At 32.8% G+C, this 72,089-nt stretch overlaps 2 protein-coding genes and 1 pseudogene across 2 annotated transcripts; all 3 read left to right on the top strand.

Moving 5' to 3' along the window:
- Positions 1-19,400: 19,400 nt before the first annotated feature.
- LOC149420913 (retinoid-inducible serine carboxypeptidase-like) lies at positions 19,401-24,548 on the top strand. Its single transcript, XM_089635145.1, has 10 exons — positions 19,401-19,452; positions 20,134-20,363; positions 20,530-20,629; positions 20,720-20,850; positions 21,029-21,347; positions 21,689-21,874; positions 22,127-22,204; positions 22,370-22,524; positions 23,060-23,171; positions 24,532-24,548. Exons 1-10 carry the CDS (start codon positions 19,401-19,403, stop codon positions 24,546-24,548), a joined length of 1,380 nt encoding a protein of 459 aa, XP_089491271.1.
- A 1,464-nt stretch (positions 24,549-26,012) lies between these two features.
- On the top strand, positions 26,013-34,216 carry LOC149420912 (retinoid-inducible serine carboxypeptidase-like). Its single transcript, XM_089635283.1, has 9 exons — positions 26,013-26,079; positions 26,713-26,942; positions 27,286-27,385; positions 27,475-27,605; positions 28,243-28,561; positions 30,327-30,512; positions 31,192-31,269; positions 32,859-33,013; positions 34,046-34,216. The coding sequence occupies exons 1-9, from the start codon at positions 26,028-26,030 to the stop codon at positions 34,103-34,105; spliced, it is 1,311 nt and encodes a 436-aa protein (XP_089491409.1). The 5' UTR covers positions 26,013-26,027; the 3' UTR covers positions 34,106-34,216.
- A 125-nt stretch (positions 34,217-34,341) lies between these two features.
- Positions 34,342-43,325, top strand: LOC149420911 (retinoid-inducible serine carboxypeptidase-like; annotated as a pseudogene).
- The last annotated feature ends 28,764 nt before the right edge of the window (positions 43,326-72,089 follow it).

The raw sequence follows: 72,089 nt of genomic DNA, 5'->3' as shown, positions 1-72,089 counted from the left end.
TTGAAAATTGTTATTAATATTATTATTAAAACACTTGCTATAGTAATAATAATATTTGTCTTTATTCCAGAGGATATAAGTTCAATCCCACACATTCCACAGATAGCATAAGTACATACAGGGCTTCGAGTCAGAACTTAAGAATAAAATAATACAAAAACGAAGAAGCATAAGAAAAAAAAGAGTACCTTGTTTCAGAAGACATTAAATGTAAAAAAATAAATATCATACAATAGGAACATTTATTGATCTAAGATTGTAGTGGTCTAAGATCTTTCTCCAATATTCTTTGATGATTGATCGATAAAATCAGACGATATTCGACGATGACGATATTTCTAGAGTTGTTCCCCTCAGTTCTGCCATTCCTGGAACTCGCCTTTCTTTGAACATAAAAGAGGCACTTCAGTGCCTGGGAAGTCCGAACATCATACGGTATGCATTGTAGTATTGCATCCGAAGCCTTTTCATAGTTCTCTTTATGAAATTGGTCCGGTGCTCGCATGCATAAATTCAAAAAGATAAACAGAGCGTCCTTTTTACCTGTGGACTTCAGAGCCAAAATCTTTTACTAAGCATGGTACATACTCGTTTATATCGTCTTCATCCGTTAACTTGTTCCCTAATATTAGAATTCACGGTGTCCGGAAACTAAGTATCACCTAGAAACTAAATGTACATCATACGGAGAACCCAAAAATAATTGTTTTGAATTTTTTCATTTCTTTTTGATTTTTTTTTTGGCAATTAAATTGTCAAAAACTTATGAAGCTGGATCTACCCTTTGATGCAATTTAAAATACATTAAATCGCAGATATTATCTCCCCTAGAGACCGATCTTTTTCAAATTTGACCTAAAAAATTCATACTTCGGAATAAATTTACTCGAAAACGAAAGATCAATTCAATAAAAATTATACAGAAAAATCGACTCCAAATGTGATGTAGATTCACCAGTTTCCCGCTTGTAATGCAAGTTTTGGACACCATGTATACTATAGTACCATAATTATTTATGGGAGGTAATGTAACGATATTATTTTTTTCAAACCTACCCAGGTTTTTTTTACTTACTTGGTTTTTATAGGTAAATTTGTAGAAAACTTTTTTTGACGATGTACCTTTTAATTGTAAATTTTAAAACGGCTTATTTTAAGATTTTCTCATTTATTTTATTTATTTATTTATCGTTTCTTTACATTGTATCTTTTTTTTAAGTTATAATTTTTAACCTCACTAGGACAAGCCTGTGTTGAGGTTAATAATTTTACAAAATATTAAAAAAATAGTACAAAGATTATAAGAGATTTAAAATAGTACAAATATTAAAAAAAAATAATTCAAATATTAAGATAACAATATTGTTACATTGACGTTTCTGCGAATTGGATACCTACATGGTACCTATCAGCCTATTCATTACAATATAATGCTGTAAACATGTAGGGTGACCATGATATTTAATTGCAATAAAAATGTAACAAACTATTATTTTTTTTTTTTAAACAGAGAAGAAAGAAAGAGAGAAAAAAACATTTACATTAAAAAAAGAAAAGGATGAAAAAATTAACTTATTCAAAATATTATGCCACAATTTAAAAGGACAAAGATGAAAGAATATGTTGGAAATCCTCGGATGGCAGAAATAATTTAATATTCTTTTTAAATGTACACAAGGAATTTGACGATTTAATGTGATCTGGAAGGCTATTAAATAAAAGTGGAGCCTGGTACAAATAATGTCTCTGCCCAAATGAGGATTTAGGGTGAATTGCCATAAAGTTCAGACCAGAGCCAATTCTTGTAGTACGAATTTGTTGCGTTCTTTTAGCAGAACTAATATTGTTAAAAAATCTGCATAACGTTTGTAGGATAAATAGTTGTTTTAAATTCATGATATTACATTCCTTATAAAGTAACTGTGTAAGATATGTAAATTTTTTCTTATACATAACTTTGAGAATCAGTTTTTGGGCAATATTAAGTGGTTCTATTACAGTCTTCAGGCAGGAACCCCAGCACACTATATTATATGAAAGTAGGCACTGAATTATAGCAAAATACACTGTTTTTAATTTTTCCTTGTCTAGTACATGTCTGAGATCTTTAAAAATATAGATAAGTCTCCTAACTTTATTTACTAACATTTCGACATGATCATTCCACCTCAAAAATTTATCAATTTTTACCCCCAGGTATTTGAGGCTGTCTACACTTTCCAAGGGGTTGCAGTTACACGTTTGCACACAATTGTGAATAATCAAATTATGAGAGGTAGATGGCTGACTTTTATAAGAAATGCTAAAAGTGATGTATTTGGTTTTTTGTGTATTTAAAGTTAAAATATTATTACTCAGATAATTATTAACTATTCCTAAACCTGTATCACATTTTTCAAAAGTTTCACTCCAATTTTTACCCTCAAATATTAAGGCAGTGTCATCTGCAAAACTAACAATGTTACCTGGAATTTTTAGACTGCATAAATCGTTTATATAAATAAGAAATAATATTGGCCCGAGTACACTACCTTGTGGTACTCCAAATGATATAGATTTACTATCGCTTAACATTTTATTTATTTCTACTTGCTGTGTTCTATCACTAAGGTAAGATCTGAACCAACCCATAGCTGTATTATCAATGCCTAAAGATAATAATTTCTTAAGAAGCAACTCGTGGGAAACCGTATCGAAGGCCTTTGATAAGTCTAAAAATACCGCTATAGCTTTGTTGCCATAGTCCAGTGCGTTTATAACTTTGGTCAATACCTTTAATATAGCATCACTCGTACTTCTGTTCTCTCTGAAACCAAATTGGCTGTCGGAGAGTATTTTGTATTTTTCTAAAAATGATACTAATCTTGACTTAGCCAGTCTTTCTATTATTTTTGAGAGAGTATTGAGCAAAGATATTGGTCTGTAATTATTAACATTTTCGTGATCTCCACCTTTGAAAAGAGGTATAATCTTGGCATTTTTACAATGGGAAGGAAATATGCCATTCTTAAAACTAAGATTAACAATATGAGTTATAGGACCAGCTAACTCATAAACATGCTGTTTATACACCATTATACTTAAGCCATCGATACCACAGGAAAAAGACATTTTTAATTCATTTATAACTTTAGTAACTTCAAAAATGTTAGTAGTTTTAAATTCAAAACTATCTCCTGTAACTTGAGTACCAGGTTTAAAATTGTTAACAAGATACATTTCGTTGAATTTATTAGCACTGCACAAGTTTTTTGCGTATGTAGGGCCAAAATCACTGAAGAAGTTATTAACATGGTTGGTAATTATATGTGGATCCTCCTCCAATGAGATAGTTTTGTTATTGATTACTAATTTTTTTATGGACACTTGCTCCTTTTGAATATTTATGGCTTCCTTTATAATCTTCCACTGTTGCTTGTTATTACCGTTGACTTTATCCAGTTTCCTTCTGTAGTACGTTTGCTTTGTATATTTTATAATTTTTGTACACCAGTTTCTGTATCTCTTATAATAAGCCAGCAGTTGAATATTATTAACCTCTCCTCAACATTTGTTGTGCAGTTTGTCGCGGGTTCTAAGGCATTTGATAATTCCATCATTTATCCAAGGTTTTAAGTATTTGATGTTATGTTTTACACTTTGTACCGACGAGCAACTTTCCACGTGCATTTTTAAACATTTTACGAAGTTTTCAGTAGCTGAATTAACATCTTGCGATGACAGGACTGACTGCCATGATTCTTCTTTTAATTTAGCCTTCAAAAGAATGTTATTTATGACGGTTTTGATTTTTTCATTTTCCTTTGCTATTTTCTTATTGAAAATCTAATTTATATGGAGAAAGAAGCTAAAACTGTGTTCCGAGTTGGAGAACTAAGTAGAACAAATCATTCCAGAGCATAACTGCAGATCGTCAACGATCCAACAATATTTCACATCAAATAAGTATTCTTAATTTATATTACCTGAACTGTTGTTTGTACCTTAGCTATCTGCAGGCATTCTCGAGAACCATGACACTTTATCGACAATATTGATAAATGTTTCAACGATTGACCATGCTAGATATCCAGGTACTATGAGTATTTCCATGTACGCGGATATCAAGTTAATTATTGCCATTACGTCTGGCTTTATTTCTGAAAACCGCACAGATTTCCACTGATTAAATAATAAAAAATTTCAATGTTTAGCACTTGTATGATTTTCATAAATTTTTACTCAACATATATTTGGGTCTTCTAATAAAAGTCTTGCTATTTTAAACAAAGTTTAAACTTCGTGATGTGATTCTAAGTTTTTAGTAGCGCACCGTTAAAATGTTCTCACCGTAGAACTGAAAGTTATAAACTATAATATAAGTGTAGCTATGACCCAAACCCGCCGATTGCTTTTAAACAATTAAGTTCCACAGCCCGGTACGTCATTATAAACCAGCTAACTAAGGTGTTTACTTAAACTATGCCCATGTTCTCAAATACCTCAATATTGCAGAATGTAACATGTAATGTATGTTAGTTTGGACACGTCAGTTTTGTTTCCAATTTTGAATGATAACCAACTAGTTAAGCCGATTTTTTTTTTAAATTTTTTTTTGCACTTATGATTTAAATACGACATGTTTTATCTCCTAGACACAAATATGTAAATAAGCGGAAAACCGGTGCGCGGTGTGATCTACTTACCTACAATGTAAATATTATTATTGAATATGTTTTACTCGGACTATTCGAACGTTTTACATTTTGTATTTTTTGATTATATTCCGTTTTTGTTTGTAACGTTCCGGTTCCGTACATATTATTTTTTTAATGCGATCGAATATTAATAATAATAGTTTATTCCAGAACATATTTAGGGGTAGCGCAATGAATGAAAAACACAATAATACATAGATAGGCATCAAAAAATACGGAAGAGAACCGAACAAATTTAAACACAAATATTTTTGCAAGCAGCCGTTTATGGAAGATATTTGAACATCTCACGTTTCCAGAGAGCCGTCAAGGGAAACTCCATCCAGGCAACCAAGGCTTTGATGGTTGTATTATTTGACTGGCGTAGTCTGCGCCATAAGCTTCCAATGTGGTAGCAGAAAAGCGCTCTGAAAGAGCCCCTCCAGGGACATTTTCTTAGCGCTGCATTATCTCAGCATACCTGCTCTAACGGATATCGCTCTTCTTTCTCTTTCCATATCCTCAATGTCTTTCACGTCATCTGTGATAATATGTCCCAGGTCTTTGACGCTACGACTAACATCCAATCTTTTCGTCGAGCCATACTGAAGATGTTTTTCGTTTTTACATTTGAAAACCATAACAATTGATTTGGACGCAGTATGAACAAGGTTATACTTTTTCGCAAAATCTTAACATTTTTGGAGTAGTTTCATCAGATCGCGACGGTGCTAGAAGAACCATATCATCTGGGTAATTAATGTTATTTACCCATGCTCCTTAAACATGGCCACCTATGTTTGTGTTATTAAGTCTTTGAATTAGTTCATCAGAGTATATATTGACGAGTGATGGAGACATGCTACTTTTAAATAAATAGATTGGAAAACTAGCCAGACCATTTCACTACATTTTCTTGCTGCGTGTGCCAAATTGAAATAATTAATATTATATCTTCCGAAACTGCTCGTTTCCTAAGTTTTTCTTAAGGTTTACTGTGACAAACATAATCAAATGCTTGGCTTAGATCTAGAAAGCAGGTATAGATTGGCGTTTTCCATAGTTTACTGATTAATAACAGATAGTATGAAGTGATGGTTTCATTTAAGGAATTTATTTATTTATTTAGTATCAACGGTATAGATATATCATACACAATAATTACATGTCACAGAATAAAAATTAAGTGTGGAATTCGATCATAAAATGAAGACAAAAAATATAAATTTAATACAAGTTCTAGAAGGAGATACAATTACATACAAAATATTATAAACAATTATGAGTTGACTTAGGTTTAATAAATAATTATTTAGAAGATATGATATTAAAGACTTTTTGTACATGGTTTTTTGTGCATTTTAACTGATCCGCTACAATTGCGTAACTATTACTAACTTCACGTAATTTAGGTACAAGCGAGTGTTTGAAATGCTCAGTCTTGGAATTAATACAATTAAACAGGGTTTTAGAACGAGTAACTCTTATGGGTATATAAAATTCCACGGGGTTGATTAAATCAAGGCTGTCTACATTACCATTTACAATTTTGAATATAAATATTAAGTCGGATATAATTCTTCGATCTAAGAGTTTTATAAATTAATTTTTTTCATTAAGTAATCATAGTTTATACTTGCAATGTGGAATACCGAGTTTAAAATTAGTTTATCTCAGGAATTTGTGTTGAATTTTTTCTATTGATAATATTTTCAGGATATATATACGACTTGACTTCGAGCTTCGAAGATATATACAACATTTTCAAGGTTGAAATATTAATGAAGCCTATGGAGTTTTGAAGAATGAATCCAAGCATTTTCATTTCCTTGTTATTAATTGCATTTATGTGAGATATGAAGTTTAATTTAGAGTCTAAAATGATGCCAGGTCATTAATTTCTTCGACAGAGGTAAGGTTTGAATTATTAAATTCATGTGAATTAATAATAGGATCACTTATTTTGTAAAATCTTATTGAATGATACTTATTTAAATATAAAGTTTATTAAGAATACACCAATTAATTATCATGTTTAAGTAATATATTTATATCGTTATCAAATATATCAACAATATCGTGTATAAACTTTAAATAGATATTTAAATAATTTTTTAAATAATTTTTTCAATAATTTTTTAAATAATTTTTTAGTATAAATGTTTTTTTTTAATTATATACTAATGTTTATAAGACAAGGTTTTATGCATAGCACAAAGGATAACAAATAATTATAAGCATTAATTAGTCTCCTGAAATATCAATACAAATTGAAAATATCTCCCGAGTAAAAATAAATGCCGCCAACGGGAATTGAACCCGTACCTTCTGATGTCCGGTCAGGTGCTCTGTACCACTGAGCTATGTCGCCTTTTTCCAACACGCCAAATAATTCAATATGTAGGTACTAGTACTTTAATCAAAAATTACTGCTTATTGTATTTTTTCACCTGTAAACAACCACAACAAAATGCCATCATATTAACCCCTTGAAAACAATGCCTAAAAGTCCCGTACAGTAATAATTTTTTTTTGAATATTTAGTAAGTATATTTTATACTTCAACTTAACCTCCGAGATTACAAAAATGTTTACAAAAACGGTTAAGTTTGAGGAATGAAAATAGAACACCAATTCAAATTTCGAACTGAGTGCTACGATTTAAAGCCTTTTCCCGATGATTTTTTGTTTTGTTCTAACATTCAGCGGTTAATAGTTTCATTTTCGAAAAAAATAAAAGTTGTGGATCATTTTTTCTTAAAACTATTTAATGACTGAAGTCTTATATGCATTTATAAACACTTGGAGCTAGAATATTAACGAGAGACGGAAAGGCAGATACACATGTTGAATGAATGATAAATGATCGAAATTCTATTATCGGAAGACTGAACGAAGCTGGCGCTAATAAAACAACATGTCAAAAAATCAAAGCTAGCAGTTCATAATGGAGTATTCATACCAACCCTGACGTATGACAGTGAGGCATGAAATTGGCAGAGGATGGATGAAAGTTTAACCAACTGATTGCTTTAGAAATGAAATATCTGAGGCATGTGTATCTAAAACCATGTATTTTCCATGTATTTCATTATAAATGCTGGGTTCAAAATGTGGACATCCGGAAATTTATTTCAAGACTGATGTAGATACACACTTAGATAGTCTGGGCGTTCAGAGCGGATGAACAAATAAAGAAGTTTACCTGACGTCGAAGTAAATGGTAGAAGATATCGGGGACGCCCTAGGAAGACGCGACACTATCGAGTGAATCAAGTACCTACTTTATTCGGAATATTCACAATAACAAAAGGGTATGTACAAAACTATTTATGAATGTGAATGAAGCAAGGAGTGTCTGCCAATGTACAGTTAAGTCCATGCTATCTGCCTACCTCTGCGAAGAACGGCGTAATGGTTTTATGGTAGTTTATTTTTGGGGTATTATGCGGTGTTACGCTACCTTCTTTTTTAGCCAACATTTCGGACAGCGTTACAGTATTCATCAACAGATGTGTGATGCTGTCCAAAACGTTGACTAAAGAAGGAGATAGCGCAACACGGCATTGTTACCCAAAAATAAACCACAACAATACTTTTGGCTGTGAAAACCTTAAATCATATCCGGGGTGTTTTTCGATGAACTACAGAAAAGAAGTGCTGAAGTCTAATCGCTGTGGTTCGTATCTCCCGATATTTGTGTTTTATTTTACCATTTTTATTTCTGTTGCATTTCTTAAATCTCCATTTTACCGTTCAAAAAATACCGAAATTCGTGAATCAAGAGAAGCGGTTAGTAAAATGAGTGAGTTAAAATTTTGAGTTTTATAAAAAAAGTTTTATTTTGTTCTTGCCTTTAGCATTCCTGCCAACCTCTCAGGTGCAGGCATTTGCATTTGCATGGGATACCCAAAACCAGAAGCTCGTGCGCACTCCTCTACATTCTCGTAATATTATCAACAATGAACCCTCTACATATTTATTGATAGTCGAAACGTCGCGTCGCGTCGTGTTTCGCGGGCCCGTGTAATTTTCCATTCTAGGCGCACTGCATTTCATATGATAATTAACATGCAAATTGTCACCGCTAAACTAGGAGCTTTTGACGAGCTCCAGCAGCGGGAAGCCGGTATGATAGAAATTCCATTACGAATAATGCAAGAATTTAAATAAAAGAAATATGGGACGCATCGGTTGCAGCGCAACGGGTGTTAATTAAAACGACAATTTAGCAGCACTTAGATACTTGAATCTGAAAATTGTATCAATTGGTTTTTTTACAGGGAGAACTTAATCCTTTTGTATTAGTTACTGTAGTAATGTCACCTAATGGATTTTTTTTTCGCACCCGATGCATGGGCTGTCTTGGGCAAGATAAAGGAGGTTAATAATATTTTTTATGTAAAATTCTTTTGGTAGCTTGTTTTACACTCGTGTGTTTTATATATACATGTATTAATATATATCTGTATATAGATATGCGGTAATATTTACACCATGTTTTAATTAAAATGTATGCATTTTTTTATTTTCATACAGGTAAATATCAGTTATTTTTTTTCAAATATCCCGCGCATCAAGCGGGTGAAGGATAAATACGGGTAATCGGTGGAATAGTATTAATACTCTAATGTTTGTCATACAAACCTAAGTGCTGCCATCTATGATTTTCATAGAGAACTGATAAAGTTTTCATATACCATTATGAAAGGTACACGCTCTGTGTAGGTATGATTTTTCGAAGAAATGGGGGAATCGCTGAAATCACGGTGTTGATGAACTACTCTTTTGTATTAACGCATATCAGGCTCTCTTGAAATGATTAGCGATGTACCAAAACTCTTTCCAAACATTGCGGGATGTACCATTGAGGATGGAAAAAATATCAGCGAGGTTAATGTTTTTTTTTTTTTTTTTTTTTTTTTTTTATTATTCAGTAAATTTTATGTATTACAATTTTTGTATACTTCATAACTCCCACACTAGGCTTATGCCCGTGTTGTGGTAGTCATAGGTAATTCTATAAATTCAAAATATATGTTTTTTATAAATATATATATACATATATATATACATATATATACACATACATACACATATATACACACATACATATATATATATATACATACATACAATCTATGTATATATATGCATACATGCATATACACATACATGCACACATATACATACATACACAGACACACATAAATGCATATATAAATACATACACAGACATACATAAATGCATATATAAATACATTCATATACATCTATATATGAACACACACAAACGTAATGTGTATTCACATATATACATACATATATAGATACATGGTTAATTTTATTATAATGGTTTAAAAGTTAGGAACTCATGTATTCTTTAAAAAAGGCTCGTCCCCTTTCAAATATCCAGTTTTGGACACGTATAATAAAAAGGGATATAGTATTAGTTGATTTTATGTCCCTGTCCAACGCGTTGTATATTTTAGGGGCGATGTACCAGAATTGTCGTTGAGCGAATGTGGTTCTAGTTTTTGGGACCACGCATCCCAGATTTGATGAAAAGCGGGTGTTTACTTGGTGTTGAGGAGCCACTAGCAAGTCATTTTTTCGTATGTAGCATAAGCTTGTCTTAATGAATAGCTGGCGAATGTCTAAGACCCTAATTTTGGTAAATAGTATTTTGGAGGGATAGGTAGGATGAAATTTAAATATAATTCTGAGAACTAGTTTTTGTACTGTAATTATTGGATTAATGACGGATTCTGCACAGCCACCCCATCCCAGAATACCATATGCTGCTATCGATTGAAAAAGGGCAAAATATACGCTTTTTAGAGTCGTTAGGTCTAAGATGGATCTAAGACAGCAGAATATGTGGGAGAGTTTACGAAGTCTTTTTGTTGTTTCTTTTATATGGGTTTCCCAGCGTAGTTGGTCATCGATTATTATTCCCAAGTATTTAACTTCCTTTGAAGATTTAAGAGTTGAGCACGTGCATTGAATATTAGGTGAGGTTTCAGGAGTCTGTATGTTGAGTGAGCACGAGTGGATGGTAGGTTTGGGGCAGTTATTGGGAAAGCTATGTTTGGGTATGGAAAACGTCATGTATTGTGTTTTGTCGATATTAAGTGTAAGGAGGTTTGTGTCTAGCCAATGCTTAACCTTTGTTAGGCCAATATTAGTTTTGTTTGTAACTGATTGCCATGTTTCATCTTCAAATATTAAGACTGTATCATCGGCAAATGAAATTATCTTGCCTCCAATATTCATAGTGCATAGTGTGTTGATATATATGAGAAATAGAATTGGCCCTAGTACACTACCTTGAGGGACCCCATAGGACATGGATATTTTTTTGCTCATATATATTTTGTCAGAGTGGATAAGGGTTTGTTGTGTACGATTTGTTAAGTAGTTTTTAAACCATGTGAAGGCTATCCCTGTAATGCCGATCTGTTGAAGTTTTTTAAGTAGTAAAGGATGGGAAACCGTATCAAATGCTTTTGATAAGATTTTGGGAAACAATTTTTGTGAGAGCAGCTATTGCATCAGAGGTATTCCTCCCTTTGCGGAAGCCATATTGGTTATCCGATAATATTTTATTATTTTCAAGGAACTTACAGAGTCTATTTTTCACCGCCTTTTCTATAATTTTAGAAATTGTGCTGAGTAATGATATCGGTCGATAATTATTAACAGATAATTTATCACCTGTTTTGAAGATAGGGATTATTGTGGCCTGTTTTAAAGAGTTAGGGAATATTCCGGTTTTAAAGCTTAAGTTGATAATGTGTTTAAGAGGTGGGGCTATAAATTTTTGAATGTGTTTGATAATTTTTGTTGAAATTTGATCTTTCCCGGCAGAGTTACTGTTTTTAAGAGATGAGATAAGTTCTATTATTTCTAGTTCAGTGGTGGGAGTGAAGTGAAAAGGGTTATAGCTGAGATTATTGACATGTATATTTTTTGCAAGATCTTTCTCCGAGACGTTGTTTTGGTCTAGAATATTTTTTGCTAATTTATGTCCGATATTGGAGAAAAATTGATTGAAATGGTCGGATATTTTTTCAGGTTCGGAATTGACATGAGTTGTTTGGTCTTCTATGTTAATTTTAACAATGGGTGAGTCGATTTTATGAATATTGGCTATATCTTTTATGATATTCCAAATTTTTTTTTTGTCATCAGTAGCTTCACTGATTTGTTTTTTGTAGTAATCTCTTTTAACACTGTTAATAATTTTTTTGCAGTTGTTTCTATAATGTTTATAAAATATGAGTGAATCATAATCATTGGGATTTTTTCTACAGAAGTTATGAATCTTGTCACGCTTTCTGATACAGTGAAGAATACCTGCAGTGATCCATGGTTTGAGTTTTGTGTCGGATTGTTTTTTTTTACTTTTTGTGTATGATGTTGCATCGGCCAAGTGGTTTTGTAAAGTATTTGTAAATATTTCGCATGCAGAAGTGGTATCGGTACAAGAATAGACAAGTTCCCAGTTTTCTTTAGAGACAGTATTTAGGAGAATGTCATAGGAAAATTTTTTTTTGAGGGAGAGTATTTTGAGGTAGTTTGTGAATATTTTGGTTGATGGAAGTGATGGTTGAATAGTGATCTGTGACAGTTGATTGATATACAATGGATTTGCTGCCTAGTTTACTCTTAACAAAGACGTGATCTATACAACTACTAATGTTTGAATCTGATTCTCTGTGGTTTACGAGGGTAACAATAGGGTTAAATGCTCTTTGTTGTGCCAAGGAATCCTCAATATTATCAACATGTACAGGAATCCAGATCAAAATTACGGTTTTTCCCCTTCGATATCTGATTTTATTTAAAATTGGTATTGTTGGCGGTGATCTTAATAGATTATCTAAAAAAATTTAATTGCCTTTTTGTGTGAAACGATTTAAAAAAAAATTATAGTACCTGTTCAATGTGTGATATGATTCCCTTATAATCATTATGATCACTACGTGTTTTATTAAGATAGATACTAAAGATTTCACAGCTTAATTCATGAAATACGAGTTTTTCGTTATCACTCCACTAAGCTATTATATTCTTTAATGTTTTCTAGAATGTTAGTCGCATTTAATGTATCTCTTACGATGCGTGCTGCAATTCGGTGTAGTCTGGAAAGTAATCTTAATTTATTTTAAAGTAATATTTAATTTTCACATGTCAATATTGTCATTTTCAATGTATATTATTTTTAAAGTTTGCACCAAATCAGCTATTGTGATACCGTGTATATTACCGAATTTTTAAAAAGTTAACCTCACCCCATCATGTTTTAAGTAGGAGTGAATCACATTCGTTCAATCACAATCAGACTTTTTATTTTTACATTACCACTCTACAGTCCTACGGTGGGACTGAAGCATCTCCATTTTGGGTTATGTGTTAGGCTAAAGGAAGTGGAAAGAGGATGAAAACATAAGGTTAAGGTTGGGATGAGGCAACTTGGATCTTATCATTGCCATATTATAATGAAAACTTCTGAATGCTGATCCTCTAAGGGTGATAGTGAGAGTGCGTTACTTTGTTCCCACTTGCGTGATTAAAATGAATGTTCATTTACCAATGCTGTGATTTGAACCCGTGACCTTTGAGTTTAGAGCGTAGGACCTTACTGCTCTGCCATGAATATGCAGATAGCTCCGTTATATTTTTGCGCAACTTAATGATATCTCATTTCAGTACAACGGTTCTTCAATCGTCAAACCAATACATTTCATACACTTAGGGCCGAGACACACTTAGCCTGTCTTGCGCAGCTCATTTTATGTTGCGTCACGTTATAAATCGCGCTACATACAAACCCTCCTGCACGGCCTCGCCATGCGTAGTATACGTCGTTACGACGAGCGTAATAGGGCCTAGAAGTCTCATGCACACTAGATGGCCTTTTTACGCTACTAAATATTCTGGGTGTTTGGGGTTAAAGTGCGCTAACTTCGGGGGGGGGAGGGGGTGATTCTACATGATTTCAGAAATAATAAAGGTAGTTTTTCGGTGAAACAAAGTTGAATTATTTGCATGGAAAAATAAATACAAACGTTTATCTTGCTTGTCATTAGCGATTTTTTATTTTTGTTTTGTGCACTTGACCCCCGGACACCCTGTATATTTGGAACATTTTCATGGGCTACAGCCGTAACTAAGCGTATTTTGTGTAGCGTATTTTGCGCAGTACACGGCGCAAGATACGATCAGTGTGTTTCGGCCCTTAAGTTCTTTATTACGATAATATGTTTATGCAGGTACTCTTCTTACTAGAATACTAGCTTTGATTTCAAATTGCTGATTTATCGAAACACGCATCATAAATATTTTCGTTAACATTGAGAGGCCAGATAAAATCATGTATCAACAATAATTAAAAAACATTTGAGTTTATAATATCAATTGCAATACATTTTTGAAAGAATATAGGTGAAAATTCAAATCAAAACTGGAAAAATTATTTCAAAACAATACCACCTAAGGGATCTTATTTTTTATGCATCCGATCAATGTTAATCCTTCCTCTGTAAATTGCATGCCTCGCTGCAATAAATCACCAATAATATCAAAACTCCGCTTGAAACTGTTAGCTTCGCTTTCAATGAAATCGACAGAACAAAAATTTTGATTTTTTATCTGTAAAATGCAGCTTGTGTTTTCGGAAACTCGCTTTAAAACAATATTCTCTATTATATCAATAAAACGTACAAGCAGGAACAAAAAATGTTCAGCTATTCACATTTCATTTTAATAAAATAATAGTAGGTAAGTATATTCGCGGCACGTTTCGGAATGTAAGATACTCTCAGTATCGCGACGGTGAAAGGGCACTATTCGCAATCCAGATACTTCCCCAACTTGCTCTTTCCTAATTCATTCCATTTCCCACCCCCTTCAGTCCCTTAACAAATCATAATTGGAGAAAATAAATTATCTCACTATTTCCGCACAATAGAGAGAAATTCGGGGTCTAGTGTTGTATTTACTTAAAAAATAAACTACATCAGTAAATAATATGATTCTACGTCATAGAAATACAGGAATAGAAATGTTACGTAGCACGCCTTATTTCTCGTTAATAGATGCGTCATACAAATCACAGTCAATTAGTTTTCATTCCCCGCCGGTGACTGTGACGTATGACTAAAAAGCACGGAAAGCTAGAGCTTTTAAACCTTGGAAAGCTCCGGATGGACGGATATTTGAACTTCATTAGTCAGGCTTTGTGCAAGCGCGACATCCCTTACTGTCCTCTGCTTACCGCCCCTTGAGTTCAAAATTGCAAAGGGTGCTGTTTATGTATGAAAATGTATGACCCAAGCAATTATTTACAAAGATAATACTGAATCTTGAATATTACTCATTGCGAATGGGATGCACAAATAGTGAAATATTAGTCTACAATTTAATAACTGTTGATTGGACAAAACAGACTGATTTGATACTGAATTTCTACAACGGTTAGCGTGCTTACATGAATTTACTATAACTTCTGCAGGTTGTAAAGGTGCGGCATTGTTTGCGATACAGAAGGAGTTTAAAGATTTTTATATTTAACATTTCCACAGGATGTTTGTATAAATGTTAAGATGTTTGGCTTTCTATTGAACGGTTTCTAAATGATAAGAAAATATTATAATTAAAAAAAAAACGTCCCAGGATATATTTACTTCCATAATACACTTTTTGTATGAAGTAGTTTAACATAAATAATACCCCATTGAATTTTTGCTTAAAAAGTTGGGTTAAGGATTATCTTTGTGACTCAATGTTCCAGAAGTACCCTAACAAATAAAAGGCGTTTGAAAAAAAATGAGATGCTTAAAATTAATAAAATCAAAAAAAAAACTGTATAATCTATAATATATTTGAATCTTTGTGTGCCTATATTTTCACATTGGTAGGTATTTATACCACAAGATAAAGTAAGAAACGTTAAATATATTCTTCGGTCCGGTGTAACACATCCTTTACTGTAATTTCGTCGTTTCTTGTGTTTACGTTGGATTGTGTACTTCGTAACAAGCGAGCATAAATTAGCAGGCATTCTGAAGGAAAGGCTTTTGTCTTCTTCTTCCTAGTGTCGCTAATCAGATGCTGAATTCTTATACTTTGTCACGTCGTCGGCGTAATTCTCTCACTGAGAGTGACAGATGGAGAAACATTGTAAATAATCATTTGAAAGAATAAGGTATACCAGTCAATTCAAAAAAGTATATTTTGAATGTCCACTTTAAAATTTAATTGATTAATTGATAAATCACAAAGCGTTTGAGTGTATCACGCTTATAATAGTTTTTAAATTACGATTTATTAGTTTTACGTGTAATTTTTCCTGCACAGTGTTACCCCTTGCCTCTTCCTGTAATCGCACAAGACAAAACAATGACAATTCAACACACGTTTAAAAATTGATGTAAAGTCATGAAACGTGATGACAAAAAAACTGGGTTAAAAAGGTTACGTACGTTAGATTTACAGGTTAGTTTTTTCATAGCTTTTAAGGATTTTATATCACTTTTAAAAACGTGTGTTGAATCGCCACTGTGTTGAGTTATCGTGGAACCGCCTCGTCTATAGACTCTTCAGGAATAGGCTTCACGCGATTTCAATTATTACATTTACATAAATCTTAAGCATGTCGCAATTGAACAAAAACCCTCCTGCAGAGTTTTAGTTAAGTTTTTTACTTTGTGGGTACACATAATTATAATAAGTAAAATAAAATAACTTTCTTTAAATACCACTTTATTGTATAACGGGTTTAACTGAAACCGGTTGGTTATAAATATATAATATAAATATTTTAGTTAAGTATCTACACACTCTTACTCCTATATTAAAAATTACATTATTATAATAAATCAAAAGAAGACACATTTTATCGTAAATTTTAATGCTTTTTTTCAACCATAAATCAAAATTTATTGAACTACATTATGATTTATCTATTATTTTATTAATATTATTATATTATTTTACTGGCTACCATTATACGGGAATGCCTAGTATGGTGGCTGTACAAAACAAAAAATCATTTAAATTTTTATGAATAAAGAAACACAAAAAAAAAAAGTTTATTTTTATTAATTAACGTATTAACGTAAGTAACGTATTTAAAAAAAAAAAACAGGATAGATATTAATAGCCAAGAATTAAAATTTATTGAATTCGAAAGTGACTCTTAAAGTCAGAAGTTAACTGATACAATCTTATAATTTTCCCTTTCTTTCATAATTGTACTATGACTGTCAATAGCTTTTATGTATGTAAATAGCACATGTGCCGCTAATAGATAAATACATAAATATTTGTCGTACTGTAGGATGGAGAGGTTTTGCAGCATCATTTCTGTATCCCATTGTCACAATTCAAAACTATTCAAATGTTACCCATCACTTCCATCAGAGCCATTTAAAAAAATCACTGCCTTGGGAGCGTCTATTACAATAGAAAGCTAAATCGCCAGCTAAATTAAAATTTTAACTTTCATTTAAAGTAACAAGGATGTCAAATAGGACCAATAATGATAATATTATTATATTTTATTATAAAGGGAACAAGACTGGCAATTTTTCTTCGAAAACAAATTCGAAGTTGAACTGGTTATGAAGTAGGTAGATACTAGAATGGTAGTACTTATTGATATTCGACAAGAACTCGAATTTGGTGGATTCGGGCTAGAAGCAAAAGCTTGAAAGATCGAAGCTGAGTTCAACTGCAACATGTCTGGAGCCATAATATTAATTGGTTTGTGAAATGAAGTATAATAAAGTCACAAAAGTTTTTGTAAAAATATGACTCATTGGTTAAAAGAAGAAATTTCTTAATTTAAGCCTTTTTACACTACTCCAACACAACACAATATCGCTATAGAAATAAATTAATAATTTTATAAATAAGTAATTTTTTTTCGTTTTTCACTGTAATGTACTTATTATTATTTATTTATTTATTACACGCCCTAGTGGGCTTTTCTTTAAATAAAATACAAGCATTTTGTATCAGAGTAAAGACTTAAAAATTAATACAATAAAGAAGAATGTAAACATAATGGAAAAAATGAATCCTCACGCATATAATTGAGCTTAAAAGATTCAACAAAACAAAATTGTAGAAGCGGAGAAGTTATATGGGTACATAGGTCTATTTGTATTTCAGATAAGCAACTCACTTTATTTTACCTGCACTTCTGGGTAACATTAAACCATTTTTTTAATGAATATAAAGTTTTATGCTTTCAATACTACTATCAACATTTAACTACTGATTAGCAGAATAAATAAAAGTATTATAACAATAAAATTTTAAACTAACTAATTTTTTCAAAATAATCAGGAATATCACCAACAAAAAGATTTGGTCAAGATCTATATGGATCTCTGCCAATCACTGTTAGAATACGATTTAATTGGTGGAGGCAATGCAAATGATATTATTCTTAATTCACTCAGTAGAACCTAAATAGCCATTACGAAAATTATACTAGAAGTATAAACACTGATTAACACTGGCAAAATCTTCAACAATCTGAACATTTCTGTTCTAAAAAATAACTTATATTAATAAATGCTAAATAAATAAATAAATAAAAAACACTATATAACAGAGTGAAAAACATATCCAACGTTCTTGAATCATCAATTTCACTCTTCCAAACTCACATAATATACTACATTTATGTAGCGCAGTTTTGTAATATTCCGCATCAAGGGGGTGACAGATTACGATATAAGTTCAAAACGTTTTCTATAACTCAATATTGCTCACCATACAGACCTGTCATACCTAAAAATATGATGTGTTATAAGTGTTGGCGTTGCGACGATATGCGCTGAGAACTGCTAGCCAGGCGATATTTGAAAATTATGCGACCCCCTCTCCATTTAGGCAGGAGAGGGGTCAAAAAATTTACAGATCGCTGTAATTACGCGTCTGTCTACTGTCAAAGTGACAGATTTCATTTAAATAAATGATATTCCCCGGCAGTTCCCCAGTCTCTCCTTAGGAAGATTACAGCAAGTGTGTCACCCAAACACACAATACATATATGCCACGCCCAAATTATGCGAGCATAGTATAGCGTAATGTGTTTAAGGCTTCAAACGCGCAAAATTATGCGTAAGAATATAATTTTTTATGTGAATACCGCACAAGAGTCTCAAGTACTCTCAACCGAATTGAGCCATTGAGATATGGCATTCCTAATTGTGGTATGTTGATTGATTTCGGTGAAATATAGCCGGGAAAGGAAGCACGTGGGTCATAGTAATGAGGGAAAGAACCTGGTTATTCAGATCTTGTCACCAAACATGTCTAAAGACATTTCAAGCAACGATTCATTGTATAACGGTAAAACGCCAGGGCGATATTGAGAGTATATCCTACTCTGGAGATTGCCACAAATATAAGAACATAAATTATTTGTGAAAAGTACAAACAAAACAAATAAAATTTACTTGCGAACGACGGGGTTTGAACCCGCAATTGGATTCGGGTTTCTAGTCAAAAGCATTACCCCTCGACCTCATTTTGTAAAAATTGTTACAAATTATTACGTTCTGTATAAATGAACAAAATCGTGCCAAAACGGCGTCAAGTACTGAATCGTTCTGAGATAAGAAAAACCGTCTTGAATTCATAATCAGTCAATGATATGAGTTTGGTAATAATTTCGTTCTTCAAACAGTGTGTTCTCTTACAATGCAGTGGAAGGTATTGTTCAGTGTTTTGACGGTTTTAGTCTGCGTACAGGGTATGCATTTTATAAACTTTAACAAATCTTCAAATATTTTTAATTTATTTTTCACATCTCAGCTAAATATTGAATTGGTCTTGTTAAAAGTTCAAAATTGATGTTTGTTTATGAAATTTATGTCAATGAAGAATATACCTTTTTCATCGTAAGAAAATTGATAAATATTTCTTAATTTTTGTTTTTTGATTTTAAGTAAAGGAATAAATTATGTTTGGCATTGACAGAAGAAGCCGTATATGAAGGCTTCTAAATAAATAAAAACCTGTCTTTGACGATGTCAATTATCAAATTTTTCCTAATTACGGCATCATTGCTTTTTCTGCAATGCGGATCCGAATTATGGACTTTATTGAATGATTTATTGACTTAATCGATCTTAAGTATTGATCCACATTTCTTACATTGGCTAAAATTTTATTGTATTTCTGTATCTTAACTGCCTTCAAAATCAAATGGAAAGTAAAGTATTGAATGGCCAATTACTAATAATTTTGGAGTGGTTAAACGAGATTTTAAAGTGTTGAAATAAAAAAAAAATGTTAAAAGAGACAAGTTCTGAAAATAAATGGCAAAATTTTTTACCACAAGAGGAATACTAATCAGAACTAACACTTAAGAAAAGACTAACCTGTCAGCATAAATTTATCTATCTTTGTGATTGTCTTCTACTGATTTCAGCCAAAATTGGCTTTGGTCCCGGGGACCAGGACTGGGGCTATGTAACAGTCCGTGACAGGGCACACATGTTCTGGTGGCTGCAGCAGACTGTGGCTGATGTCGCCTCCCCAACCGACAGACCCCTGCTGATCTGGCTCCAGGGAGGTCCTGGAGGTTCTTCAACTGGATACGGTAACTTCGAGATCCTCGGACCTCTGGATCTGGAGCTTCAACCAAGATCGCATGCATGGGTAAGGCTTTCCCACGGTGTTTCAACATATCAAATAATTATTTATATTCTTTTTTCGGTCTAGATGTTTTGTTCATATTTATAAAGTCAAAACAAAAGAAATAGCTATCTAATTTGAATAACATCAGATTATTTTTTCTTTATTATAAGTTCTACTTGTATTTTAGATAAACACGTTCAACGTATTGTTGGTTGATAACCCCGTTGGAACTGGCTACAGTTATGTGGAAAGTAGCACTTTGTATGCGACTAACAACAAACAAGTCGGTAAGGCATTTAGTAAGATAAAATATAAAATAAGGTATAAAAGTAATTACTATCCTTACTAACAATAATTATTTTTACATTATTTTTCAGCCACGGATTTCGTCGCACTTTTGAAAGGTTTCTATGACGTTCATCCAGAGTACAGCAGTGTTCCTGTTTATATTTTTGGCCAGTCTTATGGAGGAAAAATGGCTATTGAAATCGCTCTCAATGTATTTGACGTAAGTTACTAAAAAATCAAAAAAAAAATCCAATATCCAATACCTTAACAAAGCATAATAGGGCACTATTCAATTTGTGAGGGTTGCAAAATCACCGACGGATGACATATAAAGAAACTCAAATTTTCTGACTATTAAAAATATTAACATTATACGACAAAAGCCATATTTTTTGTAGGAACAAGTAGCTGGAGTCCTGAAATCCAACATTTCCGGAGTGGCCATGGGCAACTCTTGGCTCCATCCTATTGACTCCACCTTATCTTGGGGACCATTCCTGTATCAGGTCAGTCTGGTGGATAAGGCTGGTCTAGACGCCATCAACACCCAGGCCGAGCGCACTAAGGCAGTTTTCGATAGGGGAGATTACTTCCAATCAACCCTGGAGTGGGGGCGAACTGAAGAAGTCGTTTCCTCCAAGACCGATGGAGTTGATTTCTACAATTTCTTGACCAAGAAAACGAGAAATCCACTGTCAGATGGCAGGTCTATTGAAGGTTATTGCATTTGTAACATTTCGGAAAAAAAAATATTTTTGACAAAATAATGCTCTACAGCTATTAGACATATCAAAGCCAGTTTTCGAGGCAGTTACCAATTTACAAAGAAAATGAATGTATGACATGATTTGTAACTTTTATAATATTTTTCTACCTTATCTTTAAAGTTCACCAATTTAGCTTGATAATTTCAGGTTGATACTTGTTTGCACTTGTCTATTTCGTGCGATACACGCTACGAACAATCTGAACTAATCTATTTATTAGTTAATAAAATCTAACAATATCGTAAAAAAGTAGTTGAAATTAACCTTAAAGTATTTTTCTATTATTTCCAGAGAAAGCATTCGACAGACATACTTATAGCAAGTACTTTAGCAAAGAAGCCTGGGACCTCGATACTCTCATGAATGGTCCAGTGAAGGCAAATCTCAGCATTCCTAGCAATGTCCGATGGGGATCTCAGTCCAACGCCGTATTCCTCGCCATGTACGTGGACTTCATGAAGCCAGTAACACACATTAGTATGTAAAATTAAACACATCTTATTTGATGTACTCATAATTATTTTTATGTAAAAAATGTGATTCTTAATGCGCTAAAAATTATAGGTAATATGTATGTATGTGTAACTTTTTGGAAAGAAGTCCACTGTTACTTCAAAACTATACCGAAGTTGGCGGGTGAAATCATTAGGATTCCCTTAAGATTTCCCCTGTGCTTTTTCTACCTTATGAGTAGGTAGGTATAACAATGGAATATTTTTATCCTTTTAGTTGAAGAAGTTCTAAATAGGACCACCATTCCAGTGAACGTGTACAATGGAAACCTGGATCTTATTTGCAATACTCCCGGTAAGAAAAACTTTTTTATGAACCAACCTTAAAATACTTTCAATAACATAATGAAATTCGCCAAAAAAAAATGTTTTCCACAAATCTACATAGCATTTCATGGAAATAAATTATTATTGAGAATTCTGCAGTTTCATTAATCCACTTCAAACATATTATCACTAGGGCAAAAGATGTGGGAAGAAGAGCTCAGATGGACAAAGGAAGCAGATTACAGACGTGCTTCCCGAGATCCAATCTGGGTGGATAATACGCTTGAGGGTTATAAGCGCACCGGTGGTAACTTTGGATTCTACTGGGTCAATGTGGCTGGACATAGCGTAAGTTTAATTAAATCTCTTAACCCTTCATTTTTATAGGATTTTTGTGGTATTATACAATTTATTTATTTTTCTGTTCGATATCCGCTTACTTGCTTCGATATCGTGTGTAAAAAAAATTAGAATAGCAACCAACAATAATTAGTCTGGTTGGTCCGACTGTATGAGGACAAGTGACAAGTGACAGGAATCGGTTTGTATCACACAGACCATGGATCCACAACCTGCCTCCCGCGAGCACTTAAATAAAAGCTCAAAATGTTTGCAGTACCTAATTTCCATTAGAAAAACTTCAAAAAATCAACATCCCACGTGCTTATTGAATTCCCAAGAAGTGTGTTTAGTGCGAATCTTTAGTTTTATCACCAAACACATGGATGAACAAATGATTTCAGTGAGTTTTTTTCAACATATTATTAAAAAGCAATTTTTTTTCCCAAAAAGCAAAAAAAAAACTTGAAATTCTCTTTATTCCGTATTTGTATAAAGATGTTTGTAAATATTTTATAACTGACCATAATTCTTCGGTTTCTAGTCTCCTCTGGACAACCCTGCTGCCCTCGGTTACCTGCAACAGGAAATGACTGGGTTTAAACAGTCGTTAGGAGTTAATGAAGAAAAACCACCTAAGAAAGAAAATAAGGCGTGTACCCTGGAATATTGGGATATTTTAATAATTATTTTAATTTTATATTTTTCATTATAAGAACCCGATAAACTGTATAATCAGTTTGTTAGCAGGTCAATTTTACAATAGTAATTATAGCACTAAGCACAAATTTAATTATCTAATCATTTATTTAGAAGTCCATTGGGCTTTTACTATACATCAATTACATAGTTTATAAAAAATGGTTAATAATGAAAGTACATAATAAGTAGTGATAACTATATGACATATACGAGAAAATTAATAAATATAAGCATTCAAAAAATATTTATGTGCTGTGCAAACCTGTTATATATAAAAATAAAAATATGCCTACTCGTAAGATACTATAAGAGACAAAAAATTCCACTAACAACAATTTTTTTTTCAGGAACAAATATAAGGGAAATAATTATTATCAAGATAAATTGAAAAAAATAATGTAAAGCAGAAACTACATGCCAGTGTAAAACATAAAATAAATTACAAAATTAAATTTTAAAATGAAAGTGTCAATTTAAGTACAAATTGATAAAATATGGAAAAAAAATTAAATTCACTATCGAGTATAAACTGTTGTACAAAAAATAATAATATGCCTGCTTGTAAGAAATAAAATACTAAATGAGACAATATTTTTATTTAATCAAACTTTTTTTCAAGAACAAAAATAATAGACTTAGGACGGGTTGTTTCAGAGAATTTGAACAATTCTTCAAATTTCAAACATACTTTTCAAGTTCTATGAAAGTTATTTTCGAGTTCTATTATTATATCAGTTCTGTCAAGTAACTGGCCTATAATTACATATTCGCAGAACTTGAAAAGGACTTTCACAGAACCCGTAAATTAACGTTGAAAGTTGATGAATTGTTCAAATTCTATGAAACAACCCATCCTAAATCATTATCAAAGAAAAATATTACACGTAAGTCAAATCACTAAAACTACATTACTAAAGCCACGATTATTTGTAAGATTCAACAAAACGCTGGTATGAATTATGGTTAATTCTATAAATGGTGTAATTAAATATATCAATAGTACCCCCGAACTTGTTGCCCAAATTATGCATCATATGGGTTAGTGAGTGTGTCTGATAGTTGGTTGTGTATGTTTTACAGACGAATGTTTAGTTTGGTCTTGTGTTCCTATTCGGTTCATCGAATTTAATAGTGGTGACGATGGCAGGGCTGTCAGTAAAGTTTTTAATGCTATTGTGTAATACAAATAGGTGTGGCATACTTTTTCTGTCAGACAACGTGATTAAATGAAATTGATTCATAAAACTGACAGTAAATGTATTGAATTGGAATTTTGGGCTTGAAATTTGTACTGAAATCGTTATATAATTGTAGTGAATATGTTAGAGTGAACTTTATACAAAGAGGACCAAATAGGTGAATTATATTCCACTTCTAACTAACGAAATAAAGAGTGTTCTCATACAAACTAAGGACTTTCACGATTTAAAGTTTTGCAAAGGAAGCCAAGCATCTTTAAAGCCTTATTGGTTATGTCGTTAATGTGTGCAATGAATGTCAAGTTTTAATAAAAAATTACACCCAATTTATTAATTAAAGTAAATTATTATAATGAGAAAATAGTATTATTTGACATTTCTGAATGTTCAAAAATAAAACATGAGCCGGAAAAAGTCCATTAGATAAACTAGATATATGATGTGAAAATACCGAGGAATAATACCAAGTGACCAAAATACAAAGGCATAAAATACAGAGACAGTTAAATATAACAATAATAGATATACTGATAGGCATACATACACTCAAAGGCGTACAACTTACTTAATCACACTTGTGAGCACATTTATACAATCACATGCATACATTACGACCAATGGATACTAATGGTTCCATGATAACTCAACACAGTGACAATTCAACACACTTTTAAAAAGTGATATAAAGTCATTAGAAACGATGAAATTTTTTTTTTAACCTAACCTAACCTAACCTACTTAACCCAGTTAATAAAGTTTTTGTTTCATCACTTTCCATGACTTTATATAACTTGTTAAAGATTTGATGATTTTTCCGGTCACCGGATACTAATATATTTATAAACAATGTCAAAAGTAAATTCCTAAATATTTTTTTGAGTTCAGTCTTCCAATTTCCTACACACCCTTTATACTTTTTTCATTCCCAGAACTTCATCTCCTTCCTTTCCTAAAAATGAATCTCCACACAGCTTCCCCAAAGATGAAATAGGCTACGAGGAGAATTATTTTCTTCAGGGGCTTATGTGTGGGGCTAATTTAAAAAAAAAATTAACTATTTGACTTTGAAAGCATATGTCAGGAATACGTCAGAACTAAAGACAATAATTGCTGCAGAATTATCAAGAAAAAATGAACATGTAGTTATTTTATCGCTTGTCTGAATTCTTGACATATATTATCTGTTTTAGTTTTGAAAATGACCATAAAAATAATTTTCTTTTAAAATATTCTATTATGGGTTAGGTTAGGTACCTACTTTTCGTTTGTCTGAATTCTTCACACAATCAGTTCCAATTTCTTAAATTACACTCAAATTAAAGCAATTCTGAGTTCCAGAGTTCAATGAACTAAACTTTCACAGGAAAAACATACAATCGAAATCATCATTCTTGATGATATTTTAAAAATTGAACATAAGTATTTTTTTTTTAAATTCACACAAATCATTGTGACGTCATGAATAAATAAATCAAATGCTTCAAAAACGTATCGATTCCTAAATCTTCAGAGATAAGAACTACATCATTGATTATTGTATCCATAATCAGTAAATGATTGTATAAGTTTTGTAATAATTTAGTTCTTCAAGAAACATTGTGCTCTCAAACCATGCAGTGGAAGGTATTGTTTAGTGTTTTGGTGGTTTTAGTCTGCGTACAGGGTAAGCATATAAAACCATATTATTTATTAATTTTCATCACATGTCTTGAAATCATAATTCATACACGACCTTGTAAAATTATTTTCCAAAAATAATTTACACCTTCAAAATATTTCTATAAAAGTTAAATATGTCTTACTAAACAAAAAAAAAACGCAAACAATCTGCCCATTTCGGAAAATTGCGTAATAAATCGATAATAATTTTATTATGGTTAAAAAGAATATTTTTCATCTTAATGACGCTTTAAATATTTTAATAAAGATTATGTCGCACAGATTTGATATTAATTATAATTAATTGATTAATAATTAGCTATAAATAAAACTAATTTCGGATCAGACTGTCTGTTCGGACATCCGGTTCAATGTTCTGTAGAACTGTAATTTGCTTTGAATTTAAGTGTCTTCATTTTTCAAAATAATATAATATAATATTTTTAACAGCAAATTATTTTAATTGGAGTTTTAAAAAGTAGAAATGATTTGTCGTTTATTCGACTAACTTAATTATAATATTTGTGCTATTGTCTGTAAATCTGCTTTAATTTATTAATTTTTACTATTCATTTTTTACCGATAAATTAATTATTGTTTTGTAACCATTTTAAATTCTTTTACTTTCCCATTTCAGCCAAAGTTGGCTTCGGTCCCGGGGACCAGGACTGGGGCTATGTAACAGTCCGTGACAGGGCACACATGTTCTGGTGGCTGCAGCAGACTGTGGCTGATGTCGCCTCCCCAACCGACAGACCCCTGCTGATCTGGCTCCAGGGAGGTCCTGGAGGTTCTTCAACTGGATACGGTAACTTTGAGATCCTCGGACCTCTGGATCTGGAGCTTCAACCAAGAGCGCATGCATGGGTGAGGATTCCCTATAATTTTATGATATAAAAAATAATACTAGACGTAAAGATTCTTTAGCAAATCAGTTTAAAACATTAATTGTGTTTTTGTCATTTCTAAATCTAAAAAAATTTAGTTTTGTTTTTAAACAGTCCAAAATCTACTGGAATTTTAATATTTAATTTATTTTTTCTTGTTTATAAGGGTAAAAAATAAAAAAAATAAAAATCTTTAAAATGAATTTCTGTATTTTTAGCTGGAATATTTGTTAGGTTCTGTTGAAGTTCTGTTTTATGAAGCAAAATATTTGTTGAATCCTTATTCAATCCTTATCGTTTCCTTAAACATGATTTTTTTGTAGATTAACACTTTCAACGTGCTCTTGGTTGATAATCCAGTTGGAACTGGCTACAGTTATGTGGAAAGTAGCACATTGTATGCGACCGATAACAAACAAGTCGGTAAGTTATTTTGTAAATTGATTTATGAAAGATATAATAAATGAAATATTTTTTATTGTACTAATTAAAAATCAAACTTATTTCTTTAGCTACCGACTTCGTAGCACTTCTGAAAGGTTTTTACGATGTGCATCCAGAGTACAGCAGTGTTCCTGTTTACATCTTTGGACAGTCTTATGGTGGAAAAATGGCCATTGAGATCGCACTCAATGTTTTCGATGTGAGTAAAAAAAAAATTAACAATTTTTGGGTGTCCAATACATTCACGAAGCATTATATTTGTGGCCAACAAAACCCCTGCGGAGGCTTCTGTCAACCGAGGGTAGTCTCCGATGTTTTAAAAGGTTGATATGATTTCAAACAAATAATTGACTCAGGTCATGTCAAGAATCAGAATAACAGAAGAGTGTTATGAGATAACACAAATGTAAATAAATCGAAAAGTGTGTGCGGCGGTCTCTTAGTTAGCAGGTTAGCTTAGATACTTAGGTCAGGTTGTTTCGCAGAATCTCAACGTTAATTTTTAAGTTCTGTGAAGGTTCTATTCAAGTTCTGATATTATATCATCACTGGCCAGCCTTTAATAGAACCTTCACAGAACTAAAAAAATCACTCTGAAATTTGATGAATTTTTCAAATTCTGTTAAACAACCCGTCTTTAATCTCATGTATAAACTATCGCTTCTAAGTGAATGGAAATTCTCATGTCTACACCCGGTGCGTACCCGCAATCAATTCGTGTTTAACATCATGAAAATAAAAAGGTGAAATACATAGAATTTAAATATTGGTAGCTATTTAAATAATGCAGATTTCAATCCATCAAAATTAAGAAAACAACACAATCTTTTTTGTAGGAACAAGTGGCTGGAACTCTGAAATCCAACATTTCTGGAGTAGCCATGGGCAACTCTTGGCTCCACCCAATTGACTCCACCTTGTCTTGGGGACCATTCCTGTACCAGGTCAGTCTGGTGGATAAGGCAGGTCTGGATGCCATCAACACTCAGGCCCAATATACCAAGACTGTTTACGACAGGGGAGATTACTACCAATCAACAGTGGAGTGGGGAAGAACTGAAAATGTCATCCTGACCAGGACCGATGGAGTTGATTTCTACAACATCTTGACCAAAAACACGAGAAACTCATTTTCAGTTGGCAGGTCCGCTGAAGGTAAATATCTAACCATTTAATTGAAAATGCTAATAATCTTGGGATAAAATGGTCTTTCAATAATCTTTTCCAAGACATTGACGATAGAAAAAAGTTTTTAATATGTGGGATCTAGATTTATACCTATTTTCAAACTTTGATTTCGCCCATATTAGGTAACGGATGATAATGTTTTATAGATGTAGGACAAGAAGTAATCCATTGTGATATAATTGATTGTAAAAACCTACGTTCGTAATGCGGCAACACTGATTTTTAAACGATTTATCTGTCATTGATTTATGATCAAACAATTGTTAAAAAATAAATCCAATCACGATTAGATCTTGAGCAATTAATCAAAATGTTTGCAGTTATTTTTATTTTGGTTTTACCAGCCGATAGTTATCTCTAACACACAAATGATTGCGTTTTACAATGGAATAGATAGTGCGAGATAAGAACGGCTGGTGAAACGTTATTATTGTTTTAATGAACATGCAATTTTACTATAGGATAAATGATTTGAAATAAAATCTATTTTGTTGCTAAGTGATTCCTTTTTTTGATTTAAAAGAATGTTTGTGCAACTCCTTTACTATTATTTTTTAACATGAAAATTACTATTTTAAAATCTTTTTACATTAACAGATCTAAATGTAGATTGCATTTTTATGTATATAACATTTTTGCGGCATGAGATAATCTGAGTAGAAGACACTTTCAGTATCGCTCTCGTGCAAGACCGCCATTCAGAATTGAAAAGTTGCTTGAAATGGCTTTAGCCATGTCGGTGACAGATCTTTATAGCCACCCACTTCCCCACCTTTATCTTTCCCATGTCCTTCCCTGCCTACTACCTTCAGCATCGCAACATACTCCAATTGGGTATGCCATAGTGTCACTTGCTCCAGACGGTTGAGAGTAGTTAGGACTTGCGCTGTATTCATATTTAAAAAAATATATGTAAATAGAAAATTTTGTCTGTTTGTATGAATCAAATTGCATGTTGGTTATTCTTAGATATTCTATAACAGTGTAAATCCTAAACAAGTCCACGTCCTTTGACCAATATTAGTTACGCTTGACATAGTTACTATTTGGGATTCTGGAAAAAATAGCCAACATCCCAGCCAAATGCATACAAAAACTCTATACTCGTCGACTGATTGCATTGAAAATTGCGGATAAGTGCTTTGACTCTGTCTAAATAAACATACATCATATCTCTCCCTTTGCCTCGATATAAATTAATAACATTTTTTTTAAATTTACGAAGAAGCATATTTACTTGAACACGAGTAAAATATAGTCACCCCACCATTGACTAAATAAGACATAGATACATCAATGCACCCCACCCTTCATATCATAATTAAAAATAAATAAATGTTATATGAAACTATACATTCCAATAGTTGCACTTAATTTATCCTACGATGAAAAAGAACACCATGAAAAGGTATAGTCACCTACACCCGGACATTTTTCTCCGCCCCCCTGCACTTTTTAATCTTGAATTTTTTTGCACACAAATACATGATTTCTCAGTGGGCCTAGCTGAAATAAAGAACCTAATATCTATTTGAAAACAAGGAGATTTTCATTGATTTCTAGACGTCCTGATAGCAGTCTCTCTAACTTTAGAAGATTCCAACAAGGTAGTTCATAAAACACAATTATACGGCAAAATGATATTATTTATTCGGTTAAGTTACAATTAACTAATTTTAAGGATATTTACGTATGACTAACTTAACCAAAACCTTTTTTTCTTTATTTCCAGAAAAGTTATTTGACAGACATACTTACAGCAAGTACTTCAGCAAGGCAGCTTGGGATCTCGATGCGCTCATGAATGGTCCAGTGAAGACAAATCTCAGCATCCCTAGCACCGTCAGATGGGGATCCCAGTCCAACGCTGTATTCAATGCCATGTACGTCGATTTCATGAAGCCAGTGACACACATCAGTAAGTAAATACACATCTGAACTTCTATTAGTTTCGTAAGAACATCATTATATTCTTGCCCTCATTCTAATCGGGCCGGCAACTGGTCGCCTTATTTGTGCGCAAAGGAACAAAGCGTCTTCAGGCGTCATTTTCTACCTCAGTTCATCGTAGGCCCAGTTTAGTCGCTTCTCCCATTGCCTTTACTATAGCCAGCTTAGTCTTGGACGGCTCACCAGGTTTTTTCCTCCGAAGAATAGCAGGGACTTTATGCAAAGAATATCTCTATCTAGACATATTGTAATCTCATTGTCTAACTTTAATAATGTTTCATTAAATTATTATATACATCTCTCGCCCTTACATCAAGGCTAGGGCCTCGATCACGGAGGCTGTCATCTAATTCATAACTCAGATGGAGCTAAATCCCATTTAACTGTTACATCTTTCAAATTTCATTTTGACAGCTTGATCGTTTATCACTCAGATTTGGTCGAAGTTTTTATATTAATTTTGTAATTGATTTTTTTAGTAAAAGCATGAAAATCGTGAATGCTATGGTATCACTATAGGTAATAGAAATACACTTGTGTCTTGAAGATACCTTTGTTTAAGGAGTGAGAAATCATTAGAATTGTCCATTGATTTCACCGGTACTCGCCACCACCATTACAATGAGAATTTTTTTAAATATTTTTAGTTGAAGAAGTTCTGAACAGGACCACCATTCCAGTGAACGTGTACAACGGAAACATCGATCTTATTTGCAACACTCCTGGTAAGAAAACCGACCATTATATTTTATTTATACCCGTAACAAAATATTTAATCTCTTTTTTCATGCATAACATGCATGTATGTTGGTCCCTACTGTGATAATCATTAATATTCAGTTAGTTTAAGTTGGTTCCAACCAGAGGTGGCTCAAGGGATCCAGGCGTCGTAATTAATTAAAAAATGTGTGACTAATCTCTTTATTTGATACTGTGATAAATGCCCATATATAATTATCTTTATCAATTTGTAGATAGGTACTTCACGAGTCCGCAACTCAAAATACATATTATGTTAATACAGTAAATTGGAAATAACTACACAATCCATGTTTTTACGGTAAATTATTTTAAAGATATTACGTTTTAATGTTGTTCACAACATTAAAGTAAATATACCAATATACTGAGTGCGAAGTTAAGAGCATGTTGGTTCCGTGGTGCGAAACGACGTGACGTTTATCAATTCCATTTAAATTTAGACTTCTATATGACAATGATCTTTTACATTTTTGTTTTGTTGCACTATTAAGCTTTATTCTACATCGATTACAACAAAAAAAATATTCCAAACCTTTCTCGAACTGTTCAATTGAAAAACAACCATTGTTCCACACACGACAAGCATGTAAAATGAAAAACCGACATATTTTTATGTCGCTATCTTTTTAAAATATGTAATATTCATCGTGTTGTCTCCCTCACGGCAATGACCTGAGCGTTCCAAAGCTTTCTTCGGTAACTAATTTTTACTTAATTGAAAGACATAGTGCCATCTTGTTTATTCTATGGCGCACATAGAGACAGAAGATGCCAAAGTTAGGACATTCTTTAAATTGATCCAGCGAATCGTGTGGACTTGTGAATGAAAGCTTCTATTAGAGACAACAGATGTCACTGCTCATCTAGCCGCTCCTGCTTGCAGCTCAACTATTTCACGGTACATTTCAAATAAATTAAGAATAAGACCATTAGTTTTTATGTAGGTACATAATTTATTATTATTATCCTATAATTTTGGGGGGTCTAGCACCAATTGTGAAAAACCGCCCCTTGTTCCAACCTTCATCAGAACTTTACGGTGTATCTAAGATTAGAATTTTTAAATATGTGTTCTTTATGTTTACGTTTTTTAAAGTCACCATTGAGATGATGTGTAATTCAATAATAATTCAATTTAAAATGGAATCAGGTAATTTGATTAGTAGATTAGTCCGGAAGATATTCTACGAAACCAATTACAAATACTTCACCGGCAATATAAAGAAAGGTTGTAACTTGTTTGCCTTGTGAATAATATATCTGCAAAAGTAAACCATTCACTTTAATTTTATTAGAACTTTTTAAGTTTAAAGTTTATTACACAGTGGGAGGCGTACAACATATTTGCAATAAAAAGGGAAGGTTGTTTGCAATCAAAATGATTGAAATATGTAGTCGTCTAATTTTGATTGTAAATACCCCTTCCCCCCGTAACCATACTTCGTTTGATCCATAGCTTACGGGACACCCTGTGGATAATAAGCACTTCATTGAAACAAATTACAAAGAATCATAGAGTTTTGCTAACCCATTTTACAAATATTTCCACTAGGTCAAAAGATGTGGGAAGAAGAGCTCAGATTTACAAGGGAAGCAGAGTACCGACGTGCTTCCCGAGTTTCAATCTGGGTGGATAACACTCTCGAGGGTTATAAACGCACCGGTGGTAACTTTGGATTCTACTGGGTCAATGTGGCAGGACACAGCGTAAGTTTAATCAAATCTTTTCACCCTTGCCCAAAATTGTATATAATTCCTATTCCTTATTTTATTTACCCATTTGATTTCCGCTATCGTAAAATACTCGTTTAAATCAATTATTTTTACCTGTCTGATAAACGGATAGAAGTGGAAGGAGAACAGTTAATGTTGCTAATTTATTAAGAATCTCTTCAAATTATTGGTAATTTTGGTTAAAAGAAGGATTATAGCCCTTACGAATAAATTAAGAGGTTTCCTGATAAACTTTTTAGCAAATTACGAATATATATATTATCATAGTGTCGGAAAACATGTTCATGAAAATCCGAATATTTTTGCATTTCGTTGTGATATATTATCGGGCCTAAATCATGAATCGCCTTTAATTTGACAATGATATTAGCGTAAGTCTAATCGAATCTCTTCACACTTGATATTAACAGGATTACTGTGGTAGTATACAAATAATTTATTTTTCGGTTCGACATCTGCTTGATATTAATGCTTACGATCGAATTACAGAATTTATGTTTATCTAATAATTCAATTATTTTTATAAGTGAATGATTTATTTTTCTGTTGAATGTGTGCTTGGGTGAGAATGACGTAATAATGAAAAAGATTTTTACTGGACCGACTGTAGGTTTACGACTAGTGATCGAAACCGGTTAGTATGATACATACCAGTGACGTACTATAACTATAGATTATTCTTGAATACAATTTCAGTTTAATGTTCTATCGTGCGTCGAATTTCTTCATATTTCTATTTAAGCTGGAGACATCAGTATTCTTTAAAAGCGTTATAGATCATACATATTGTATCTTTTCCGTGATATTTATTTATTTGTTTAATTGGTTGCCTGGATACGTTAACCTTAACTAAGTTACAATATCGTTTGTAATATTTTTTTACTGCTTTCCAGCAATTATTGGTTCAGATTCACATATTTTTTCACGTAAAACCTTTTTTCATTTCGATAACTGTGTAAAAAACATTATATATTATTGTTACTCATTATATTTTTCGGTTTACAGTCTCCATTGGACAACCCTGCTGCCCTCCGTTTCCTGCAAAAGGACATGACTGGAGTTTAAACAGCTATTTGGAAGAAATGATGGGGAAGATCTAGAACAAAGAATAAAGCACACACTGGCATATTATCAACTATTTAAACAATTTTTGATATTAAACCTTTTGTTAAAATATCCACCTTTTTATTTTGTTGTGAACATTGTTATATTCACTGTAACCTCACAGTGTAGTTTTAACTACATCATTTTTTGGAAGAAGAATCATTTCCTTTTCATGCAAATCCTCTAGAACTGGAACTATGCAGTGGTTTCACCATCGCTGCTACGAATCAGTCAGTCAGATTGAAGAAGGTAGCTTCTCGTTGAATGTGTACTAAAAATAATCCAGTGCTACGCAGATGACAGCGCCGCTCACAGGGATTGTTTTTGAACAGCCTTTTCCACTAAGTCCCAACATCTCGGGAAGTATTGAGACAAAAAATGGCCATTGAAGTTCGTGTTTGGGGTAATGCTAAACTGCTGATCATATTTAATTAGATATGAGCAACCTCCCCAATAAAAACTACATTAAAATGATTGGAGTACAGAGGTATTTCAGTCTGTCTCAAGTATCAGAGCACCATAGAAGCCCTCGTAAAGTCCTGGCTTCTAAGAAACGGGGGGTACTGTATTGCCCCAGCAGATTATTCAATATTGAGCAGTTGCTGACCCTTTAGAAATCTAAAGTACATCCGATAGTTGAATTTGGTAGTTACCCTGGGGCTGGGATTAACATATCCTCGATTAAACACCTTAGTTTTATTTCTGTTTGGGCTGTTGCTCTGATTAATAATCCTTTGGCAATTGACAATTTTTATTTGCCAGCTCTTATTATTACGAACAACTATTGATATTTTCTTCGTGAGAGTGGATCAATTCTATGTCTCGTTTTAGAGTTATTCGTGGGAATGTAGAATGATCTATTGTTTTGGCATTTCTCTTCCCTCTGTATATGATTCAACCCTTCTAACATATTCAGTCAGATGGTTAGATTATTTCCGATTTTCAATAAAATCTAATTAAATTAAATATTTCTGAGAAGTATCCGAAAACTAAAAACTGTTTTTGAAATTTAATTAAATACTTTTCAAATTTAATTATCAGAGATAAATATATAATCATTAAAAAGTATTTTTTTGTAAATTTAAACAATAAAAAGTTTCAAAAAAGCTCACCAAATAAAATAAAAAAATCTTACTAAAATTAATAATAAAGAAATAAATTAAAACAGCACAAATATTATTAGACAAATGTACCATTAACGATATTGCCACCTCACTTTTTGCTGTCGGATGAAAAAAATAATTAATAAAAATGATGAATTAATGAAAATTCGGTATAAAATTTCATAATTTTTTTAAAATTGCGGTATTTTTTTTAATGGAGAAGTACATTCAAATGTTGATGTGGTGAACCTTTAAATTTGTAAATAAAGTGGGGTATTTTCTCTCTCTAATACCGTTTAGAACATATTTTTCACTATGAACGTCCATCCTAAATACATAAACTCATCCTCTAGCTTCAAGCATTCGACGTTCACAACTATCTGAACTCTTTTTTGCAAACAAAAATGTAAACGTAGTATTTTCTGTTTATGATGTAGGAATAAATAAATAATATGACACACATAATATACACGGGATATTATTTGATGAAATTAAATTTTTGCTCAATCACATTTGAAAACGGATTAAAAGCGAATTGTTTTAAATGAAATTGATTGATTTTTTATATGAATTTTCGAAAATGTTTTCTAATATTAATTACATTGTCAGAAAAAAGGTATCACAAGCTGGTAAATACAATAAAACCTAAAAAATCCTATGATTTCCAGAATCATTTTAATTGATCGAGATTTTATTTTATCGACAAATCAAAAACTTGCATTCATTATCAGAAAAAAATATTTTAAAACGGTAATAATTTTGTTTTACAAACAGTCTAGACTGTAATCATGGTATTACTTAGGACGGGTTGTTTCGGAGAACTTGAACAATTCTTCAAATTTCAAAGTTAATTTTCAAGTTCTGTGAAAGATATTTTAAAGTTCTGTTTTATTTTAGTTCTGTCAAGCAACTAGCCTATAATGATATAATAACAGAATTTGAATAGGACTTTCACAGAGCCCGTAAATGAACGTTGAACTTTGATGAATTGTTCAAATTCTCCGAAACAACCCGTCCTTAGTGTTTTGGCAGTTTTGGTGTGCGTGCAGGGTATGCCTTTAATAACCAACTTTTAAACAATTTTGTGTGACTTTTTGCTTGAAATTATAGTGAATATAATATTTTTAATCATCATTTGTGGTTTCTTTTTTACCGATTTCAGCCAAAGTTGGCTTCGGTCCTGGCGATCAGGATTGGGGCTATGTAAACATCCGTACCGGTGCCCACATGTTTTGGTGGCTGCAGCAAACTGTTGCTGATGTCGCCTCTCCTACGGAAAGACCCCTACTCATCTGGCTTCAAGGCAGTCCCGGTGCTTCTTCTACGAGGTACGGTAACTTCGAAATCCTTGGACCTCTGGATCTAGATCTGCAACCAAGATCTCATGCGTGGGTGAGGCTTTCATATGATGTGTTCATCCACTCAATGACTTTACTCGTCAACCAATTAATATATCGATGACTTTGCTTTACCATGGGTATATTTCTGTTCCAAATCAGTCTGGTGGACCAGACTATATATATATATCCTTATTTTGATTCCTCATTCATAGTAAAACAATCATTGCTTGTCTTCGTTGTGGATAACGTATTGACATATTCTATACAACTTACTTTAACAGTTATACTCTATCAGCTAAATGATGATTGGAAGTGTAAAACTTTTTTTTTTAATTATAGATAACCACTTTTAACGTATTGTTCGCCGACAACCCAGTTGGAACTGGCTATAGTTATGTGGAAAACAGCTCTCAGCTTGCAACCGACAGCAAAAAAATCGGTAAGTTTTTTTGTAAATTAATTTGTCAGTGACCTGTTGACAGGTTAGTGGCTGAATTGGCACTGCAATTCTCCATTACGACACAAGCAATATTTTATGATTACTACTATTCGTTACTCTGCAATGAGTGTCTTTCTTTAAAAAAAATGATTCTATTATATTATGCTGTTGTCTTTTTTTAATTAATTATGTTACTGGTTAGAGGCATTGTACTAGTAAAAGAGTCATCCTGGGTTCAATTTCCATCTGCGACCATTTATATTTTTATTGATTTATTGGTAATATATTCTTTGTCAATGATTCGTTTATTTGATTTGACTTATTATTTTTTTAAATGTTCTTGATTTTTAGCTACTGACTTCGTAGAACTTCTTAAAGGTTTTATACGATGTGCATCCAGAGTATAGCAGTATTCCTGTTTACATCTTTTGACAGTCTTATTGTGGAAAAATGGCCATTGAGATCGCTCTCAATGTCTATGATGTGAGTATACAACAATCAGGTATAATGAGTTAAATATAATTATTTGAACCATTTATAAAATATCGAAGTTGATTTTCAAGTTTTGTGAAGGTTCTATTCAAGTTCTGTTATTATATAGTTATTGATAAGTTTTTTCACAAACGTGAAACAATAACAGAACTTGAATAGAAGCTTTCCTGAACATTAAAATCAACTTTTCAACTTTCAAATTCTCCGAAACAACCTATCCTTAGACCCTTAAAAAGATTCTCCTGTAGCAAAATAGGTATATAAGACAAGTTTTAGATCATTTTTCCGACTAGTTAATCGTTAGCTATTTTTAGTTCCTAACAGTTCTATCCACTATAAGTATGAGCGCAACTTATTCTTTCTTCCAGGAACAAGTGGCTGGAACTCTGAAATCCAATATTTCAGGAGTAGCCATGGGCAACTCTTGGCTGCACCCAATTGACTCCACCTTGTCTTGGGGTCCATTTCTGTACCAGATCAGTCTGGTGGACAAGGCAGGTCTAGACGCCATCAACACTCAGGCCGAATACACCAAGACAGTTTACGACAGGGAAGATTACTACCAGTCAACAATGGAGTGGAGAGAAACCGAAGAAAGCATCTGGGAATCTGGGCATCTGGGCAAATTGACCGATGGAGTCGATTTTTATAATATCTTGACCAAGAACACAAAAACGCACATTCAGCCGGTAGGAGTGTTCGAGGTAAATAATGGAAAAAAATTATGTAAGCCTGTTTATTTTCGACCATCATCTTTCCACCGGGCATAAAGATTTTGTTTTATATTTTTTATGAATTCTCACTGAATATTTTACACAATATGCTTCTTTGACAGAAAAACTTCAACCAAATAATTGATATATTTCTGTGGTCTTATAGTTTTGATTATTTATTTTAATTCAATTAGAATCTATTATAGACTACAAAGATGATAATTTAATGAATTTATGGCCATTTTTGGAAAATAGTTACATAATTTTGATGTATTACTTATTTTTGTATGATTTAAGTGTTACTGATTACGACCAAGCAATTATTGTTAGAAACCATTCCGATTTTGATTAGATCTTAAACAATCAATCAAAATGTTTTACCTTGAAAATCCAATTATTTTGGGTACTTACATAACTGACATGCTTTATAGTTAATAAATTATTCTTTACATAAATTACTTTGATAATATCCTGATGATACTACACGGATATTATCAAAACAGGTTAGCGCATGTTTTTTTTTATTAAATAACAAACAAACAAAAAAAACATGATAAAGCGATGTACGCCATATAATCGTGTTATTAATTTTATTCTTTCATTACAAAGACGATAATTTTAAAAATATATTTTTTAAATTTTCTGATTAATGCTATAAGTGTGATAAATTAGTCAGTTAATCTGTTAATCACGACTGCGCTCAAAATATGCCTACAAACTTTGAACAATCAGGTATCCGTTTTGCATTATTTGAGACCCTGAGCAAAACAAGACTTGGGCACTCATTACTTTTATGGCCCTATACAAAACGAGGTTTCTAATAGAACCCTAGATCCGATTAAAGTCAAAAATTTTGCAGTAAACAGTAATCCCGTAAACTATTATATCGCTCTTCTCTTCAAGCTAACATGTAAAACTAATATAAAAATTCTTCTTTCTCTAATTAATTTTAACATCCTTTTAAGACGTACTAGCCATACTCCACTCTTCTGCACGCTTAAATACAAAACAACTGTAGTAGCAAATTCAAAAATTAACCGTGCTCTTCATATCTTCATAATATTTTCCTGAACTCTAACATCTACATTTTTTCAGACTCACCGAACAGGTTTAAAAAGAGCAAATTGACAAAAATTTCTGTCATATCGTTTCACTTCTGTATACCACCACTTCTCACACCTACACAAATACTCACACACACAATTTACACTACATATGTCACCTGGTAATTAGTCAATGTTCCTACCACAAGTAATAAATTACAAGGAAACCTGATATCTTATTGGTAATATTGTATCAATTGCATTGGAACCAATATTCTTTTTTTTTTTATAAAATTAATAAAAAGAACGAAACCATTACAACTAAATAAAAGATACAAGTACATAGTCGATTTGAAAAATAATAATAATATAAAATAAATTTTTTATCTATTTTTTTTTTATTATTATTTTTTTTTAAAGTTTGTTTAAGGGAGAAGAGCGGACGTGTTTTAACCGCTCCGGTTTGTTCAATCCTTTCAGAAGGTTTCCCTTGCTAAGAGATTGCTGAAAAATGTTCAGCATCCGTGTTTTATATAGTGCTTACCTTTTTATTTAACGGAATGCGCGTAACTGTTACTGTTTAGCCGGAATTTGCAATTATTATAGCATTTTAAAACGATTAAATTTGGGAAGTGAAGCCAGAACAAAGACTCTCAATGCAGTCGGAAATTTTATACCTGACCCCTCAAATGTCAAGTGGTGTCTTTATTTCGGGATTTACGGGACCTCTTCAACCAAGAATATCTACCTAGAAAACAGATAAGCCATATTTTATTTAATTTTTTTGTTTTTGTTTCAGATGACACACATACACTTCACTTTGACTTTGGTTCAAGATTTTGTTTATGATAGCCTGCGATAAGCGAGCCCTATAGGTCTGAGACAGAGGTATGAAATCGATGGATCACGACACAATAGAAGAAATTGTAATTTAAAAAAAAAAATTTTTGTTCTATTTTATTTAGGTATTAGAGCCAGGAAATAGTCTAAAAAGGTCAAGAAGATGCACTAAGTGGCGTGAATAGCTAAGAAGTAACTAGAAGGGACTAAAATAGACTAGGAGAGATGAGGTGATTTTGCACAAGAGCGGCGCTGTATAAATCGTCCAAATATTATTATTATTATTTTTGATAGAGACTAGATATGATGGACTCGCCGAACGTCACAGCGGTGCTGCCCAGGTCTATTATCTGTGTAAGGATATTATTTCAGCGCTCTTTATTAGCAGCAAACATATGTCATCGCTTTATTAGCAGCAGACACATACCTGAACAGATGATGAACCTCGTGCTGGCACTGTTGGTGGACGCGGTAGTCTCTCTTGCTGCAGCAGCTGGTCCAGCTTCTTCACCACCTAAGATTCTTTCTGCAGTCTCCATCTTAAGTCTTCATGTTACCTGTTACTGTTCTTCATTTTACTTTACTTAACTTCACTTTATTTTGGTAATATTTATATTTTTTGTAATATCTGCATCAACTGTAAAGCTCCCCCGAGGTGATAACTCACAAAAGCGGTGCTATAAAAATTGTCCAATATTATTATTATTATTATATGAACATGCTGTAAAGTTTCATTCGAATGAACACATTTTTCAATTTTTTTTTACAGAGAAGGCATTTGATCGGCATTTTTCAGCAAGTGCTACAGCAAAAAAGCATTGGACCTCGATAAGCTCATGAATGGTCCAGTGAAGGTGAATCTCAGCATCCCCAGCAATGTTGAATGGGAATCCCAATCCGATGATGTATTCGAAGCTCTTTCTGTGGACTTCATGAAGCCAGTAACTCACATTACTAAGTAAAATGAAATATCTCTCATAAAAGGGGGAAATCGATAGTTTTCCCTACATTTTTTTTTGTATTTTTTGCCACTATAAGTACGTTGTTATAGTAAATATTATTTGTATTCTTCTAGTTGAAGAAGTTCTTAAAAGGACCACCATATCAGTGAACGTCTACAACGGAAATTTTGATCTTATTTGCAACACTCCTGGTAAGAAATAACTATTTTACAAGTTATAAAAAAACATAAAATTTTAGCGCATTTTGTGTTATTTCACTATAAGTGCGCTTTAACATATCTTAAAAAAAAAACATTGCGGGTATGTACAGTTCATATGTACCTTCCGTAAAACATTTAATTACATCCACTCTTTCGGATCGCAAAAGGTTTTAAGTTCTAACCGCGTGATTTTATAACATATGCGAATTAAATACGTTGATTGAAAAAATAAAATAAAATAATAAAATATGTAAAATCGAAAAAAACTAGCTTTAAAGAATTCAAAACACAACAAAACAATACACAAAAATTTATATAAATAAATATATTTAAAAAAAAAATATATATATATATAAAAAGAGATTTAAAAAAATACAATTATAATAATTTAAAAATAATAACACTCCTCTACCATACACAAAACCATATCTTTTAAAGTAAATCTACCATTAAAAATATAGATACAAATTATGTGAAAGAAATGGTAGTTTGTATTATACATACGAATTTAATTTTTTCTTTCGAATTTATGTCCGGGTTAAATCTTCCCCACAGGAAAACTAAACCCTTCCACACATTTTTCCACAGATGATCATCTAGTCAATCCACATTATGTAAGTGCATTATATAAGCATAATAAATACAAAACAATACAAGTACAATACGTCAAATCACCAGAGATCAAATGGGAAAATAATTCACCGACTCCAGATATTTTCATATCAGAGGGTTCGGTTCGGTAGAAAATCTAATTGGACCTATAAATCCTACTGATCCCTCAATGTAAATATTTTTTTACAAATTCGAAATTATAATAATCTTACTGTGTTATCATTTTTTGTAATTTTCATTTAAAAAAATCATACATAACAGTTTTGAATTTATTTAGAAAACTGCCAGCATTTTTACGAAAACGGCGCTATACAAATCAGCCTTATATTATTATTAATACCAATTTCAGTGGGTATTTGACTATAATTCCGTACAGAAAGATCATTTACTAAATATAATGACCCCGCTTAAACCATTTAATCTACCGTAAGTAATCAGCGGTTCATTGAGACAAATTAAAAGAGTCGTGCAGTTTGCTAACCCAGTTTATATTATTTATTCTCACTAGGTCAAAAGTTGTGGAAAGAAGAGCTCAGATTTACTAGGGAAGCAGAGTACCGACGTGCTTCCCGAGTTTCAATCTGGGTGGATAACACTCTCGAGGGTTATAAACGCACCGGTGGTAACTTTGGATTCTACTGGGTCAATGTGGCTGGACACAGCGTAAGTTTAATCAAATCTTTTTACCCTTGCTCAAAATTGTATCTCATACCTTTAACTTATTTTATTTACCCATCCGATATCGAAAAATTGTTTACCGATGGAAGTGGAAGGAGAACAATTAATGTTGCTTATTTATTAAGAATCTCTTCAAATTATTGGTAATTTTGGTTAAAAACGGGATTGCCGCCCTTACGAATAAATTAAGAAGAAAATAATTTAAGAAGAAAGAATAATTTTTATAACTGTTCTGCTGATGGTACAGTGGTACCGAAACCGGGAGACAATAAAATCTATCAATAAAGTGACTTAAAACCAAGTATTTTCATTTCATTTATTTAAATGAACAGATTTCCTGATAAAATTTTTAGTCAATTACAAATATATTATCATGATGTCGGAACACATGTTCATGAGTATATCGTGAAATACTAACGAGGAAAATGCAAGGCAATTTGCCTAATCGCCTATAATTTCTCAATAATATAAATTTTCATTTTCCAATCCGAATATATTATCATGATGTTCGAACTTCCGACGTCATGATAAAATATTTGTAATTTACTAAAAAAATATCAGGAAACCTGTTAATTCATTCGTACGGCCTTCGATCCCGTTTTTAACCGGAATTACCAATAATTTGAAGAGATTTTCAATAAATTGGCAATAGTCATTTTTTTCCGTTTGTGTTGTAGATGGATCTATCTACTCGAAGAAAATTATAAAAATACTAACTATTTATTTTTATTAACTATTTTCTATTCACAGTCTCCCTAGGGATAACCCTGCTGCCCTCCGCTACCTGCAAAAAGACATGACTGGAGTTTAAACAATTGAGATATTCAAATCTGAATTATTAAACTTTAGGAATATCTACCAAAGTAATAATGTGGTACCGTTGCATGTTGTGAACATTTTAATCGAATTTTGATACTATTAAACATCTTTGCTAAAATTAATGAAATTTAATTATTCCACAATCATTTTTTGTAATGGACTATAATTCAAATGGTCAACATTATATTGAAGTTTGGCTCAATTTTAAAATGTTTTCTACCAGCAAATACAGTCAGTTGAGCTTGAACTTGTGGTTAACAAGTACCAAAACTAAACTTAATTATACAAAACAGTGTGTTTTATAAAGAACGAAAACTTTATAATAACCTACCAAAGGCATTACTTAAAAGAAGCAACAAGTCTTGCCACTTTTCGAAGATATATGCCGTGAATGTAAAAATTGAAAATATTTTATTTTCGGTCATTTTATAATATACGAGTATGTATTACAAGATGTATGAAATTTTACTGAAAAGATTCAAGAAACACAACAAAAGTAGAATAATGATTGATTAGCAAAAATGTCAACCCCTAACCTAAAATAACGTAACATGCTTAATATGTAAAGTAACGAAACATGCCACGCATTGAGCTTAAGATGTTTTACTTACTGACTCACGAGTACAGTGGCAATTCAACGAACTTAAAATTTTCTCTCGAAAGGTAATATAAAGTCACGAAAAGGGATAAAAAAGTAAATTAAATGATTTTTTTTCAACACTTTTAATGACTTTATATCACTTTTCAAAAGTGTGTTGAATTGCCACTGTATTAAGTTTAAGGAACCGACAAAAACATGGTTTGATGTGAAAATGATTTAAAAGGTGTTTTTTTCTAGCAACCTAATATTTAAATAGTAAACTCTTCATTTACTTATTTTTTCAATGGGATGTGACCAGCATTTTAAAGAAGTAACAATCATATTCATGGTCGTGGTATAAAACTGTGTCGATTACTACCACGATTATTCAGGCATCTTTAGTTGGTTTTCTAGCTCATCAGATTTCCACGACCGCAGCACTTGAGGCGGCCATCTTGGACGCTACCCCCAAGCCTCTATTCAAATAAACAACATTCTTTTTTGCAAAAAAAAAATATTCCGTAGAGAATATATAATTCGCGTATCAAGTACAATTATTTGGAAAAATACACAAAAATTACACTGTTGAGATCATGAACCTAAAAATCTTTAGATAGGTCTATTCGGGAACAATTCGAAGTCGTAAGGTGAGGGGGGAGGTCAATTACAAAACATCCCCAGGGCTAAACTCAAAAATCTACATCAGTGAAATCCTGTCACCATATCTAAAGGAACTACTATGGAAAACAAAACAACAAGCCATCACAAAGGGATATGCATTTGTATGGACCAAAGATGGAAATGTCATATAATTTAAATATTATATAATAAAAAATTTTATATAATTTATTTTCACCCCACATGTACCTACAGTACTTTTAGAAAATGATAAATCAAGGAAATAGTGAATCGATTTCATGTAAAATGCATCAGAATGGTAGCCATTTGCACGGGTTGCCATACCGCTGCGGAAGTATTATTCGTTTCTAAACATTGCCTGAAAACGAAATGCCAGCGTCGCATGAGTAATGCTATCACAATGCGAGTTATGCACATCAGTTATGAGTTTGACTTCTTTACACGGAAGAAAGTTGATGTTTTTTGGTTATTAATGTCTTCACATTATCATGAATTGTATGCTGACAATTATTTCAAAGAACAACCGTGTTTTATGTATTAAAACTTGTTTCGTCAAGACGTTTGAAGATTATTGTATTACGTTACACCAGTTTCATCATTAAGGCTCCACCAATCACAGAACAGGATTTTAAACATCTACGGTTGAATCTACGCTTGATTTATGTACAAAAAGAACGCAACTAGGACGGGTTGTTTCGGAGAACTTGAACAATTCTTCAAATTTCAAAGTTAATTTTCAAGTTTTTTTATTTTTTTTTAAAATTTTTAAATTTATTTATTTCATCAAAAAATTACATAATGTATAATATATCATTAGTAAGTTGTATAATTATATGTCAGTTAGAAACAATGAAATTGTTGAAAGAATAATGTACAATAATACGGCAGTTTCTAATATAAGAAAAAATATATATGAATGTAAGAGTGTTATATAGAAATGGCATAATATACTATATTTTAGGTTGTGCATAACCTGCCTCACTAGGCGAACCTGTATTGAGGCAGAATTTTTAGTTAATTATTTCTCCATTTTGTCTATGGTTTGCTAATATGTAAATGTTTAATATGGGTTCCCATACAGCAATCCATTATTTTAGGTTACATTATTGTTTACATATTGAAGATACAGATAGAATAAGTTTAAACACAATACATACTATAATAACTCACTGTAACAAGGCATTTGGTTATTTTTCATTATTGTTTGCATTTACACAATACGTATATAGTAAGTTTTAGCACCGTACATACTGCAATAACTGTCAATGACAAGGCGTTTGGGTGAGGGCACCAGTGAAGGCTCGATTATTTGAATAAATCCAAATTTTAACATTTTTTTTAAACTCTTTCCGTGTTTGACTGTCTTTAATATTTTCCGGGAGCATGTTGAAGATCTTTGTGGCAAAGTAGCCAAAGCTACGTTGACCAAAGGTGGAAGAAAGTGCTGGAACTTGCAACATGTCTTTGTTCGAATTACGCGTAAATTTAAAGTTAGTTTTTTTTTTCGTAAAGCACGTGTTTGTTTTTAAAGAGATGCATGAGGATAGTTTTTACATAGATCTGACGAACATCAAATACTCTCATTATGTTGAAAATTGAGTTACTGTTTGCAGTTTGAGGAAGTTTGAGAATAATTTTCATAATTGTTTTCTGCGCCTTTTCAACAGGATCTAGAGCTGATGAAGTACCCCCTCCCCATGCAATGATACCATACTCAATGATAGATTGGGTTAATGCAAAATAAATCGTTTTTAGAATTTGTAAGTTAAGGAAGTTCCTTACGGATCTAAAGAAATGTATTGTTTTCCTAATTTTATTCGCAATGATCTGAGTATGTATATTCCATTTGAGGTATGGGTCAATGGTGAGGCCGAGGTACTTCATCTGTGGAGTTCGCTCTATACAGGGGCACTCATTGCATACATTGGAATTCGTACAGTTATGTATTTTTATGGAGTAATCATCATTAGGTTGGCCTGCAGTATTGATACTTGAAGTGATATATTTTGTTTTTTTCGTGTTAAGGGTAAGCTTGTTTATATCTAACCATTTTTTAACTAATTTAATATTTTTTTCAGCTTTTTTAAATACAGCTGACCAATTGTTGCCTTCAAACAGTAAGACAGTATCGTCGGCAAAGCTAACAATGCTTCCCTCAATTCCAAGGTTGCAAAAGTTGTTTATATACAGTAAGAACAGAGTTGGTCCCAATACGCTTCCTTGTGGAATTCCATAGTCAGTTGAGCGCTGGTTACTGAGGGTATTATGTATTTTAACCTGTTGTTTGCGTCCATTTAGGTAGCTTTTAAAGAAGTTTAGCTCTTTGTCCGTGATGCCGATTTTTTCAAGTTTTTTAATAAGTTTAAAGTGTGATATTGTATCAAAAGCCTTAGAGAGGTCTAAAAAGATTGAAATACATTTATTTCCTTTATCAAGGCTTTTTACAATGAAGTCTGTCACCCTGGCAATGGCATCTGAGGTACTTTTGTTTTTTTGAAAACCATATTGATTTTTTGAAAGTATTTTATGGCTCTCGATGAATTTTAAAAGTTGTTTATTAATAAGGTTTTCAAAAACTTTAGACAAGCTATTCAGTAAATAATTGGTCTATAGTTATTGATATCTGACTTGTTTCCAGATTTGTAGATTGGAATTACGATACTTTGTTTTAGGTTAGAGGGGAAGTAGCCCTGTGTAATACTTAGGTTTATAAGATATTCTAGTGGCAATGTAATCTCCGAAGACAGCGTTTTAAGGATTTTGGTTGAAATTTCGTCTAGTCCAGCAGAAGAAGTGTTTTTTAGAGAATTAATTGTTTTGAGAATTTCTTCCTGTGACACAGTTTGGAATAGAAATTTTGAATTTATGTTATTTGTTTGAACCACTGTATCGGTAGATTGGGTGATTCCGCTCTGGGAAATTTGAGAAGCAAGATTTGGACCGATATTAATAAAAAATTGTTTACATGATCAGCAACGAGCTTAGGATTTTTTGTGGTTTCAACAATATGTCCATCAATAGAAAGTTTATTTATGCTCTGTTTATCTTTTGTAGTTTGCGAGTTTGTGGCTTCTCTAAGTATTTCCCATAATTTTTGGGGATTATTGTTACTTTCTTTAATTTTTTCTGAGTAGTAAATTTCTTTTGCTTTTCTGATGACGTTACAGCACATGTTTCTATATTTTTTATAATAGTTGAATGTTAGTTGGTCATACGGATTTTCTTTGGTTTTTTTGTGTAGCGTGTTTCTTTTGTGAATGCAATTTATAATGAAGTGGTTAATCCATGGTTTCAAGGGTTTCAATTTGTTACTTATATTTTTGGTCATCGTCAGGGTATGGTGGTGTAATGCGTTTTTCAAATAGTTAATAAAGTATATCCATGCGTCCTCCGATTGTTTAATTTGGAAGAGTTCTTGCCATGATTTGTTCTTTAAATTGGTTATTATATTTTGAAAGTTGATTTTATTGTATGCTAAAGGCAGGCTACATTTATTTATTTGGATAGCTGTTTGTAGTGCAAAGATAATTGAATAATGGTCCGTGATAGTTGATTTGTAGACGATACTTTTATATGGTTTTTTTGACTTTACCATAATGTGGTCAATGCATGATGTAGATCCATTTGTCGTTCTTGTTGGTGAGTTAACGGTACTCACTAATCCACGAAATTCTATCATGTTGATATAGTCTTGGCTTTGGTGGTGTTGGTTGCTCGGTAGTATGTTAATATTTAGATCGCCCATTATTATGATAATGTTAGTTCTGTGAAAGATATTTTTAAGTTCTGCTTTTATTTCAGTTCTATCAAGCAATTAGCCTATAATGATAAAATAACAGAATTTGAATAGGACTTTCACAGAACCCGTAAATGAACGTTGAAATTTGATGAATTGTTCAAATTTTCCGAAACAACCCGTCCTAAGTGATCGATCAACTTCCATCTACTCAACATGTAAAATGATATCCACCGTTGTAAAACACGCCATAAAACGCTGTGAAACGATTGACTTCGCTTTTTTCAATACGTGAAAGAAGATACCGCCGTAATTGGGAAACGCAGGCCAATACGACGTATTGGAAAGTTCCAAGATCAGTATCCACTGACATTAATCCGCCGAGAAATTCCGTCGTTAAACTTAATTATTTGCAACAAGTGTACGCCACGTGTGTTTATGTTTAAAGTGGCTTGTGATTCATTCATTCATAGAACATTATCACCAAGTGCGGGCCCCGTCATTGACATCGACATACAGTAGAACCATCAAACGTTATAAGTGCAGAATCTTGCGTTACTACTCGGTGTATTGGTCGGGGCATTGCGATCCTACCGGAATTACAAGTATTTTAGAACAAAGAGAGGATCAAACTCCTTCTTCGACCCAGTTTGGAACGCGAACTAAAGCGTCATTGTACAAAACCCAAAAAGGCATAATGAAAATTATTCTAAAAGTTTTTAAGGCGTATCCATTACCTACTAGCAGTTAAAAACCCGCTCCGCGGGTTTTTTGGCTTCTAGGGTCTGCGGACGGTACTTGTTTTGGCTTCGCCCAGCTTAAGTGATACTAACAATAGTTACATTTAATAGGTAGTTATTAGGTAAATGGGTAGATATATAAAAGTAAGATATTTTGTGGTAGTCAGAGCGCGGAAAATGAGAGGAACACTCTTTGAAAAATGTTTCCTCTCCCACACCACCGAAATAAATTCATTTTTAAATCGAAATAATTAAATTGCAAAATATATATATGTAATTGCGAAATAAAAATTTCAACTTATAACTTTGCTGAAATAATATTATTCTCTTACCAAAAGATTGTCAAAGTAATTACATTTTTTTTAAATATATTAAGAATAATTTTATTGGGATAAGTCCTAAAAAATCAACATATTTGGGTGAAATACTATAAAGCTCTTTCCAAAAGATTGTCAAAGTAAATACATTTTGTTTTTAAATACAAAATCCACCCAGTGAGGCCTACATTACTGGAAAACTTAAAATGTAAAAAATATTATTATGCGGAATTTACCCGCAACATACGATTTGAATTCGACCAATCAGAGGGCCGAAAACGTCAAGACGATAGCGTAGTAATACTATCAGATACATTGTGTCTGGAAACTACTTGAGCAAGCAGGAAACTGATTAATCCAGTTTACATTTGTTTTCGATTTTATGCTCTTACTTTGATTTGGGCATTTGTTTTCGAGTAAATCGATTCGTAGGTTGAAATTTTTATGTCAAATTTTAAGTTTAGATCAGTTGTCTGTGGCTATAAATTCGACTACAAAAGTTTGACTCCGTGTGTAGGTGTAACATTATTTATGGAGATAAATATGTGAGATCTGTAAAGAATGCAAGATTTGGATATGTAACGCTAATCATATAGCTATACTATTAGAGGCACTATTGCGTACTAATTTCTCGTCGAAGCGTGTTCCGCTGACGATAGTCGTTCGGCGTTATAATGTTGGCAGCGTTGGAGGCCAATTCGGACTATTTAGGCGTACGCAATTGGAACACATTTTTTTCGCTTCATGGCTCATCTAAATATGATAAATCAACGGCGCTAATGACCGGAGAAAGGAGTAATTAGAATAATATAATATGACGCGAGAGTAAATGATAGAAGGATGGGCAGACAGCCGTTGCGATTGGAAATGCTTTTTTTTTTTTTAAATTGATAATAAGATAGTCAAAAACTCATGTATGCTGACAGCTAAAACTTCTGCCGGAATTATCATATATATATATATATATATGTATAAAAATTGATGGTCTATGATGGTATAAAGTCGGCTCCCCAGCGAATGTTTTCAAAACATCGGACAAAAACAAAATATTGGGACGGGGCCACATCGTTTTTCATAGGCCACGGAAAACAAAAAAAAATGTGACTCTTCCCCACACGGAGAAAACTTATGAATATATTAAAAATCTGGTAAAATTATTAATTTTCCCATTAAAAATGGGACTGGAGTCCTTAGAAATTTCAAAACTAACTATCAGTAAAGCACTAATATGTTATGAATTCGTAACACGTGTTCTTAAAAATAATAATATTTTACCATATCGTCCATTATGTTCATTTTGACAAGGCCACCTGCATGAACACGTGTTCAGATATATTCTGAATGACTAATATTTTACTAGGAAATGGTCATGAAGTCACATTTTTTAAAGTATATTGATAAAAAAGCAGTACTCATTTTTCTCCGTGCAATGTTTTCTTTGTGTACAAATATTTGGTTTAATATTTGTGGTAATATTGTCACTGAAGATCCGGTTTTGTGATTTTAAAATGAAAATAAATATTATTCGAACTTTTTACCCGTAGAGATACTCAATTGTTTTTACACTAGTTTTCTAAACAAAATCAGACTGACAAAGTAGTGTTTGGTAGTTTGTAAGTAGGTATCATCAGATTATAAGGGTTCGCGTTATTTCTACATGTAATAAAGCCTAACAAAGCCTGTTTATATAAACTGGGATAAAGTAAAGGGAACAACCTGTATCTCTAAAAAAGAGACAAATTTACTATAAAGAAAGATTACTATTACTATAAAGAATGTTTAATAGCTATATATCGTTCTCCATCTCAGACTAATATATAAAACTTTTTCGATTCATTGGGTGAATTGTTTGAATCTGTATCCTTGCAATATAAGGAGATTATATTATGTGGGACTTAAATATTGATACTCTAGATTTGAAGAACATAAAAACACATATCCTTGCAATATAATGAGATTATATTATGTGGAGTCTTAAATATTGATACTCTAGATTTGAAGAACATAAAAACACATATCCTTGCAATACAAGGAGATTATATTATGTGGGGACTTAAATATTGATACACTAGATTTGAAGAACATAAAAACATAAAAATATCTATCACTTCTGGCATTTCATGGTGTTAAGCCCACAATTAACTCAACAACAAGATTAACTCCTAACAAATCAAGCTGCATTGATCATATTATGGAGAAATCAAAATTAAAACCACAAGGAGCGGCTTTTGCTACTGACATAACAAACCATTTTGCAATTTCGATGAAGTTTATGAGCCTAACCTAACCTAACCTAACTCTTAAAAATATTTCAAATAATAATGCAAAACCAAAACTTATTGTAGACAACAACCTTTTGAAGACCAAATTTAAGAAGGAGTCCTGGGATACAGTATTATCAATGAACGACGTCAATTTGGCAACAGATAATTTCATTTAATGTTTGAAAACTCACGTGCAAAGTTGTACGTTAGTACAAATTGAGAAAAAATACAGAAAATATCTAAAACCATGGATAAATGTTGGAATAATCAAATGCCTCAGAACACGTGATAAATTGCACAATAAATGTAGATGAGAAATCTATAACAAATAACTGTTGGAATACTATAAAAAGATATCGGAATTGTTGTAAAAGATAATAAAAACAACAAAAAAGCATACTACTGAAGAAAATTAGATTAAGTCAATGGTAACATTAAACAACAGGGGAAGATTATAAAGGAGGCTATCAACCTAAAAATGAGAAAACTACCATAAAAAAATTGCTTAGTAATTATATTTGGAATCTCTTGGGATGGTCTGATGCTAATAATATTATAACTTCAATGGAAGAGAGTCCAAATATAATTACTAATCATATACATAACTTTTTCAGTGACATTGGTCCAAGCTTCACTAGTAATTTGTACAGTGCTAATAAAACCAGTGAGATGTGTCTTGTGAATGATTTTAAATCTAAACTTCACATTACAGGGAATAATTTTTATTCTAAACCAACTAGCATTTCTGAAGTCACAAATGTGATAAATGATTTTAAAATGTCTTTCTTGTGCGGTATTGATTCTTTAAGTTTTATGGTGTATAAAATGCATGTATCCGAATTAGCTGGTCTCATATCTCACCTTGTAAATATAAGCTTCGAGAGTGGGATTTTCCCTTCTCATTGTAAGAAAGCTAAAGTAATTCCCCTTTTAAAAGGTGGAGATCGTTTAGATGTCAATAATTACAGACCTATATCCTTATTTCAATACTCTTTCAAAAGTAATAGAGAGATTGGCTAAGTCGAGATTGGTATCATTCTTAGAAACATATAATATACTCTCTAGCTATCAGTTTAGTTTCAGAGAGAATATAGGAACAAGTGATGCAGTGTTGAGGGTATTGTCCAAAGTCACTAGTGCGTTAGACTATGGAAACAAAGATTAGGCTGTATTCTTAGATCTATCAAAGGCATTTGATACGGTGTCCCATGGATTACTCCTCAAAAAATTATCTTATCTTGGCATTCATAGTACAGCACTAGGCTGGTTCAAACCCTATCTAAGTGATAAAACGCAACAAGTAGAGATAAATAATCATTTTAGCAATAGCAAACCAATCTCTTTTGGGGTTCCGCAAGGTAGTGTGCTCGGACCAATATTGTTTTTAATCTACATTAATGATTTGTGTAATTTAGATATTCCGGGTAATATTGTTAGTTTTGCAGACGATACTGCTTTAATATTTGAGGGTAAAACCTGGAGAGATGTTTTTAACAAATGTGACTTAGGATTAACAGCCGTAAATAGTTGGCTGAATAATAACATCCTAACTTTGAATACAACTAACTAACTAACTAACTAACCATCACGCCGTTTCCCCGCAGGGGTAGGCAGAGAGGACGGACCGCCAAACAACTCGGTCTTGGCACACACTCCTTGCCTCATTCACATTCATACATCGTCTCATACATACTCTTCTATTATTCTGACTCTTGACATGGCCCGACTCGAGTATCTGATTCACTTGATCGTGCCATGTCTTCCTCGGGCGTCCCCGACTTCTGCTACCATTCACATTTGCATCATATATCCTCCTTACACTCCTATCTTCGCTCATTCGCTCTACATGCCCAAACCATCTAAGCGTCCCTTTCTTAATCTTACTCATTACGCTTACATCAGCCTTGCACTCTTTGCGGATCTCCACATTCCTCACACGATCAAACATGGTTTTACCACACATACGCCTCAGGGATCTCATTTCAACAGCATTTAATCTACTTTCATCCTTTCTTTGCCAGTTCCATGCCTCACTTCCATACATCAAGGTAGGTACCAGCACTCCGTTGTGGACTGCTAACTTCGCTTCTTTGGACAATTTTTTGTTAGCGCCTACGGCGTTTAGTCCTCCATTAACGGAATTACCTGCATTTACCCTTCTTTCGATATCTCTGTCAGCCTTCCCATCTCTCGTAAACATACTTCCTAAATACACAAACTCATCCACCTGCTCCAAGTATTCCCCATTCACAATTATATTGAATACAATAAAAACTAAATACGTGACATTTAGAATATCATAAAAAAATCAGCCTTTTGACACTCATAATCTAATTATACAATATACATAATTGTCTGCTAAATTGTAATTGCAGGTGTAAAGATTGATAAATTTTTAAGATCCATATCGATATGTTAACAAAGAATATCTAAAGACTTACATTTATTTTTAAAGAACTTCGACACGTATTAGACGAAGAGAAATTAAAAATTGTCTGTTTTGCCTTAGTCCAATCTAGACCTTCTTTTTTGCGTTTGTTGGGGATCATGTTTAAAGTGCAATGTTGAACCACTAAATATTACTCAAAAATTGATCCTTAAAGTGATGTACAAAAAAAATCTGTTATCCATCCAACCTACTTTAAGGTTGGATGGATTAACAGATTTTTTTTTGTAAGGAATGAAATTTTATGTGTATAAAACAGCTATATATATCACTCAAATAATTTGTCGATTTTTTATCAATATTAAATTTGCTTAAAGAACACAATAAACGCGGACAACTAGAATTAGCTCTACATTGAACTTTGTGGCGGTACATACTAAAACTTCTTTTGGTCAAAGAAACTATTTATATCAGGCACCACTTATGTTTAATATTCTTCCAAACCATATTAAGTCTACCAATTCCTTAGTTAAATTAAAAAAGTTTATTAAGATTTTTGTATTGACAGATGATTGTCTTAATATTTTTTCATCCTTGTCCTTTCTTAAATAATAAGATTTTATATTATAAGTCCCGTTTGCTAAAAACTGAATGTCACCCTATCTGTCTTTATTATCTACTTTGCTTCTTCTTTTGAATAATGATTAATGATTAGTTAGGTTCAAATATTGTTACAATATACTGTCAAATTACCCATCTAGTAACACATCTAATACATATTTTTTTTTAATGATAAACTAACGTTTATAAGACAAGGTTTTAAGTATAGCATAAAGGATAACAAATAATTATAAGCAATAATTAGTCATCCGAAATACTAATACAAATTATAAATATCTTCCGAGTAAAAATAAATGCCGACATAGCTCAGTGGATACAGAGCACCTGACCGGACATCAGAAGGCACGGGTTCAATTCCCGTTGGCGGCATTTATTTTTACTCGGGAGATATTTTCAATTTGTATTAGTATTTCAGATGACTAATTATTGCTTATAACATATTTTTTCTTTAATTTTGAAATATTTTTTGTTTGTAAGTAGCATTACATTATGTTTTTGATTACTCTTATTTTTGCTTCACTCAAATGTAAATTGTTAAACTCGATACAGGCTTAGTCCTAGTGAGGTTGATTTGTATGTGAAAAAAAAACGTGTTTTATGTATAGTGAGATGCAAAAAATATTAAATAAAGATTAAAAATTAATTATTATTATTTCAAAAACAGTTAAATTTTATTTTTTCAATCTTTGGTTTTGAAGAAGAGGTAGATGAATGTTTAGATGTAGGCACTTTAACTATTTAGATCTTGTATATTTCCAAACATCTTTTCAATTCAAATTCATGTTTTTTGTGTAAACATAAATTTAAGATATTTGTACAAGAACGTAAACGCTTATAAATATAATTTTCTTGTGTTACAAAAATTAAATAATTGTACTAAAACTAAAAAAATATATAAATGGCTAAATGTGAGATCTACTTGATTGCATTTGCGAGGCAAAAATTGGTGGTAAATAAATAAGGAAGGGTCTCCGCTAAAGGAAGGAAGGATGTTACCAAGTTGTGGTTTAACTCCACGCAGTACAAATGAACGAATAAATTAGAATTTAGCTGGCGTTCTTTCCCGGCGCCTGAATTTCTGAACACAGCAACCTGTTTAACATCTGAGTTAGTGACCGCTTTATAATATAAAGCGTTTATTAAAAAAAAATTATAATATTTCGTAAATAAGATTAAATACCACTTCAATAATATTGTCCATAACCCAGAGTGATCCATTTTTTAAAAATTATATTGATTGCACAACATTAATTAATTTTATTGATTTTGCGATAAGTGTTTTATGACTTCAATGGCGTATTTTCACGAACTATGCGTTAAAAATGTCTGTGGAAGTATTGAAGATTACTTTCTGATATAATTATCGTACTAAGAATTTGTAATTTTCATTCATAAATACTGATTTACAAGCGATCTAAAACCTCACATTCCGAAACGGTTCCAACTGGCTACAACGTTAGTATGACGTAGAAAATGCCAAACGAGGCTGTCACCAACATCGTTGAGGTGATTCAACACCGCCGTATCCATGAATAAAAAGGAACATGTAGTTTTGGCGGAAAATCGATGACACATTTTAAATCCGTATAGATAATTTATTCCTCAACATAAAATTAAAATAATTTCACTATCGCTATGATTTTTTCGATAAGCTTTCGATATTTCGAAAAAAATTGGTGAAAATACCCTATTGAGACTATTGAGCTAACCACTAGAAAATTTGATGAAATAAGTATAAAACCCCTCCTCCAACATACAAAAGGAAATCACATATAATGAGATCCATTCACAATCATAAAAATCAGGAAACTACTAACATCCAAAATGGTTATGACAGTGGAAAAATGTGAAATATTTTTTTAATATTTACAATTCTTTGTTTTATTTCTTTGGTTCGTGTAATAACCTTATAGATTTCAGCAAGGTGACAACAATAAAGATAAAATCGTACTGCTAAGTTCCTGTTTTAAGACAGCAGTTGGTTTCCATTCAATCTTATGAATGTATTATACATCCAAGAACCCTCGGGTCTGGCCTCAACGGGTTCAACCCTTCGGTCCTTAGGTGTCCAGAAAAAGACTTAATGGTGTAATAAACTAGCCGTCCTTGCAAACTGTCCTGCCTGGAACAAATGAAGAAAGACGTTTGCAATCTTGGAATTAGAAGAGTGGTACCTAAATATGGTTTATTTGCTGGGAAAGCGCAATGAAATATGTATGCAGAACAAATTACAGTAATATGAATGTAGAAACTAACTTCATGAAAACAAAACATATTGTAATTACCACTATAAAAATAGGGTTGTATACAAAATGTTTTATTTTTATTTATTTAAAATGACGCCACAAAGGGAATTCTAGATTATTGAAGAAATAAAATAAACGTTGTTCTAGTGATAGCAATTGGAAAAACAGCAAATAATGCAAACTAACGTTATTTTAGTATGCAAATAACACCTCTCTTCCATAAACACAAGCATTATTACTCTGTAATCAATTGTGCGTATATTACTTACATTTTCATTAATAAAATATATGTGTATAAATAAATACGTTGATTACATAAGTATATTATATTAGTTATTAATTTGTATTATTTATTTTTTAAATGTCTGGTCTCTATACCTTCCAACGTTTTACTAACATACTGCTTAGTTTATTTGTTATTTTTTTAGACGCATATTAATGACTGTACGCATGTTCGGTCATACTTGATATGTATATTATACTTTGATTTACTTTACCATTTCAAGTACTATTATTTAAATTCGATATTAATTACGGCGGATACAATCTGCAGATACAACAGACATTATTTTTCTTCTGTTCTTAAACATTTGTTTCATAATACATATCAGTATATTATATATATATTTTTTTTATTTACCTAACGAGTAAATTATTTTCCTGTTTTCAGTCTTACTGGTTTGCAACAAACATGAATAATTATATGCATATACGAATGTACAGTGTACATACTTACTTTATATTTTGCTTTATTTACTTAGGTGTTATTATTTGGATTTCATGTTAATCATATTATTAGCATTCAATTTTTATTTTTGTTTGTAAATAGTTATGCTATTATCCATGTATTATGTTACACTTATACATACATAAATTGTCAATTTCCTCTGTAAATGAGCGATAGGGCGTTAATAAATGGTAAATAAATAAATATTTTACACGCTTTGCAAACCGTACAAAAATAAAAAAATGTCATAATTACTTTATTAAGAAAAAAAAATCATGATGTTTACAGTTATGAGCGTGGAACACGGTATTTAAAATATACTGCTCGCATTCGAACTTCATACTGTCATATTCGGGTCGGGGACGCATCGCTTCGATGAGGCGCTTAAAGGCGTCCTTGACCTGTGCTACAATGGCCTCCGTCCATTGCAGGCCCAGCATCTCCTCGAATAGATTCTGGAGATGCTTTTCCAAATTTGGTTGATTCATCCTGTTCGGAGCTCATTAAAATTCATCTGCCTACGTACTTGTTGGGAATTTAACAAAGGTTTTTCCTATATATCTGCACTAAAATGAATTACGTTACAATTGTTCGGTTTCCAATACTAACACGATCATAATCCGTTTAGTTATGATGACGGCAGAGAGCAATCATTACCCGCTCCAGCAGCTGGCATTAGCCCACAAGAAAGAGTTATGCGGTCCCATTAAGGGAATTTATTGCACGATATATTCGCTTTGCAATTAGAGCCGAGGAATCGGAAAATTTCAGACCCACTCTTCCCCACACCCTTGAATATTTCGCCTAGATAATCTCGGAAGCTTTAGCCCGAATGAAATTATTATTATTATTCAAGTGCCGGAGAATTATCGAAAATTTCTTAGGCCTGCAAAGCTTATTAGGGACTACTTAGATGATTGAGGTTGGCTTCGTGTGAAATTTAGCGAATTTATTATTTAACATTATTAAGTTTATGTCTGGAAAAATGTTAATGGAATTTGGAGGATAACTCTGCTTCGAATAAATATAATGTAAAATAAAATACTATAAATAATGTAGGTATGTTCAATGGTTTTGTTTTGAAAAAGTTATAGCCCAATTGACCACTCTTCTTCCAATAAATTATGCAACATTGAATTAGATTTAATACAAACATATATATGTGAAGTAAGTTTTTTGTGAGGTGAAATTATAATTTAAAAAAATAAACTTATAGAACACCAATTTTATTTTTTATACTTTTTCGAGCACGTTTCGCTGCAAAATAATCAATAAAAACTACTTGTCTTATATGTAATTGCTCTCGAGTGGGTCTGAGCTCCAGTTGAAGCAAGACCTTCTAGTTCAGGCCGGGACACCCATTCAAAGCAGCCCCCTATATTGAACGGGATTTTACAAATAATTTCGTTTCAATTTTTTTTTTCAATTTAAACATATTTATTAAAATATCTTTGAATGTTTTAATAAATATGAATAAAAATTAAAAAAAAAAAAAACACATTTTTGGAGGTAACTGAATTGTTTCAGTGTCCCGGTCTTGTGATCTAGGAGGTTTTGGTTGAAGTAGATGGAGGATTGGCAAGGAGCACTCTCTTCCTTCCTCTAACAGAGAAGGGGGAAACGAAGATATATTTTTGATTTGAATTTGTGTGTCTATTTCTTGGTCTCATACCAGCATTGATATCTATGACTAGGGACTAGTTAGGAAAAGTTTATTTCCATAACGGAATGAAAAATAAAATTGCACTTGTTTCAACGCGACTAAATTTATTTAAAATTATGTAAAAACATTTAAAATAAACCTCACGATAACCTTTAAATTAGAATCCACAATACAAATTGCAATCAAGCGATATGTTTGCTGTGCAACGAACTCGCTAAAATTAAAAATATTAAATATTTATGATAGAAATCCAAAATGGATCCACGAAAATAAATAATAAGAGTTTATGCCATAATGTATTCAGGGGTAGTGCAATGCAATAAATTTCACATTTTAATAATAGGCACAAAAAATGCGGAATAGAAGTAAAAAATGTGCTCAAGTAGTCGTTAATGGATGTTATTTGAACATCTCCCGTCACCAGAGGGGCATCTAGGGGACTCCATTCAGGCAACCATGGCAGTTATGATAATGTTAATTGATTGTCGTAGTCTGCGACATAAGTTTCTCATATGGTGGCGGAGAAGCGCTTTGAAAGAGTGCACTCTTCCCTCCTGGATCATTTCCATAGCGCTGCAGTATCTCGGTAGGCGAAACAGTTGGCGATAAGCATTATTGTAAGTAACTTTTAGCTTATGCCATTGGGATGCAGTGTAATCTGCCCTCTCTAAATTAACATATTTTACGTACCTATTTTATGTACTGTTATGAAATGAACTTTCTTACAGTAAAAACATCTAACCCCGCAATATTATCTTAAAATCAAGTGCTTTGTATATTTAAATATTTTTATATGGTAACCCCCTGAGGGCGTTAACCATTATCGCGGGAGGCGGGGCGAGGCCCCAGTCCACAGCTCGGAAGGAGGGCAGAGTCTTTCTTGGTTTTCTAGCTTTCGTGAGGACAGGTTGTTTCGCTTCTCCGCTTGGAGTCCGAGATTTGATTTGCAAAACAGTGTTTTGAAAGTGTTTGCCACCAAAAATTAAGTAATAGTATATTTTTAATCAGTATTTGCTGCTGCTCTCACCCTGGACGTCTACAAAATCATCGCCTTGCGATATCGTTCCAGTTTTATTCTATTTATTTCTGTCTCTGCTCTCTTCCCATATATTTAACATCATTTTGAATTCTTTTAACCGTCCACAGAGATATTTAAGCTTTTCCTATGCGTAGATTCAAGGGCTGTAATATAGGTCTTCTTGAAAACATTTTGTAGCTCTATAACTAGATATATTTGAGGCGGCTGTTCTTTCTCTATACAAACGAACTGAAGACACGAAACCTGCTTGAGCTAGCCGGTAGTCGTGAATATTGTATATTTGATTTCCCTCCGCAGTTCGAGTCCGTGGAAATCCATTATCTAACAGTAGTTATGGAAGTACTCAATATTGTCATAAATTAAAAATGATCTATTTTCTATTGAACAATCTGCAGTAATGTACGGCATTATAGTATAGGGTGATGCATCTATTAAACCTCTGCAAATAACTCAAAACTACACATTATTAAAGTTATAATAGAAATAAAACACTCTCGACTGAATTATTATACAAAGAAACGTGTAATGTAATATGTAATATTCACAAATTATGTATCGGACAAACCATGAAATATGTTTTTAAAAATAAAATAATTTCGAAAATAATAGAATAAGCAAAATGACTAATTATTTATTTAATATCCCTCAAATTAATGCAAACACAGCAGTTATATTTAGGTCCGCGTAGATTTAATTTTCTACCAAAACAAAAAAAAATGGCTAGTAAAATATCATACTATGTAAAATAATTTTGAATTATGGCTGAATGATTTAGATGTTGAAACACTGTTCATATAAATTCTTTTCGAACCTTCGTGTTATATTTTTGACAAATTAACATTATTTGTATACCTACTTGTTATTTTATTAAAAACAAGATGTAAATAAAAATCATTCAACATTATGATTCACTTCTCCACAATATTAGTACCCTGTAAATTGTGACACATGATTTTGATATATTAAGATAAGATAACATGATATACGCCACACTACATATCATTAAAAAATACACTATTCCATTTTATGTTCTATGGTTTAGCTGGTGTACAAGTGAATACATTTTTAATAGAGATTATATATTTATTTTCGTCGCAATTGAAGATATCTACATCAGAAATATTTTTTTATATTATGTACACAGTATCTTAAGGCAAAAATTTTGGCTTGCATTAATTGCTAATTGTTTTTCAATAAAAAAAGATTGTACAAATTTGTGTGGCGTGTATGTATTTTAAAATGAATTCTGTTTACTAAATCGGGACAGTCAGTAACGTTGCTTACAATTTTATATAGAAACAACGCATCTAGGGGCGGTTCTTCCCTTAGGTCAATTGGTTTTGGACAACATACCAAATTATAAGACAAAATTAATAATAAATTATGTGCATCCAAACAACTGGTTTTGTTATTTAATTATTTGAAATGTACCCTTTTAAAACAGGCCCCTTTTTTCATTGTGATTTTAAAAAATGGTTGAAGGATTCATAGATTTTACTTTGGTTGATTTATAAAACATTTTTGCTAGGTAACATGGCTGCAATATGGGGGGATTTAAACTTTACGAAGGATTTGCTTAGGTTTTTAATGGGTCGTTATTATATTTTCATCAAACTGTGCGAGGCAGTTGATGGGCGCGTTTTCATGGGTGGGAAGTTCCGCATTAAATGTTTCCGTGAGACTTAAGATATGATCTTTAAGGAGGGGAACTTCAGGGTTCCGGTGTAGTTGAAAAATCCTCATCCATTTAGGAGCTCCCAGAGCAATGCGAATAGATTTATTTTAAAACGTTTGTAGTCTTTTTAATTGAGACTCTGAAACGTGGGCCCAGATAGGGCTTGCAAAGGTTAGTTTAGGCTTTATCGTGGATTTATAAATTAGGAGTTTGTTTCTTGAAGATAATTTTTCATTTCTTTTGCATATCATGGGATAAAGGGCTGCAAGAGTTCTAGGCGGCGAGAGACGAGCAGTGACATCTTTTGTCTTTAATTTAAGCTTTCATTCACAAGTACAAACGATTCGCTTGTCAATTTAAATAATGTCCATAGCTTTGGCATACTTTGTCCTTAGATGCGCTATAGAACAAAAGAGAACTAGGTAACGAAGAAAACTTAGGGACGCTAAGGTCATGCCCATAAGGGAGACAGCACGATTAATATTATTTGTTTTAAAGAGATTGTGTGTGGAACGACGGTTGTTTTTCAATTAGACAGTTTGGGAAAGGTTTGAAATAATTCTTTAAATTTTTACCGATGTAGAATGAAGCTGAAATAGAATCGCAAGTCTAAATTTAAATGGAATTGATAAACCTCTCGTCGTTTTGTACCATGAAACCACCACACTCTTAGCTTTCCACCCAGTATCTTTGGATAATGCGGACGGGCGTTTCAAACTCTTAAAATAATATGTATCCTAATAAAATAATTTGCCGTAAGTACACGAATTGTGTAGTTATTTCCAATTAAATATATATAAATCGATATATATGATAATATATGGGCATTTTTCCCACGCCTAGTTCTTTAAAGCCGCCTCTGATCGCATCAGAACATAAGAATATTTAGACTTGATCCATTATAACTTTTTTGGCAATAAAACCGAAAAGTAAAATAATGTAGACAGAGTAATTCAAATAGCGTATCGTATCTACCGATGGATTTCCGTTTTATCCACAGTTTCCATTCATTTCCACGGAAGCGAAAAGTTTTAAAAAGTACTTTCCATAACAATGAGGATGGAGTGTAGGACGTAAATGGGCATTCTTCCCTAAACTTTCCCAGAGGAATCACCTGTAGCTTGGAAATTGATGTGTCACAATATTTCTTCTCGTTTCAGTTAACTTATTGCGAGATATTACCTATAGTGGAACTGCTTTCGTATTTTCGAAAAGTGTCACGAAACATTTTCCGATGACACATAATTTATTTATTTATTTCATATTGATAAGCAATCGCGAACGTACCATGTATCGTCATCACTGTTCATTTATATTACTGCTAACATCGTCGATTCACATCGGCGTCCCACCTTTGCTTCTACCTACATATCAAACGCAAAGTTTCATTAGCTCAGCCACTTTGATTAATGGGACGACGCTCGTGCACGGAAGCGGGACGACGGTCTTGCACGAAACGACGCCTATTCGGCTAGCCTCGTAACTCATCGGTTCTTTCCGCCCGGCGGCTGCCAATCAGCGAAATGCTTTATTTATACATTTAACGCACTTTAAACTGATGCCTTTTAAAGTTTTCGTTAAAATAATATTTTTAATCTTCTGAATAAATTAAATTATTAAGGATATAAGTATTTATTTTTATTTAATGTAGATTAAGTGGGTACAGTGGTGTTATATAAATTACATATATAGGCAAAATATATTTATAATCCCAATCTCACCAAAAAAGTAACTTTGCTACCTTATCTACCAAAACCCATAGGTATATCCCGATTACAAATGTAAGCAACTTGAAAATGTAATAATATTGTGGCTTCAATAAAAAAATGTAAAGTTTAAATATTTTTATTATGATAATAATAATATTATAGTTCTCGCCGTGTATTTATGAAGCCATCATAAAACGTTCGTCTCGCTGAGTATTTGCGCTTGTGAATTCTGCAAGTACGATATATTTATGAGGTCACTTATTTACGGTAGCATCTTGCAACTGATTCACACCTGCGCTTTTGCTTATTTATCCTCGTTGCGGAAGCTTGCGGAAGTGCAGAATATTATAACAGATTTCCTTCATTTTTCTTGAAAAATCTGTTTGAAAAAACATTTCTTAGGTGCAATTTATTCTGACAAAAATATTGGTCTCAACCTCGAGTACAATCTAAAATGAAAAATAGCACACTTATTATTCCAAGATATTTAAAGAATTACATAAAATCACTGAGAAAAAAAACTACTTGAAATACAAATTGGTTTCAAATTTATTTGAATAGCCAAGTTTAAATATGTATGTATGTCACTCAATCATTCTTATTAACGCTAATCAATAATAATAATAATACATGTTTAATATCTTACTTTTTTGTAACAAATAAAGATAATGATATCCTCACTGGGATCTCCCGTGCTAACGATTTCATTTACTTATTATTAAAATTTAATAGATTTATTAATATAACGTAATTATATAATCATGTAGTGCTTTTTCTGAAAAAAATATAAATATATTACTTACATGGTGTTATTAAGTGTACTTGAGTGGTTTCAGTCAGAGTCTGTTTTGGTGTCAGTATATTTTCTATTTGTTTTAATTAATCGTATTCCTATGTTGGCTCACACCGTCGCTCGGGTGAGTTAATCATGAACTCGAGATTGAGACCAATATATATATAAAAACAAAATTTACATTATTTGGTCAGCATAATATATGAAATCACAAAAAAATATCATTCGGGATGTTATTGTAAAATTGGACTGCCTGTACATAAGAGATTTCTGGGCGCTTGTTTGCTTCTGGTTTGCATTTCTCATCGGATGTCCTTATATCTAGTGATTGTTTTTTTTTTCATATCCTGTGATGAATCAAGGTCTCTCCCGAGGTAAATGATATAAACCATCATAGTAGGGCCATCTATCGGAACAGACACATATGAATTACAGGGAACTGCATACAAAGGTGGGGGAGTTTCCTTTAGGGTTGCAACGGAATGATTGGATCGGCCAATTATGGTCAGATAGAGAAGGAGGGGGCGCGACTTTCTGACAGAACAAAGGGAATTACGTGAAAAGAGGTGTGTTTAGGCTTTGATTTATATAGCATCGACCTTGGAAATATTCCCACAAAATGAATAGGTGAACGAACGGGGCTAGAGTCAAGGTTGAATCACTTGGTATCTTAGGGGTTCAAAACCTTTTTTTTTGGCATAACATCACTCGGACGAAGCGAGATTTGGTGGCAACAGGTCTGTTACTCAAGGTTAAAAAAACTAAAGGGGTTGTCGATTTCAGACACTTGTAAGTGTTGATTTTAGGAAAAATTCGAACATGGTTTTGCGTCATCTAGTCGGTAATAACCGTTATCGAAAGTACTTAATTTTATACGTGGCTTATGGAAGACGAAAATACATTAAAATTAATGTATAAACGTTTGGCAGAGGAATTACGACCGAGTACATACGAGTTTGTTATGACGGGTACTTGAAACCTCTGATTAATGTGAGGCGAGGGGAGAGACAAAGACAAAAGATAGGCGTGTGACAGGATCATTAGGGCCAACACTCATAATTGCAGAGAGGAATCGTGAAAATCCAGTAATAATTCTTGGAATAAAAATGGCCGGAGAGATAAACAGGCTATCAAACCGATGCGGTCTCGGACAGAAGGCAAGGAGTAAGCGACATGATGTGTACTGGGACATTTCAACTAGAACAAGTACCAAAAAGACCTTAGGGGGTTGGAATAATCAGTGAAAAGTGTGATTGTTATACTAAACTACGAAAAGGGAAGGTGAATAAATGTGCAATGTAAGAGACGACCTTACGCAAGGGATTTATCATACGGAGGAATGGGAATGTTTGTCAGAAGTGATCGATTCGGAAGGTAAAGGGAGGGACGAACGTGTACACCATTCAATTCAACAAAAGGCGAGTTGCGAGTTCTATTTTCACACGGAAGAAAGAAGACTGAAGGTAGGCTGTAGGAAATGTCCACGAGAACGGAAAGTTAAAAGGAAAAGTTTGGCTAGTTACGCGTATGAGGGTGTCTTAGCGCGCTAAAGGGAAGGTCATCAGAACACATATCACGGACCAAATAGGAACGCGAAAAATTTAAATTAGAAAAACAGGTCAATTTTGACAAATTAGAAGGCACCTGCCAGATGAGGCAAACTTAAGAATTTCACCAGTACGGGCCTGTGTTGTGAAACAGCAAATGCCCATTTTTTCTGAGAAACGCAGGAGTATAGGCCTGATAAGTTTTAAGTGATACAGAGGATATTGGGCGAGAAATGTAAGGCCGTAACGCTTCGATAAAGGTTGGATCGCAATGACAAGCGTAGTTAATTACTGTTATAAAACATCATGCGCGGGCACAAATCGGGGAGTTCGTCACAAGTCGCCGAGGACCTTTAAGGAAGTATACGCGCCGCGTTACGAGGAATTATCACTTTGGTAAATAATTCTGGACTTCAGAGATTTTCTGGTCAAAAACATACAGTTCAATTCAGTGTTTGAAGAAATTAGACTCAGTGTCCTTGACGTAATAATAAATTCAGGTTGAAAAGTTTAATTGGTCTAAATGAATCGTAACTAAAACTAATAAACGCTAAAATTTCCTTCTCGAGTAAAGAAGAACGCGAGTTTTATGTTTTAAATAAAGTCACGGATTATAAATGAATTGTAATTAAAATTAATAAACGTTAAAATTCCTTCTCGAATAAAGTTGAACGCGATTTTATGTTTTAAATAAAGTCACGGTGTAACGTATGTTATCACGTATTAATAAAACTTACCGTATCACCAGTTATTTGCTCTACTTAACTTGCAGCAATATAGGGAATGAAATAAATACAGCTTATTAATTGTGATAAACAACAAAGGGTATATTTGAGATTTAACTTGAATACAAGAGCAATGCTTCTATTTAAATCATCAGGGGTGGTTGACTACTAGACAGCCAACGTAAATTGAATTCGGCCTCGATGTTTAATTCGTATGATTAAAATTAACTATGCATCTAAAATAAAACATCACCACTGAGCGCCAGTCTAGACAGCTTATCTAAACAAATTTATATTCATGGTGATATCTAAGAGATGTGTCTAATTCATGTGGATTAATCAAATTTGTCTCACGTGTGCGTATTAATCTCCGACAATCAAGCAGCCCGTTCACGATGACCTTTCCCCACCAGCCACGAAAACCAACTGCCGGCTTCTCTGGAATTCCACGCTCGGCTCTTGAAATCAACGAGTGGCGGCTTGAAATTCTATGGCAACGCGTGTCTAGAAATCTTGTTAAGTGAGCGGACAGTTCCTACCGCTACAACGGATTATAAACGAGTTTTAATTAAAATTGATAAACGCTAAAAATTCCTTCTCGAATAAAGTTGAACGCGATTTTATGTTTTAAATAAAATCACGGATTATAAACGAGTTTTAATTAAAATTAATAAACGCTAAAAATTCCTTTTCGAATAAAGTTGAACGCGATCTTAGGTTTTAAATAAAGTCACGGATTATAAATGAGTTGTAATTAAAATTAATAAACGCTAAATTTCTTCTCGAATAAAATAGAACGCCAGAGTTAAAATCTCTCGCTTCACTTTGATGAAGCCTCGGACTAAAAGTTAAATTTATAATTGGAAATCTATATACCTAAGTATCTTGCTATTCGCGTGATGGTCTCGATCGAAACCGTGTTACAACGAAATTTTTCAATAACTACTAGGTTAGGGAGGGGATATCGAAGCACATTCATTACGGCCGGTAGAGAGGGTAACACAAGCAAAATTAGGAAGATAAGGTTGAGGATGTATCAGGTAGAGGTAAAAATTATTATGTATAAGCTCAGGGAAAATCTAGTGATATTTGCGGACACCCCCCCCCCAAAATGGCAACGGTTGTGTAAAACCCAACCTGGATGTTGTTATTTAGCGGACAGGGGCTGGGTAAGTGTTTTTATTTCCAATTCAATTCAACCAAATTCCCAGATGGACTTGGAACGCGTGATGCTGATATTTGCCGACTGACAGTTACTACTAATCCACTTTAATATGTACATAAAACCAACATGTCAATTTTCAGGATTCCCCGACAATATCAATATAATTACCCTCAAGCCTTACCCCATCCCCAAATTTACCCCTCGACTAAACTTCATAGTTGGGTAATGTCCGATAGTGTCGCTGAAAATCCGTATCACACAAATACGGACTAGACAGAAGGATTTTTTTCTCACGCTATCACGTGAGAGGGGTTGCCAGCGTGGGCGGATCGGGCCAACGGAGCGCTGGATGGACTACACCCTCTGACGGGGCCGTGTGGAGTTATTGGGCACGAAAGTGGAATGGAAATAGTGATGCCAATTGGTAATGAACGGGAACATGGCCTGCGGTTGGGGCGTATAGTCTGAAGGCACTTTGGACGTCTGTGAAAATCCACGTGGGAGGGCGACGTCGTGAGATGACGTGGGAATAAGTCCCCAGCCCTATCACATTATCCAATGGTGTCGACCGAGAAGCTGATGTAAGCCAATTGGAACGCTCCCTTGGCGGAATTACAGCAGTTTCTTTGAGGTGAACTGTAGGTCTGACGGCACGTGGGAGATTGAGCTTCATCAGGCAAAACCTACACGACACACTTTTGGTCGTGTAGGTTCATGATATGGGATGCAATTACCTTCCCCATCTAGACTCAGTAAAGTAGTTCGTCCGGAGGAATGGGCGTTGGAGCGATTTCGGAAGTGGCGTGATGACTTAATTCGCTTTCTCTTGGACGTGAATGGATCCGACAGGTCAGGGTACCTTTATGAAATGGGTCGCCAGCTGTGGGGTATAGTCTAGCCACGTCGGAGTCAGCGTTTGATTTCTGATCACCATCCACCGTTCTCGTATTTGGTCAGCGGAGGAGCCAACGTAATTTGCAAAAAAAAACATTTCGATCATATAGTTTACCCTTCCTCTCCCCCCCCCACCCCTCTCGTCCCTTCCCTATAAAAGATTAAGTGTCGAGTAACAAAATTAATATATGTAAAACAGAATGGAGGCGACCCCGGAGCTGAGATGACGAAAACCGTCGCACTATGCATGTCAACACCACACTATACTAATTTATGCAATAACGAAACTATTTCATGTCCTCGGATTTATTAATGGTAGGAAAGAGCTTAAAAGGAAAGGTTTACAAGCGATTACCACTGTATAAGAGTTAGGTGTACTGCAGGTGACAGGAGTAGGCTAAACACGCGGTCTTGTAAGAAAGTTTAAAAAAAATTTCAATGGTAAGGGGATCATTCACTCTAATTTAAACGAACCAGGATTACCACAAATATATGCATTAATAGCCCGTTCATATCTCATATGAATTTCAAAACCAAAAAATACACAACGCTGAAAAAGGGGCATTATTGCGAATTAAATCTTAAGATCTTCTGCCGTATGTTCCATACGGGGGTCGAAAGACTTAGCTAGGGCTTCTTCTTAAGGTAGTCCTTTAAGGGCGCCACCAACAGCTTAGGAAAATCGAAGGGCGATGACCAGGATGTTACAACATTTTGCAGATCAGACAGGAGAAATAACCATTATTTCAATATAGGTATAAATGTAGAAGGATGGAAACATTACAATCCTTGACATAATTTTATGTATAAAACTAAAAACATTCAAATATATAGTTTGCTTCACTGTCATAAAATGTTTCTTCTTTAACATGTATCTTATCCGTGATGTTTGCGTTTGAGTATTATTCTCATTTGCTTTATTTTGCAGTATTTGCATTGCAGAGAAAAATAATACTTGAACATTAACTAGTATAGTGATATATGTGTATTGTATATTATCTTAGTGTTTCTTCATTTACTTTGTTTCTGATTTTACCAATATAATGATATCTGTATTTTTCATTTCATCAAAATTTCTCTTCAGATCTCCCTATGTTTTGTATCCAGCTTTTTATTTGAGATTTTAATGTTGTAATATTGTTTGTAGTTTTGAAAGACAGCAGTATTTTGTTAAGTACCATATTACATGAAGCTTTTTGTATCTGTATTTGATTTTTGGATATGTTTTGCCCCTGAGTTGTAGTATATATAATATACGTGTAAGTTTTAAGTTTTAGTGTTTTATAATTATGAAGATAAAGAAGTATTATTTTAGAATAAATAGACTTGCTTAATTGACACGATTGTTTGGTTGCATGATCTATTATTTTCTGTTCCTGTAAGTTGGTAGTTGCATTATTTAGTAGAAAACAGCTGTTAGTAAAGATGAAAAATAAATTTTAAATACTTTGAGAACTTTCAATAAAAAAATATGATGTTTTTAGATTTGCAAATATCTGGTTTCAAAGGATTCATTTTAATTCGTTCATTGTAAATAATCTCACTTAGGGCAATTTCGTACAATCTTCTTTTTACTCGCTTCCAAATTTGTTTATAAAGTTTTGCATTCGAGATGCTTTGCACTATACAGGACAGTTTTGCGATCGACATTGAAGTCGATGGCTTTCGATCACCGCGGGAGTCATCCTGAAATATCATTCGATAAAATATATTATATAAAATAAAAGTGGAAGTTTTTTAAATTTAAGCTAAGTGTTTTAGATATTATACACATCAACGCTCTATGTTTCACCCCTCTAGTTTTTCTTAATACAAAACCGCACGAGAGTCCCAACTGCTCCGTCTGGAGCTAGTGAGACTATTGCATCCCCGATTGGGGTATGTTGTGAGGCTGAATGCAGTAGGGTGGGGAAGGAAACGAAGACAAAACACGGCTACAGCCATTTCAAAGTGTCGTTTCAATTCTAATCGTTGGTCGTACAGAGGGCAATTCTGAGAGTATCTTCCACTCTGGTACGTGCTGCAAATTTACTGTATATATAATTTTAAAAAGTAAAAAATAATGTTTATTGTGAGATAACACAAATAAATCAAATCAAATTTAATCGCACAACCTCCGACTTGCCAGTCAAGAGTAGCAGGTTAGCAAAAACATATTTTATTATTCATAAAATTCTGTTGAATATCAATTCCAATTAATATTAATCTCCTATGGTGTTACTAACACAAACATTAATGATATAAATTAATACATAAAAACCCATTGTAATGATTTGCAATATATTATTTTCCCAAAATCTATCTACTACCACTCAACCTAGATAGAATAAGCGCTAATATTTTCATTGGTGGTAATACTAGGAACGATAACCCTTTCTCCTGAACCGAAGCAAAGCGATAACACCATAAATTAGAAGAACGATAATTTAATATAAAAAACCAATACATATTATGTACTTGTTTAATTAAGGAATTGCGAGTGGGTTACACAGACTCAAATGGGCGTTCTACTTATTTTCGCCTAATTATTCTGCAGTAAGAGATTAAATGACATCTATGAATGGCCTGCAAAGTCACAGCCACAAAGCGTCCCGTGCTTGTTGAGTAGGAAGTAAAACTTAATTAAAACAAATAAAATGGTGATTATTCCGACTCAGACAAATGAGTTTGGGTTGTCACTGTGAACACAGCCTTATCGCCGTGTTTATAGACTTAGTTTTCCCCCGGGAATGTAATGGCACGAGTGTAAAATGGAAATCTGCGTGTTCAGATAAAATCTTATTAAACAAAATCCCCCGGAGAACTTGTCGACTGAGAATTAATAGCTTTTCACCACTGCAGAAAATTACTCATAAAAATTACAACAATAAAAATGATAATAAATGTTTTACAATCTACTTTTTTCTGGCAAATAGATATAATGACATCCAGGATGTGCAGAAGATTTCATATACATAATAAACAATTATAGTTTTATTTTTTATTATTTAATAAACAAACATATTACAATAGATTTAGAAATACAAAAAGTTCAAGACTAATTGCGAAAGAGGGTATTTTTTTTATCAAAACTGTCTAACTCAAATATTTTTCATGTTTGATTTGGCGAGTGGCGCCATTATAGTTTAAAATGTGTTTAAAAATTACATAATATATATATATTTTTTTAATATGTTTTATTAAGTTTATTGTATATTATTATGAATAAATAAATTGTGAAGCATCACACATTAATCAA

The sequence above is a fragment of the Hesperophylax consimilis genome, chromosome 9, assembly GCF_061612785.1.
Source record: "Hesperophylax consimilis isolate HC1 chromosome 9, BYU_Hcon_1.0, whole genome shotgun sequence".
Classification (NCBI taxonomy): Eukaryota; Metazoa; Arthropoda; class Insecta; order Trichoptera; family Limnephilidae; genus Hesperophylax; species Hesperophylax consimilis.
This window is presented reverse-complemented; position numbering and strand designations above follow the sequence as displayed.

Bases quoted from the DNA above. Each gene is read 5' to 3' on its own strand.
- LOC149420913 (XM_089635145.1), top strand. From the start codon at position 19,401: ATGCAGTGGAAGGTATTGTTCAGTGTTTTGACGGTTTTAGTCTGCGTA. The intron at 20,364-20,529 runs GTAAGGCTTTCC...CTTGTATTTTAG, and splicing joins AACCAAGATCGCATGCATGG to ATAAACACGTTCAACGTATT. The intron at 21,875-22,126 runs GTATGTAAAATT...TTATCCTTTTAG, and splicing joins GAAGCCAGTAACACACATTA to TTGAAGAAGTTCTAAATAGG.
- LOC149420912 (XM_089635283.1), top strand. From the start codon at position 26,028: ATGCAGTGGAAGGTATTGTTTAGTGTTTTGGTGGTTTTAGTCTGCGTA. The intron at 26,943-27,285 runs GTGAGGATTCCC...ATTTTTTTGTAG, and splicing joins AACCAAGAGCGCATGCATGG to ATTAACACTTTCAACGTGCT. The intron at 28,562-30,326 runs GTAAATATCTAA...CTTTATTTCCAG, and splicing joins AGTTGGCAGGTCCGCTGAAG to AAAAGTTATTTGACAGACAT.